General features: G+C 53.0%; 2 protein-coding genes across 2 annotated transcripts; both read left to right on the top strand.

The window, feature by feature from the left end:
• Positions 1-4,166: 4,166 nt before the first annotated feature.
• Positions 4,167-13,774, top strand: MS4A15 (membrane spanning 4-domains A15). The gene is made up of 6 exons (XM_075548040.1): positions 4,167-4,391; positions 7,691-7,813; positions 8,474-8,530; positions 9,861-9,953; positions 10,180-10,293; positions 13,658-13,774. Exons 1-6 carry the CDS (start codon positions 4,167-4,169, stop codon positions 13,772-13,774), a joined length of 729 nt encoding a protein of 242 aa, XP_075404155.1.
• An 18,789-nt stretch (positions 13,775-32,563) lies between these two features.
• Positions 32,564-41,608, top strand: MS4A10 (membrane spanning 4-domains A10). The gene is made up of 8 exons (XM_075547561.1): positions 32,564-32,779; positions 33,505-33,602; positions 35,231-35,282; positions 35,633-35,752; positions 36,894-36,950; positions 38,683-38,814; positions 39,779-39,889; positions 41,486-41,608. Exons 1-8 carry the CDS (start codon positions 32,564-32,566, stop codon positions 41,606-41,608), a joined length of 909 nt encoding a protein of 302 aa, XP_075403676.1.
• Positions 41,609-51,007: the final 9,399 nt, after the last annotated feature.

Here is a 51,007-nt window from a genome sequence, read left to right as displayed (position 1 = left end):
CAGAAACTCACTGGGGGCAGTTTTACCCTGCCTTTTAAGGGTCTCTGTGAGCCGAATTGACTCAATGGCAGTGAGTTTGGTTTCCTCTGTTTTCTTGTGAATGGACTTACTCGGGCAGGCAGCCCATGTTATGTGACCACCATGTGTTCCTATGATGCTGAACACGTTCCAGCAGAGCTTCCAGACTAAGGTAGACTAGGAAGAAAGGGTTGGCTGTCTACTTCTGAACACCAGCCAGTGGGAAGCTCATGGTCCACTGAGGTCCAACCCCATCATGCTTGGAGTCGCCATGAGTCAGAGGCTAACTCAATGCCACTGAGCACTGGTAACATTCGCCAGGTACCCCCCAGAGTCCATGTTGGACTTGGTCACTGTGAATCAGTCTGGAAAGTTCCAGAGTGGTAAGGTTAAGATCGGATCATGGTCAACATTACTAGGAAGCCATAGGTCTAAGAGTGAGCACCCACATGCCCACACTTGGTACCAATTTCCAAGAACCCCCTCAACCATTTTCACAGTTGATCCTCACCCAAAAAGGAAACAGCACCTTCATTTTTTGGGACTTTAGTCTGACTCAGGACATTGTCGCTTCTTGTTCAAAGGCTGATGGCAAAGAGCCATTGTGAACAGAAGCCATAGCCAGAAGGCACTGAGCATTTACCGTGTGCCAGGGAGGGCTCTGGTAGAGTGGTGGGACGGCTAACTGCAAGGTCAGCAGTTCAAAACCACCAGGAGTTCTGTGGGAGAACGATGAGGCTTTCTCCTCCCATAAAGAGTTGGAAATCCACGGGGGCAGTTCTACGCGTGTCCTTTAGAGTCGCGATGGGCCAGCATCAACTACAGGGCAGGGAGACAATGCTTTCACACAGGGACCAGCGGACGACGGCCCGTCATTCAAATCTAGCCTGCTGTTGTACATAAAGTTTCCATGGACACCCCCATGCCTACTTGTGCGTGCCTTGTCTGATGCTGCTTTCATGCAAAGGTGGTCGAGTCTTGCAGCTGAGGCTCTGCAACCCACACAGCCAAGAACGCTTTCCTCCGACCCTTTACAGAAGCAGCGGGAGCCGACTGGACGGCAGTGTGTGTGTGTGTGTGTGTGTGTGTGTGTGTGTGTGTGTGTGTGTGTGTGTCCTCGTGTCATTGGTGCCATTGGAGCCGACTGGACGGCAGTGTGTGTGTGTGTGTGTGTGTGTGTGTGTGTGTCCTCGTGTCATTGGTGCCATTGGACAGAGGGTGCAGGGGACACTTCTGGGGTTGCTCTAGAGACATGGAAGGAGGAGAAGACATTGGACGCCAGGCAGCTGGAAGCATCTGGAAATATCTCTGAGGAAATCAACCAGGAAACACTGTTCTGCGCAGACTTCACGTGCACTGGGAAGTGTTTCCCGGCACATACGGTGATGTCTCACCGTCCCGGCTTCTAAGGAGCACTCTGGCTGGTGTCTTCCCAGACAGACCTGGGCGTTCTTCGGCACCAGTCCCTGGCCCAATGCTAGGCCGCGGTCTTTGTCATCACCGCTAAGTCACAAGTGTCAGCTCTCCAGTCTCCCTTAGTCATGGTCCAGCTTCCCATACATGAGAAGCAACCGAAAATCACCCCTTTGGTGTGTGTTCCAGAATGGACGACGTCACGTGGTTCTTAGGGAGAGAACTAAGGAGACTGCTGCTTGGCCTCCCGGGCCGTTTACTCCCTGCAGGCTGCAGCGAGCACGACTAGCAAGCCCTTCCAAACATCGCATCGCTTCCACCCATGCCTAGACCCGTGATCACGAGGTCGTTTCCCTATGTTTCCTCCATTGTTTTCTCAGAGATGTTTCCAGATGCCTGGCGTCGATGTCTTCTTCTCCTTCCATGTCTCTAGAGCAGCCCCAGAACTGTCCCTTGCACCCCTGTCCAATGGTACCAAGGACACAAGATCAACACACACACACACACACACACAGCCATCCAGTCAGCTCCAGCGCACAGCGACCCGGTGTGTGACAGAGTAGAATGGCTCTCAGAGGGTTTTCTTGGCAGTGATGCATCTGGACGTGGATCGCCAGGCTTATCTTCCGCAGCACCGCTGTGGTGTGGCAGGGAACCTCCTCCTCTGAGCACCCTTGGGGAGTAGAGAGAATGGGTAACGCATCCAGCCAGCCAGGCTCTCTGCTGCGGCTCTTCGCTTCTGTGCAAGGCACCCATGAGGACACGCATTCTTCATGGTCGGTTATTTTTAAGAAAAGGCTTCACGCCAACCATGCCGGGTGGTTTCCCTTCAGGTTTGTATGTGTTACTTCAACATAGGGCTCTCCAAGCCTTCTGAGATAGATGGGGGCGGGGTTCTCTTCTGGCTCCCAGCAACCCCAAGTAGAGCAGAGCAAACCACCACCAGCACCCGGCCCTTCGCCATCCTCACGGCCGTGGCTCTGCTGGGGCCCATTGTTGCAGCCCCCAGATCAACTCATTGCATCCATGTGCTGCTTCTTTCTCATTTACCCGCTTGCCAGATAAGGAAACTGAGGCAGGGGGGACGTCACCATCTTGTCCCAAGTCACCCGGCACATGAAGGGGCCAGGACTGTACCCTAGGCTTCTACTGCCAGCGTCTTGAGCTGGGCCATGTGTTGGTACTTCGCCGTCGAATGCCCGCAAGAAGGGTGACCACTTTCAGTTCACCGTGTGGTCCGCCAAGCCATTCCTCTCCGCTGTTTCCCAGCAAACTCAGCCCTCACAGCTGGGTCATGGAATGGTTAACTTCCTTCAAAGAATCTGCCGAGGCCACACACTGCGTTGCCAGCACCCAGGCCTGGTTCGGCCAGGTTCAAAGCCACTGCTCAGTCAGCCAAAGGGGAGCCCTCCCTCTGCGGGAGATGCCTATGGGGAGTTGTGTGGTCCAGGTCACTTAGCAGTGGACTGAGAGGCAGAAAGTATGTGCCTGGGAGGGGGGAGGTTTTCTGGTCGGTGGGTGAAGGGACATTGTTTGTTGCCCAACTCTGTGTCCTTGGCAAGGTACTTACCCTCTCTGCAGGAAGGACAAAGCTTAAGTAAAAACTCCTCCCAAAGCTCCTTGCCACCCCTGATTTAGCACTGAGCTTAAGAGAATGGCCAATGGCCAGAGACACTGAAGTTCAAGTCTTGGCTCTGCCTCACCAAGAGGGCCTTGACTTTGGGTAACCCTTCACATAGTGGTTACCCATTGAGCTGCTAACCACAAGGTCAGCAGTTCAAAGCCACCAGCCGTTCCTCGGGAGAAAGAAAGGCTTTCTTCTTCCATCAAGAGTTACAGTCTCGGGAACTCACAGACGCACTTCTACCCCATCCTGTAGGATCACTATCAGTCAGCATTGACTCCCTGGCAGTGAATTGAGTTTTCAAACTTCTCCAGGCATCAGAGGTGACACTTGGATCCTCACCAAATGACTGGCAGGTCAAGCTCACCCAGTGGTGCTGCAGAAGAAAGGCCTGGCAAACTGCCTGCATAAAGATTACCACCAAGATAGAAGGCAGACAGGTGTTCACTTGAGCGAATGGAGAAGAGACTACTCTACAAGCAGGAGAAAGGGAAAGGTGGGGGACTGGGCATGAACAGGGCCAACTGTGGGGACGTTAGACAAGTTGTCGAACACAAAAATGATGATCTGAAGTCTGAAACCCCACCTAATTCACAATAAATAAATATTTACTTATACACACGCATATTTATTTATATTCATACATATACCCACACACATACAGATCCAGACAGAGAATTACAGAAAACCGCCTTTGGAAACACCGTGAGTCAGAATGGACTTATCAGCAACAGGTCCGCTACACTGGGAGTCCCTGGGTAGCAAGGATGTTGACATAAAACCAGAGGTCGATGGCTTGGACCCACCCATCCCATCGATAGGCACCTCAGAAGAAAGGGCTGGTGATCCGCTTCCGAAAACCCGCAGGATTGGAAACCCCACAGCCTGCAAGTGCGCTCGGAGAACGTGGACTTGGGGTCAGTCGGCTGGTTCCTTTGTTCCTCACTTGTTGGTTCCCCGGTCCCCGAGCCCGCGCTTCCCCATCGCTGCTCAGAAAGATCAATGCCAAGTGCTCACGGTGCTTCTCATGATGAACAGGTATTCCTAGTCAGAAAATGACCGTGGTTTACTATTATCCCCCGAACCTTTGCTTCCAGGCCTTCTGAGCACCATGTCCGCAACCCCTGCCAGCAACGGTGTCTTTGTCGTCATCCCGCCCAGCAACGCCAGCGGCCTCCGCCCACCTCCAGCCCTCCTGCCCACCTCCATGTGCCAGCCTCCCGGGATCATGCAGTTGGAAGAGCCGCCCCTGGGGACGCACGCGGCCAGGGCCACCCAACCAGCGGACCTGCGGCCCATGGAGACATTCCTGACCGGAGAGCCCAAAGCTTTAGGGGTAAGCACAGCCTCTTCTGGGCTTTAAATATAGATCCTGAAGCCACAACTCTGCCCCGAAGTGGTCCTGAAGTCGGCTGTTGGTGTTGCTCCACCCCATGGAGTTAGTTCCAACCCATAGCGCCCCTGGGCACAACAGAACCAAGCACTGCCCAGCGCTGCCCCAGCCTAGCATCTTTGCCTATGCCTGAGCTCATTGGTGCAGCAACGGTGCAGATCCATCTCAAGGGCCCTCCTTTTATTGCTGCCCCTTGGCTTTAGGAAGCGTGATGCCCTTCTCTAAGGACTGGTCTCTCCTGATAACATCTCCAAAGCACATTTAAATGAAGTCTTGCCATCCTTGCCTCGTGAGTCAGCAGTTGGTCTTCCTAAGTAAAGGAGGTCTGCCTTGCACGTGGGCTCTTTTCAAGAATGACCTGTGTGTGACATTGAGTTAGCCAGAGCAACTGGAAAGGTTCGATGAGATGCTTAGGGGCCGGCGAGTAGTAGAAACGGTTGACCTGGCGCGTGGCTGTGATTTTCACCAAAATCAAAATAAGTAGATAAATACAAAGAATAGCCGTGGTTCTGGCCTGGGGTGCAGGTAATGAGCACCCCAGCACTGGGGCATTCAAGTGGACACAGAGGGGAGCAAACAGCTGGCAAGTACTTGGTGAGGGCCCTGCCCCCCGTGGAGCTCAAGAGTCAACCAGGAGACAAATGACTGATTCATTCCAACTCTAGAGACAAAAAGAGGTTCAACATTAGCAGGGATAGGCTTTAGCAGCGTCTCTTTAGAGGGGTAGTTTTGCTGCTAAAACCTAGATGCTGGGAGATCTAGGGGAAGAGGTGACAAATGAGACGGAACCGGAGGCAGGAGGGAGGCTGGCTTTTTGGAGGGAGACACAGAGCGCTGGCGTGGCTGGAACATCAGAGAGATGAGATAAATTGAAGTGGTAGGCAGGGAGGGCCAGCTGGGGCAGGGCTGGCAGCCTGGGACAAGAGGGCCTGTGTGTTAGGCTGGGTTGTCCAGTGACGTTCGGAGCTGTGTACCAAGTAGTAGTCTTATATCAAGAAGACATCCAGCCCAGTCTGACTTCAGTCCGTGGTTCCGATGCTAGCCAGAGTCCTCCCCAGACTTAGGTAGCCAGTGATGCAGAAAAGTGGAGTGGGATGCAGGGAGATCGCAGGCCAGTGGGTACAGAGCTGTGTGGATCAAGCTCAGTGGAAACCTGGCAGGGTACCCACAGCTCTCCGTGTATGGTAGCAGGAAGGCAAAGGGGCAAAGAGAGGAAAGAGAAGTTCTTGTCTCTTGTAGAAAAGGCCCCTCCCTCGATAGGTTGGACTCCACCTCTCCACTTTCATACAAATTCAGGCTGACCTAAAATCTAACTGCCACAGCCTGTAGGAGGTGTTCTAGCCCCAGATGACCTGTGGGAGAAAAGAGCATTTCATACGTATACATACACACATATGCACACACAAAGGCGGGCAAGCATGTGGGTGGTCACTGAGTTGACTCTGACCCATGGCGATGCCATGTGTGTCAGAGTAGGACTGGGTTCTATAGGGTTTTCTTTTACTGGATTTTGAGAAGTGATCACCAGGCCTTTCTTCCAAGGCGCCTCTGAGTGGACTTGAACCTCTAACTTTTCAATTAGCAGCCAAACTCATTCTTCATTTGCACCACCTGGAGACTCTGTGTGTGTGTAGACCTGTGTGTGTGTGTGCAGTGTGTCTGTGTGTCTGTGTATGTATGTGTGTCTGTGTCTGTACAGTCTGTCTGTCTGTATAGATCTGTGCCTGTATGTGTACAGTGTGCCTATGTGTGTCTGTGTGTGGACAGTATGTCTGAGTGTGTCTGTGTGTGTACAGTATGTCTGCGTGTGTGTTAATATGGTGTGTCTGTGTGTCTCTGTCGGTGTATCCGTGTCTGTGTGCATGTGTGTGGTGTGTGTATCTATGTCAATGTGCCTGTATTTGTGTATATGTGTGTGTCTGTGTCAGTGTATCTGTGTCTGTGTGTATGTCTATGCTTCTGTGTCTGGGTGTTTACGTCTGTATGTCTGTGTGTATGTCTATGTGTGTGTTTCTGTGTATGTGTGTGTTTCTGTGTGTGTCTGAGTGTGTATGGTATGCCTATGTGTATGTGTGTGTGTGGTGTGTCTGTGTGTGTATGTGTCTCTGTAAGTATGGTGTGTGTGTATGTGTTGGTGTTTCTGTGTCTGTGTGTGTACAGTGTGTCTGTGTGTATGGTGTGTCTTGTTTGTGTGTCCTTGTGTGTATGTGTGTGTACAGTGTGCCTGTGTGTGTCTGTGTATGTCTATGTGTCTGTTTATATATGTGTGTGTCTGTGTGTATGGCGTATCTGTGTATCTGTGTGTATATGCTGTGTGTATGTGTACATATGTGTGTGTGTCTGTATGTGTATGTGTGTCTGTCTGTGTGTGTACCATGTATCTGTGTGTATGGTGTATCTGTGTGTGCATGTGTGTACAGTGTGTCTGTGTGTATGGTGTGTCTTGTCTGTGTGTCTCTGTGTGTATGTGTGTGTACAGTGTGTCTGTGTGTATCTGTGTATGTCTATGTGTCTGTGTGTATGGTGTATCTGTATATCTGTGTGTATATGTTGTGTGTATGTATATATATGTGTGTGTATCTGTATTTGTATGTGTGTCTGTGTGTATGTGTATGTCTCTGTGTGTGTGCAATGTGTCTGTGTGTGTGTCTGTGTGTTTCTGTGTGTGTGTGTGTGTACTGTGTGTACTGTGTGTCTGTGTGTGTGTCTGTGTGTGTGGTGTGTGGTAAGAGAGGTGGGATGCAGCAGCACAGAGGGAGGCATTCGGGCAGAGAGGCTTGTAGGGTGGTAGGAGGACGCCTCCCAGTTGTTTTCTGCCGTATAAAAATCTCTGTACCCAAGGATCCGGAATCAGGATGAAGACCTCTCCAAAGACAAGTGCGAGGGCCCCACAGGCGTGGGCCCACAGGGGCACTGGTTTTCCTTCTTAAAGCGGTTTCTGTAGTCACGGTCATGATGTCTCTTCAAAATCCACAGAATTTGCTTTTGTTTCCGGTTGGCAGCACAGGTTAGGGAGCAGGGGAGCTGCCTTGTTCCTCTGCCTGGCCAGGAGTGGGCAGTGTGGAGCAGGCTCCAAGGACCTGCTGAGCCTGCCTGCGCCCTCGCTCACCTCCCACTGGCCAGCAGGAGGGCAATACGGAGCCGGCTCTGTGGCTCCTCTGAGTCCATCCTCCAGCTGGCCGGCCAAGGGCAGTGTGAAGCTGGCTCGATGCCCCCTGCTAAGCGCCCCCCTCTCTCCTCAGACCGTGCAGATTCTCATCGGCCTCATCCACCTGGGCTTCGGCAGCGTGCTGCTCATGGTCCGCCGTGGCCACGTGGGGATGCTCTTCATCGAAGGTGGTGTCCCCTTCTGGGGAGGAGCCTGTGTGAGTTCAGAGCTGTCAGAGGGGGCCATGCCCAGACTCACTTCTTCCCGAGTCTACTCCCCCACCCTCACATTGCTGGGCACACCCATCCCAGGTGGGGCCTGAGCCAAATACACCTGCGTCCCATAATGGCCGTGATCTTTCAAAAACAAGCCACCAGCTCTTTCTCCCAACATACGTTTGAGTAGCCTCCAGCCACCAGCCTTTTGGTTGGCCCACCCACCCACTCACTCGCCCACATCCAACAAGTCGATACCAACTCATAGTAACCCTACAGGGCAGGGTAGAATGGCTCCTGTGGATTTCTGAAACGTAACTGTTTACAGGAGCAGAACACCCTGTCTTTCTCCCATGGAGCGGCTGGTGGTTTTGAACTGCTGACCTGGGGGTTAGCAGCCCAACGTATAAGCACTACTGCCACCAGGGCCCCAGGAAACCTTGCACTTAAACCTAACATTCCCAACCCCAAACCCCATTCGTAAGCCTAAATCTGATCCCATCGTGATCGTGGACTGCCAAAGAGGGTGGGGAGAAGGGGTGAGGGTGGCCACCACCTGGATGCTAAGCCCAAGCCTGGCCTACTGGCCTCGTAGCTGCCCATGGGGCTGCCCCACACCAAGGGGCCTCTGTGCTTCACTGGGCCGCCTCTTCCCCACGCAGTTCATCATCTCGGGGTCGCTGTCGGTGGCTGCCGAGAAGAGCCACACCAGCTGCCTGGTAAGTGTGGGCTGTGGCGCCCCCACCTCATCCTCCCATAAGCACCTCCTGGCTTCCAGGCCAGGGCCAGGCAGTGCCAGGTGACCAGACACAAGACCGTCACATGTGGCGGAAGGAACAGAAATGCAGGTTCCCTAGGTCAGCGCAGGGGATGGAGAGCGGGCCCCCACGCAGTGACCTTGGTAGAAAGGAGGGCACGCTAGTCCACACTTTGGTGGTCACTTTAAACACGACAGAGTGGAAGCAGAGGCGGCAGCATCGGTGTGGGCACGGGTGCTACAGAAACCATCTGCTTCAGCCAGACCAAAGGCCTGAGAAGGGACCCAACCAAAACCCCCGGCTTGCTGCCATTGAGCCCATTCCGTCTCATGGTGACCCGACAGCGCAGAGCAGAACTGCCCCCACAGGGTTTCCCAGGCCGTATGTGTTCATGGAAGCAGGCCGCCTCGGAGCGCCACGCTTAACCCGCTGCACCACACAGGCAGGAGGAGGAAGAAATGTGATGGACAGAGAGCCGGGGCCAGATGTAGAAGGCACCGGAACCTTCTGCAGGCAGCAGGGAGGCGGTGGGAGGCCTTGGGACAGCACAGTGCCAGGCTTTGAGAACATGGCCGTGAAGGCTAAGGCCCCTGCCCAGGTAGGGGTGACAATGTGGTATGTGGTGACACCCAGAAAACAAGTACGAGAGGGACACCATGTGGAACGTGCTAGAAGGGTGTCCGTGCTTCCTTTGCGAGAGTCATCCAGGGGTCCATGTAGCTCGATGGCCCTGGAGGCCTGAAGGGTGTCACTGAGTCCAGACCTGACCTTGGGAGAGGCTGGAGACAACACAGGGTGGGGAGAGGCTGGGGACAGATGGATCTGGACTGGAGGGCTCAACGGACACCTGGGGTGAGATGGGAGGGGCTTGGGAACAGGAGGGACCAGGGTGGGGTCAGAGCAGACAGGAAGCTGAGCAGGGAGGCGGCTAGTGGCTCAGGTGCCAAGAAAGAGTTCACACTCAGGTCAGGTCCAGGAGGCCCTCCGGTTTCAGAGCAGCCTAGGCTCCGTGCATTGCTCCGCACACACCTACCTGAGACCCCTGGGGCTGGTGACCCTCCATAGTGAGCCTACCTGCAGGAGGGGGAGGGTTGAAAGCCAAAGGAAGGATGGGCAAGAGCCCAGGACTCTCTCGAAACAGGGAGACAGCAGGGGCCCCTGTCCTGAGGCTCAGAGGAGAAATCAGGGTGCATGTGGCCACTGAGGTTACTGCCAGGCTTCTATCACCCTCCGGGGCCCTGGGCAGGGTGGCTTGTCCCCTCTGCCCTCCCCCTTGTCTCGCCCCCTGCAGGTGAGGAGCAGCCTGGGTACCAACATGCTCAGCGCCATGGCGGCCTTTGCAGGGACAGCCATTCTGCTCATGGATTTCGGGGTCACTAACTGGGTGAGTGGGGAGACTGGAGACAATGGGGAGGAAGAGGTGGGAGGCAAACGGCAGCATCAGGAGGTCCAGAACTTCCCAGTCCCAATAGACCCACCCCCCAAGCTGGGATGGGGGGTGCGCAGGACCCACCATAAGAAGCCAGGATCCAGAGACAGCTCTGGGCCCCATTCCCTCCTCCTCGGGCCCTCAGCTGGCCTTGACCTTGACCGTGATGTTTGATCCTCAGGACGTGGGCAGGGGCTACCTAGCCGTGCTCACCATCTTCACCATCCTAGAGTTCTTCATCGCTGTCATTGCCACCCACTTTGGGTGCCAAGCCACCCGTGCCCAAGCCAATGCGGTGAGTACCGCCCTAAACTAGGAAATGGAGGTGGGGGGGGGGAATGAGTCTCACTGCTTCTGCCCCCTCCCTCCAGGAAGCAATTTGTAGGGACCAGGCTGCCATGAGCGCCCAACTCATACATCCAACAAACAAACCAACTCACTGCCGTCAGTGGATTCCCGCCGGGAGCAGCCCTGTAGGGCAGCGTAGAAGGAACCCTGTGGGTTTGGGGGAGCAGAAAGCTTCGTCTTTCTTCCCCGGAGCCCTGGTGATTTCGAACTGCTGATTTCCAGTTAGCAGCCCAACATGTAACCCACTGCACCATAGGACTTTTTCAGGTGATCCAAGGACATCTACTGACTCCATCGAGTCAATGCTAACTCTTAGCAACCCTACAGGACAGGGCAGAGCTGCCCCTGAGAGGTCTCGAGATTCTAAGTCTTTACAAACAATAGAGCCCTATCCTTCTCCCACAAAGCCACCACCAGGGCTCTAAGTCCCTTTAAAAAAGCAAAATGCTAAGCCCACCACCTAAAAGCCGATTCTGACTCAGACGGACCCTGTAGGGCCAAGGGGAACTGCTCCCTAGTGTTGCTGAGGCTATAAATCTTTACAGGAACAGAAAGCCTCATCTTTCTCCCATAGAGCATCTGGTGGGTTCAAACTGCTGGCCTTGCAATTCGTAGCCCAATGTGTCACCAACAAAGCCACGAGAAGAGGGAGAGGTCTGCTTGTGTTAACCAGATGAACTGCCTCTGGCAGTTCAAAGCAGGCTGGTGTGCTGCGGAGAATTTCCAACAGGGTTGCGGGAGGGGAAGGACTGCAGGTATTTGAGCCCAAGAGGGGGCTTTGGGGATACCAACCTGGAGGACTTGGTGCAGAGGGAGTGGGCGGATGCTGGAGGCAGGGAGGCCAAAGAGGAGGCCAGAGTCTGGTTCTGGAGGATAGAAAGAGGCCCTACATCTTCCGGGGTTAGAGCCTAGGTGGGTGGTCATTAAGCATTAAGCTAACTGCAATGTGAGACACTTTCAGCTCTCGTAAGGGGTTACCATCTAGGACGCCCAAGGGGGCAGTTCTGTCCTGTCCCAGGCCATAGGGCCACTATGACTTGGAGTCGATGTGATGGCAGTGGAGGTGTTTTTTTTGTTTTCGTTTTTAGTGTAAAGCCTGCAGAAGCAAGCCAGGGAGACAGAGGGAGCATAGTGCTCCTGGAGAGATGGCACGGCTCTGTTCTCTAAGCCAGCAGCGAAGCAAAACAAACAGACTCACTGCTTTTGAGTCAAGGTGACCCTATGAGTCAGGGCAGAACTGCCCCCTGTGAGTTCCCGAGACAATAACGCTTTCCGGGAGTAGAAAGCCCCATCTTTCTCCCACGGAGCAACTGGTGGTTTCAAAGAACCACCCTTGCGGGTCACAGCCCCATGCGTAACCACCGCGCCATCAGGTCACTGCTGGCCCAGCCAAAACCCACTGCGCTGAGCCTGTTCCAGCTGGGCACTGCAGCTAACGCCTTAATCAACCTACTGAGAAAGTTTAGCGGTCTTGGCTAACTCACTATGAAATCAAGATCTCCCCAATTTTCAAGCCATTGGTTCAGTATGTTCCTTTGCAAATAATGTGAGGTTGCAATCTCCCTTATTCCTCATCCCACCCCCAAATAGATGTTGTCGAGTTAAAAAAAAAGAAGAAGAAAGAAGAAGGAAAAAGTGGCGGTTTATGCAGGGGCGTGATGAGGGTAATGAACAGCCGGGCATTCACTAAATTGCAGTGCCCTCCCCACCCCACCTCCACCGCCCCAAATCCAAACTCCTAGGGCCAATCTCCCAACTAAGCCCTGCCCCCAAATTTCAAGATACCTTCCCACCCCAGCCCCACCCCCACTTGCCCAGCTGCCTCTATGGGGCCTTTCATATGTGTGATTCCTAAGAATGGCATTCTGGGCCTCTTCAGCGCCCCCCCCTTGAACTTGCACCCCAGAAAGTGGTCCCCTGTGCTCACCTTGCCTCTCCTCTGTGTCTGCGGAGCTTGCAGAAGGCAGCTGGGCCGCCCAGGATTAGTAGACTTGGCTCCATAGCGTCCCCTTCAGATGGTGCCCAGGCACATGCTGTCCCTTAGGTAGCACCTCTGGGTTTGGCCAACCGTCAGATTCCACTGCGGACAGTGAGTTTGGTTTCGGTGTCAGCCGTGACTTCGGAGAAAGGTCTGGACGTCCACTTCTGGTAAATCATCCTCTGAAAATTCAATGCAGTGCAGCGATAGGCTGACGCACCTGCAGTCACAATGAGGTCCAGATACATGATAAGATCTATAAATAGGTTATAGCCCTTATGGTTGTTAGATGCCATCGATTCGGTTCCAACGCATAGCGACCCTACGCATCACAGAAGGAAACCCTGCCCCATCCTGTGCCATGCCATACTTCTTGTGATGTTGAAGCCCACTGTAGCCACCGTGCCAATCCATCTCATCCAGGGTCTTCCGCGTGTTTGCTGTCCCTCCACGTTACCAACCATGAGGTCCTTTGCCAGGGACTGGTCTCTCCTGACAACGTACCCAAAGTAGATGAGACCAAGTCTCACCATTCGCAATTCTAAGGAACTATCTGGCTGTACTTCTTCCAAGACAGGTTTGTTGGTTCTTTTAGCCGCCCAGGTACTTTCAATATTCATCTCCAGCCCTGTAATTAGAACGCATCGGTTCTCTGTGGTCTGCCTTAGTCAACGTCCAACTTCCACATGCAGAGCCGGTGACTGAAAACCCTGTGTCTTGGATGAGGCACATAGGAACCCTGATGGATGGTGGTTATTTGTCGGCTGCTCACTGCAAGGTCAGCAGTTGGGTACCACCAGCTGCCCCCTGGGAGGAAGGTGGGGCTTTCTACTCCTGGAAAGAGTAACAGCCTCAGAAACTCACAGGACACTTCTATCCTGCCCTATAAGGTTGCTATGAGTCCCTCTCAACTCATGACAGTGAGGAGATCGGGCCCCCCCGATCTGTCTCGTCTTTGGGCATATATACCCAGAAGTGTACTGGGCCATGCGGGAGTTCTATTACTAGGTGGTTGTTTTTTTAGTTCCCACTCTGTTTTCTATGAGCTTGTACTACTAGGATGGCTGAGATTTTAAAAGGTGATTGAAAATACTTTAGTCCTCAACGTGACATCCGTGTGCTTCTATGGGATTGCTATGAGTCGGAATTGCGAGTTTGGGTTGGTTGGCTTTGGTTTGGTGTATACGCGGCCAATTTGCCCAATGCCATACATGGATTTAACCCAACCACTTCCGGCTTGCGGGTGCTGTTCTCAGAACTTCCGCGAGGAGGCACTATTGCAACACCTCCCCGAGCCTTCCTGGCTTCTCACTGGATTTCCTGTTCTTTTCAGCCTGTGATCTTCCTGCCCAACGCCTTCAGCACAGACTTCAGCATTCCCAGCCCAGCAGCCTCTCCGCCCCCCGCCTACGACAATGTGGCCTATATGCCCAAGGAGTCCTCCGAGTAGAAAGCCCAGCCTTTCTCCCGTGGGCGCAGCTGCTCCCCACGCCCACCACACCCTGTACCTCCCTGGGGTGGGGGGCAGCCTTTCTGTTGTCCTGTCTCCCAGGCCCCGACGTATTTGTCCCTGCTGTCCCCCGTGCTCTCCCAGCGTGTCTTTGCTAACAAATGACCACGGCATGGTGTCTACCTGGACTGTCTCTTTTCCTGAGCTGTCGCCCTTCCGTTCCAGGAGCTTCGTGCGCTTGCCCTTTGTCCCATCCACTCATTTTGGGGGTGATTGGGAACAGGGGGAGGGGGGCAAAAGCAGAGAGGGCCAGGCTCGCAGAATTCCGCGCTGCCCCCAGAATTCCCAAAGGGGTCATTATTGTGATTCCTCCTTCCAAACTCACTACGGCCACCGCCTCACAGCGACCCTATAGGACAGGGTAGATATGTCCCTGAGTGTGTATTTGGAAGTAGCACGCCTCCACTTACTCCCATGGAGCAATTGGTGGTTTCGAACTACCAACCGTGAGGTTCCCGCCCCCACTCATAACCACTACACCACCTGGACTCCAATAACCCCTTCCCAACTTGCCCAAAGCCCCCGGAATTTTCACTGGATCTAGTTTTCCGGTAAGAAGATCACTGAGGCTCCACCAGCCAGGATCACTGCAGGGGAGGGCGGGCCGGCCTGGGAAGTACTGAGTGCTGGTCTGTTCTCCCATCCCCCAAGGCAGATAGGCTGACCTCTGGCCTCCAGGCCCCAGGGCTTGCCTTGACCTTTGCACCCTGCCGCCAAGACCCCTGGGCCTCCATGTCCTCCCCTGTAAAGGAGAGTTGAACCAGATGGCCAGTAAGGCCCTTCACGGCCCCACACGCACCTGAACCTGCAGACAGGTATGACTACAGTGAACCAAGCTTTCCTGGGTCTTGGGGCTCCCCTGGGTCCCACCTCAGTACCCTGAAAACCTCCTCCTCCTCCTCTACTGTAAAGTGGAACCAGTACAGACTGTCCCTGCTCCCAGGTTGAAGTTTTACCAAGAGGGATGGCGCCAGCCCCGCCTCCGTCCGCCTCAGCATCTCAGGGTGCACAGTGTTGGTACCCCACCTTCCCGGCCCCCACGCCCTGAACCATAATCCCAGCAGCTGGGCACGATCCCTGGGTGATAAGGAGGTGCCTTCTGTATCCAGGGGCCATGTGGGTGGGGAGTGGTTTGAACTCTGACCTGCTCTCTTTGCAGTGATGATCCTTCTTAAGCTCAGGGACATCTATTGGTCACAGCAAAGGGGCACCCGGGGTGTGGTCCTCGCACTGGCCCATCCAGGGGTGTGACGCAGGCACCAGTGTGTTGGTGTTGGAGGGCCATGGGGACAGAGAGCACAAACTGATGACTTCTAAGAACAAGCAGAGGCCAGGGTTGGAATTCAGGGCCACGCTCTCAGACGTCACCAGACTCTCTTGATAACCCCCCTCCCCACCTCCACCCCAGGCACATCTTGGCATGTAGCTGCTTCTGAACATGTCTGTCTTCCCACCTTTCTTTCTCTTCTCCTCTCTCATAAGGACGCCACGCGGGTTGAATCAGGACACACATACACGCGCACACACACTCACTCCAGTGTGACCTCAAGTCAACCCACGACATCTCCAAAGACCCGATTTCCAAGCAAGGTCACAGTCACAGGTGCCAGGCATTAGACCTGCCAGGTGTCCTTTGTCCAGATAGCAATGTATATCCCCACTCTACAGCCAAGGACACTGGGGCAGAAAAGGTTAAATCACTCACCCAAGGCCACACAGCTTTTTAAGAGGCAGTGTTGGGATTTGAACCCTGCTGCACCCCACACTTCAGTTTGTGTTCTGACCACATGTGCTCCCGCGGTAGTTGCTGGGAGGTGCCGTCGAGTTGATTCTGACGCATCGCGACGCCACGAACAAAAGAAGAAAATGCCACCCGGGCCCTGCGCCTTCCTCACCATTGTCCTTAGATTGGAGGGCATGGTGGCAGCCACGGTGTCGGTCCATCTCGCCAAGGGCATTCCTCTATTTTACTGCCCCTCCACTTTATCAACCATGATGTCCTTCTCCAGGGAGTGGCTTCTCCGGACAACACGTCCAAAGTGCATGAGACCAAGTCTCTCCATCCTCCACTCTCAGGAGCATTCAGGCTGTCCTTCTTCCAAGACAGATTTGTTGGTTCTTTTGGTGGCGCATGGCACTTTCCCGATTCTTCGCCAGCGTCATAATTCAAATGAATCCATTCTCCTTCCGTCGGAATTCCTTACTCAATGCCCAACTTTCACAGGCAGATGAGGTGAGGAAAAATACCACGACTCGGGTCAGACACACTGTAGTCCTCAAAGTGACCTCCTTGCTCTTCAACACGTTAAAGAGGTCTTGTACAGCAGATATGCCAAATGTGGGGGGAATAGTCACGGGTTTGATAAGCACAACTGTACGGTTAAGATACATAAAGATTATAATAAAGTCATAGAGAGCATGAGACATGGAAGCGAGATTGGAGTAATGGGGTCAGACACATTTCATAGTAGCATGCTCACCTCAGCCCTGCTTGGTGGTCCTCGTGGGCAGGCCTCCGAGAGCAAGAGCCGGGCCAACTTTATGGCCAACCAAGGCTTATCATTACCTAGGGGGGGGCGTGATTACAGGTAGCAACACATCACAGGAAGGGGATGTACAATAGACATAAACGTGGCAGGAAGGGGATGAGTTAGGGGTGTGCCCATAGGAAGCAGGGTGGTGGGGGGAGACTAGAGGTGTACATGTGACAAGATGGGCAGACCCTAGATTCATGATGGCGGCCTAACCTTGGTCACCCTTGGGTGGGCTTGACCTCTCAGGGGTCTCCAACAAGGAAACAGTCAACTATTATCCTTTTCAGAAGGTAGTAGATCCTACTTGTTGTGGGATAAACAGTGGTGACTGCTTGCTCTAGATGGCTGATAACCCTTCGGGAGAGCAACCCCTGACCTACCTCTATTGACCTCCAAGTGTATAGTCATTTGCCATGTGTAGTAAGCAGCTAAGTTTGGGATATATTTGGGGGAGACAACTTGGGAGAAATCTTTCTGTTTCCCACACCCAATGCAGCGCATCTTCTGATCTCTTGATGGCTGCTTCCATGAGCACGGAATCCTTGACAACTTCCATCTTTTCTTCATTTAACACAAGCTTGTCTATTGGTCTATTGGTGGCAAAGACTTTGGTCTTCTTCACATTGAGTTGTAATCCTTGATCTTCATCAGCAAGCTCTCCGAGTCCTGCCCACATCCTGAAAGCAAGGGTGTGTCGTCTGTATGTTGCAGGTTGCTAAGCTTTTCTCCAATCCTGATGCTGTGTTTTCCATATAGTCCACGTCAAAGAGCAATGTACCATCTCCACCACCCCCTCCTCCGGACTCTCCATCCCAAATACTGGGGTGGGGCTGCCTTCCTAGCAGACTCCTGCTCTTCCTCAAGACCCACTCTGAGGGTCCAGGTTTCCCCTGGGGACACTTTCACTCTGAGCATGAAGAGACCCTCTTTAGACCTCTTTGAAGAGTACTGTAAAGATAGGGGGTTACTTTGAGGACTAAGATGACTCAAGTCATGATATTTTCTGGTTCCTCATATGTATATGAATGTTGACCATTAAAATAAAGAAAGAAAGTTGAACATGGAGTAAAGAAGACTGAAGAAGAATCAATGCATCTGAATTGAAGTGCTGGAGAAAGATATTGAACGTACCAGGCATGGACTGCCTAAAGAACCAACAGATTTATCTTAGAAGAAGTACAGCCAGAGTGCTCCTTAGAAACAAGGATGGCTAGACTTTGTCTTATATATTGTCATGCTGTCAGGAGAGACCAGTCCCTGGAGAAGGACATCATGCTTGGTAAAGCAGAGGGGTAGATAAAAGAGGAAGGCCTTCTACCAGGTGGGTTGACACAGTGGCTGCAACAGTGGGCTCAAGCACAGGAACAGTTTTGAGGATGGCGCAGGACAGGGCAATGTGTCAGTATGTTGTACACAGGGTCACTATGACCGGACCTGACTCCATGTCACCTACCAATAACACCATGAAGAGGCTTGAGAACTTAGGGTTAAGATATTTGGGTTTGAGGGTTGTTGTTCAATGCGTTGTGCCACCCCAAAATGTATACTGTCAATCCTAATCCCTGGGCGGGCGAATGAGGAGTCCTGGTAGCATGTCATAGGTTACACACAGTGCTGCTAACCTCAAGGCCAGCAGTTTGAGACCACCAGCTGCTCCTCGGGAGAACGATGAGACTTTCTATTCCTGTAAAGAGTTAGAGCCTCAGAAACAAACAGGGGCCGTTCTACTCTGTCCTATGGGCTCACAGAATTGGCTGGATGGCAGTGAGATGGGTGAGTGTAGTCCCATGGAGAGATAGGTGTGTCTGTGTTAAACTGAAGAGGCTGGACCTGTGTTTATGCCAATCACTTGTGAGAGAGAAAAGGAGCAGGTGGGGCAAATTGCAAGGGACTCGGGCTGTGAAACTAGAGGAGTCCCCAACTGAAAATGGGGCACAGTGACAGCAAGGCACATGATGATGATGGCCAAGGAACAAAAGCTGAAGAGACAGGACCTTCCCCAGAGCCCACACAGAGATCCACCCTCCCCTAGCACTGAAGGAAGCCCTGAATTTGGAATAGTACCTCACTTGAGGAAGAACGCAGCATCAGGACTGGAGGAAGGCTCCTTAATAACCTGTGATATGCAGATGACACGGCCTTGCTTGCTGAAAGGGAGGAAGACTTGAAGCACTTGATGATGAAGATCAAGGACTGCAGCCTTCAGTACGGATTGCAACTTCATGTAAAGAAGACACGAATCCTCACAACTGGACCAATGGACAACCTCATGTTACATGGATAAAGATGGCAGCTTGTGTTAGTCTGGGTGGACTAGAGAAACAAATTCACAGACACTCATATGTGCATAAGAAAGAGCTTTATATACCAGAACAGTTGACTCTTGAGAAAATATCCCAGCCTGGTCCATCAGTCTGATCTTAGCCTACATGTCCAATACCAATCTATAAAGTCCTCTTCGGACTCACGAAACACATGCAGTGATGCTGAGTGCAGGAAGATGAATCGAAGACGGGGGGTCTGCCTTAAGCATGGGTTCTTTTCAAGAATGGCCTGTGAATCCAAGTTGACCGTGCCCACCAGCGTCCGCGGGAACACCCTCCCCCGCCCCCTCCTACCCAGCAGCCTCACTCAGGCCACTCTTGTATTTGCAGCTCCTCATAAGGTCATTCCTGAACTCACCGGGTGTCCCCTTGGACTGGTGCCCCAGGGACTCCTGTCCCCTTGGTCCCCTCATCCTCTCCCCACCCCCTAACGCCTCTAAGACTACCCTGCTGGAGGGAGGAAGCGGGGTAGACTTAGCACCTGCTTAGTGGCACTCAGGGAGTTGCAGATTTGAGTAGAAGATGACACTGCAATGTCCAAATAGAATGATATGAAGTCTTTATTGCTCATCAGGCCAGCCCGGCCTGCAGGGGGATGTGCAGAGGACCTGGCCACCACACTGCCCTGCCTGTCTTGCCTGACCACCTCACGGACATTATTCAGGGAGGGCAGAAAACAGAAGGAAAAGCAAGTGAGAATTCATGTCTCACTAAGCAAGCCGTACTGACAGAAGGAAAACAAAAGTACACGCAGGTAAAGTTAGGAGCTTGTTTTATGATCCCACGCCTGGATTTCGTCCCCAGCTTGCCCCCTGGCGAGGGGAAAGGGACCTCCTGCCCCTCGGAGAAACAAGACTGACCACCTCCCTGGATAAGGAGAGAGGGGCGGGGTTAAACAAGAATGGCCCTAAGGCACATACAGACCTGCGTTCCATAGTGAGGTTGAAACAGAGTACCTGGGGCCGAGCAGAGGCTGGTCAGAGGGTCAGGGAGGATGCCTTTTTTGGAAAAGTGTTCTCTTGTGACAGTTCTGCTTAAATGTGGTGACAGGAGCTTGTCTATTTCAATTCCTACGGTTTTGATTCGTGAAAATCAAATCATTGATTCATCATCCATCTCCTCTGGGCTTAAAATAGAATATCAGGCCCTCAGTACCATGGGGTTTTACTGCTTCCGTCCTATTCTGGAGGACTCCTATGAGGATATTGATAATACATGCCCAACTAAGAGTCCCACCAGTATTAGGATCAGGGGCCAGCGAGGCTAATAAAGTAAAACCCCAGGGAGACCAGTTGAACAGGTTTGGTGCCAATTGTTGCAGGCTTCTAGTTTTTCCTTTCTTTCCTCAACGTTATTTCGACTAAAGCAAGTGTTTCTCTCCCAATTCTTGTCTGGTTAGCATATAGGCGAGTTCTCCGAGGGCAAGCACATAACCTGCCCTGTGTGAGGACTAGCAAGTCAAGACCTGGTCTGTTTTGTCTACCTCTGCTAGTGACTCAATCTGCTCCCAGAGACCTCTGAGACCGTGGATTCTAGCTGGCTGCCTTAGCCTGGGTCCTTTAGAGAAGCAAATCCACCAAAACTCATATTTCATAAGAGAGAGTTTTATATAAAGGGTAAGTGCACATGAAAAAAACATCCCAGCCCAGTGCTGCCCAAGCCCACAAGTCCAACATTAACCCATATGTCCGACACCAATCCACAAAGTCCTCCTCCATCTCACAAAACACATGCAATGATGCTGACTGCAGGAGGAAAGCCCAATCAGTGAATGTGTAAGCATCTCAGCGCTGGCAGGGGTCTCCACACGGCTGCTCCAGCACCCAGGGCTGCATCGGAGTAGGTCCATGCGGCTTCTCCTCAGGAATGTCTCGCAGGAAGTGAGCCTTGCCAGCTGAAGCAGGGAATGGCTAACGCAGCTGCACCCTGGCCAGACCACCACAAAGCAAGAGACCTGAGAACTCGAAAGGCGAGGCTCACCAAGCCATTTATCCCTCCGCCTTTCAATTAACCCCACATCTGTTTATCAGCCAGGTTGGCACAATAGACTAACTACCTCTCCGGCTGATGTCCGGCTGGAGGTGAATGACAGACCCTATAGGCCTTGGCTCTGGAGGATGAGGGAAGTCATCCCATTGGCAGCAGCAAGCACAACCCCTAGCCCCACTAAAAAGAGGGTCTCTCTAGGGACTCGCTTTTGTTGGGTGGACTCGGAGGTGGTTATTAATCCCAGGCCTTGGTCTCCTTCATAGACATCCATCCTTGGCAATAGACACACTAGGGTCCTTCAAGTGTTCAATACGCAGGTTGAGAAGCCATCAGTGAGGCCGAAGAAGCAAGAGCACCATGGCCCCTGGAGAGCTTGCAGTCTACTTGAGACCCATTGTAACGCATGTTCATGGCTTGATTACAGGATGTCACCATAGGCAGAGGCGTCTTATACCGGGTGAGGTGAACACACCCCTGGTCTTGTAGGTCGCCTGGGTTAAATGAATTATTGGAGCGTTGCAATCTTGGGTTTCAGGTGCTGGGATTTGGGGGGACTGCAAGGCCTACATTAAAGGGAGGGTCGTGGATTTAGACACAGCCAGCAATCATGAGCTAAAGCAGGATTAGAAACATTTCAAGCTTGGTGAAGACTTGTCAGGAAATCGGTCAGCCACAGAGTGGGGTTTGTTACAGGCACGGGAATGCCTGGGGTGGGGCTGGTCGAGGAACTTTCCGGAACTTTAGAAGTTGGCAACTTTTCTAAAGAGAGGAATTTATGGTCCCCAGCCAAGATGCTAGCTACTGACCCAAGAGGAATGGTGGACCTGGACTTGGTTCAGCATTGGGTAGTAAACACATTTCCTCTCTCTGACCCAGTTTCAAATAGTCGGATTCCTTAGGCTAATCTGATTCTCCAAAACTGAGTCTGGTCATTTATTTGGGTGCAAAATGGTCATATTTAAGGGGTTGCGACGTCCCTTACGACAAGACTTAGGGGGAGGGGGACAATGAACCTGCAGGTATTTGTCATTTTGTTTCAAGGCCTTAGCTACAGTGGAAATTGTCTCACATCCCCATTCAGGGCAATAATATGCCCCAGGGTCATTGCATTGCCGGATTTGTTGACTACGGGACCCTGGACATATATAAATCCCAATTCTTTGAAGGTTTGTTTTGTTTGTTTTTTTTTTCTAAAACCGTGTGCCCACAACCCGGTGCATGGGAGCACACAGCGCAGTTTCGCTACCTGGACCTGGCTGATGAAGGGGCACACCTGGATCACGGTTCTGCCGTCTTGGAGGGCCCACCAACCGTTGGCCTCCTCTCTTGTCAAATGGTGCTGTGCCGTGCAGACTTCCTCTGGACTGTATTGGGGCGTCTTTGGTAAAACCAGGTCTGGCAAAGAGACCCTGGGGAGTTCACGAGTGAGTTTTCCTTCGGGGGCCACTCGCCGGGCTGCTTTTCCGCTTCCTCTGGCCACCATGCCTTCTCCTTTTTGGTGTGCTGAACAGTGGACAATGGCTAGGTTGTTTGTTTGTTTGTTTGTTTGTTTGTTTGTTTGGGCAGCCATACCACTTCCAGCAGGGTCAGGATTTCTGTGTTCGTTTTTTAACTTCCTTGCCTCTGGAGGTAAGAAACCCCCTCTGGGAGGTAGACTGCTCCATCAATGGGTGGCACAGCAACCGCCCAGGGATGTCCTCTCAGCCCATTGTAAGGCTTTTATCAGGGCAATTAGCTCAGCTTGTTGTGCAGATGTTCTGAGCAGCACTGCCGTCCAGCGGTGTGGACCTGTTGGAGTGACCACCTGAAGAAAAAGAGTGGCCAGTGGACGGATGGTCCAAAGGCAAGTTTTATTTCCAGAGTACAGCTTTCTATATAATGAGGCAAGGGTGCATAGCATGCATAGTGTAACAATAACATCCTGATAAAATTGCTCGAAGCACAAACAATTCCTTGGGACTAATCTTGTCTTAGCAAATGCAGCTGTGTTTTCAGTTCCCTCATTGCATCTCGGAATTTGGGGGAATGGCATAAGGGTACAGCATCTCCAAGCGCCCCATGGTCCACCAATGCACTCCAGTTAAAACTCGGTGACTCTAGACAGAGCAGCAGGGCTGAGGACCAGATGGCTGTGGTTAGTATAACTACCGCCGCTTCTGCATACCTGATGCCCGATTTGACTCCCCTCCATGAATAGCTCCCCCTCTGTGTTGGGGAGAGGAACATTGGTCAGGTCTGATCTCTCCATGTGGATTTCTTCCCGGACCTCTTCCCAGCCATGGTTCACTTCTCCCTGTGTTAGAAGCGTGGCAGGATTTAAAATGGAAGTTTCAAGAAAATGGATTCGGGAATGATCTAGCCACAAAACCTGGAATTGGGGGGCCCGGGCATTTGCTATCTGTATGCAGTCAACTCTGCAGCAGGGACTTCCACAGCACGTGGGGCTACACCTGCTAGCTCTTGTCCCCTGGTGAACTTGTCTGCTTCTTTGAAGAGAAGCTGCCACTGCCCTCAGGCATGAAGGAGATATGCCACCAGTCTGTCCCATGGACCCAGCTTCTGGGTCAATACCCCGAGGGCTACTCCTGTCCGCTCATGGGCAAACGGAGAAGGGGCTTGGAGAGGTCGGGCAGGGCCAAAGCTGCAGCTTGGCTCAGGGCCTGCTTTACATCATCAAAGGCTTCTGCTCGGTGTCTGTCTAAATAAGAGCCTCACTCCTCCTGATAAACTGATAGAGAGGTTTGGTCAGTTCAGTGAAGCCTAGAATCCACAACCTGCGGTACCCCCACTGTGCCCAAGAATTCTCGTACTTGACGTTTGGCTGTGGGGACTGGGATTGAGATGATGCCGGATATATGTGAGGCTGATACTGCTCGTTTGCCTGTGCACAATGGGGAGCCCAGGTATGAGACCTGTTGCTTTCTTACCTGTGCTTTCTTGGCCGAGACCCGAAAGCCTAATTCTTGTAAGCAGGCAAGTAGAACCTCAGAGCCTGCTCACATGTCCCTGGGTCATTGGCTGCCAACACTAGGTTGTCCACATAGTGTATGTACACTGTGACCATCGGGTCCTAAAGATAGTTAAGTCCGGATGGAGGGCTTCATTAAACAAGATGGGGTGGTGGGCAAGTTTTCCAACCATGGGGAATTTCACTCCAACAAACCTGTGCAGTCACTTCCAATTCAGGGTCAGTCCACTTGAAGGCAAACATTATTTAGGTCTAAAGCAGTTTACCCCTGGCAGCCGGGGGCTTAGGAGAGTGTAGGCATTCAGAACAGTGGGGTGAACGGTCTCTGTCCATTTGTTGACCTCCCGCAAGTCTTAGACTGGCCGAAAATCGTTGGTCCCCTCCCTTGGACACCAGCATAAGTGGGGCATTCGGTGTAGACTGGCACTTAATCAAGATCCCCATTGCCAGGAGTCATCTAATGTGTGTGTATGTGGGAGGAGCGGGGCTGATACCCTCCCTTGTCTCCTGTATCATTGGGTGTTGCTTTACCTGGACAGGTGTGGCACAGGCACCGGTGGTTGGTAGACAGGCCCAGTGAGCTGTCTTAAGCCCATACTCGTGGGAACGGGTCAGTAATATGGTCAGAGGCCTAAGAACCAGCTTGGTCTCTTCTTCCTTAAAGGAAACAGTTGCCCGGAGTTTTTGGAGCAGGTCTCTTCCCAGCAGAAGGTAAGGGCAGTCTGGCCTTAGTAGGAAAGAGTGGGTGACAGTGTGGTTCCCTGGGTGAACACTCTGTTGGGTAGTCCAGTGGGACCAGTGGCTGCTTGAGCCACAATGGAACCCAAGGAGAGTGGTCCCAGAGGTGCTGTTAAGGTTGAATGGGTTGCCCTGTGTCTACCAGAAAGCTGACAGGCTTGCCTCCCCCTTTTGCAGTGACCCAAGGCTCATGGGGGCTCAAGGGGATTCAGCCAGGCCTCCCTATTCTTGGTTAGTTAGATTAAGTGCATGTGGGGGAGCAGTTGGAGGTGTCTTTTCCTTGGTGGGACATTCATTCTTCCAGGGTCCCTCCTCCCTGCAATATGCATGATGATTTTTTTTCCACTGGCCTTCGGATTCTGGGTGGGCCCGTCCTCCGGGGAGGGCCTGTAGGGTTGGATTCCCTAAAGGCAGCTCCCAACACCCTGGCCATTGCCTTTCTTTCTACTTCCTTGGGTGGGTCTTGATTATTAAAAACCTTCGGTGTTCTTTCAACCAGCTCGGACAAATTTTCCCTTGAAACCCCTCCAATTTATGCAATTTCCGTTTAATGTCTGGAGCTGATTGGGTGACAAAAGCTATGTTAATTGCCCTTAGATTTTCTGGGGCCTAGGGATATATGTGCTACAGGCCCCCATTAGCCTCTCTAGGGAGGCAGATCGGGGATTCACCATCCTGCTGGTTGACCTCAGTAACCTTAGAGAGGTTGCTCAGTCTCTAGCTGATGTCTGAGTTCCCATTAGCAGTAGTTGCTGATACTCATGCAAGGTCTTTAACACCCCCTGTGGTGTCTGGGTCCCCATCTGGTCTCCTTAGGGGGAATACTGCTTCTAGTCTATCTCTGTGACAATCATCCCCAGTGGGGCAGTGAGTCTAGAAGATGGTCTCAAGCAGCCCAGTGATCGCCTGGGGCTTTTCTGAGAATGGACTGTGTTGGTTCTTCCAGTCATACAAGTCACTAGGTACAAGGGAGCATAAACCATAAAGGGTCAGCCATGTGGGTCCCTGTCTACTAGGGGTGCTTCCCTCAGGGGCAAAATAAAGGGACCCCTGAGCAGTGGTCCACTACTAGTGTGTCAGGGAGAGAGCAGAGCCTCTGTCCCTATGTCTGGGACTGGGAGTTACAGGCTGTGGGGGCCAGCCCATTGGGGGGACCCTGAGGGGTAACTCAGGGTCCTCAGGAATGGGGACCAAGGGTACTTGTCCAGGCCTCCCACATCTCTGACCAGAGGCTATCACCGAAGCAGACTGCATGACTGTCGAGCCAGATTGGTACGTACATTTTTTGGGCCACTGAGGCAGGCTCTGGACCAGACTCAGCCAAACATCTATATATGGGAAGTGCTCTGGATGGCTGGGAGTGCCTCTGTGACCTTGTCCCACACTGCTTGGACTATGAGAGAGTCCTAGGTACTGGTGTCCAGCCACCCCACACCCAAAGCTGGCCACTCCCAGTCACACATTTGGAGGCACCCTGGGCGAAGCCTTATTCCATCATCCCCCAAATAAGCAGATCTAAAATTCTCTAATATGCACTGGAGCGGAAGTCTTTCCTTTTGTCCCAGGATTACCCACCTTGCTAGGAGAAGAGGGTTGACAAAGCCAAGGGGGGTGGGGGGAAATAAGAGGATAACCAAATAGTAGTCTAACCCGACCAAGGACCAAAGCCAACATACATACATCAGACTCGGTGCGAGCGTCTCTCTCCCACTCTAGTCATGGGGGCTTTGACTGCTAGTCCATCAGAGTCCAAACACTAAGGGAATGATGGAGACAAGAGAAAGACGACAATAACGCACCACCATTTCGACCATAAAGGAAGACAAGGGAGGAACACAGCCCAAACAATCATTCACACAACAATCCACTCGCTCCAACAGAATTTCATTTTTCAATGGCCGATTGCTTGAACAGAACCCGACAGCCTTCCTCGGGAGGCATCCCTGCTATGAGGGGGCTGGGATGGGCCTTAACCACATCGGATTCCCTCTCCCGGCCCAACCCTGTGCAACCAGTCACTAACCTGGGAAGAGCGAAACGGGCTTACCTCCGAGGCTCAGAGCTGGAGACTTCGTAGGAATTTGGCTGCGTTCCCGAGCAGCACCTAAGGGAGAGCTGAGACTTTGGGGGCCCTGCAACTTCTCAGGATTGCACCCACATAAAATCTATCCACTCCTGAGCGGCCGCCAGGAAAAGGCTCTTAGGACACAGTGGTCTTTTCCAGTCTAAGGTCTAAGGGAACCAAATGTGGGTTCCAGTAAAAGATGACACTGCAATGTCCAGTTCGAATGATGTGAAGTCTTTATTGCTCATCAGGCCAGCCCGGCCTGCAGGGGGATGTGCAGAGGACCTGGCCACAACACTGCCCTGCCTGTCTTGCCTGGCCACCTCACGGACATTATTCAGGGAGGGCAGAAAGCAGAAGGAAAAATGTCTCACTAAGTAAGCCGTGCTGACAGAAGGAAAACAAAAGTACACGCAGGTAAAGTTTAGGCGCTTGTTTTATGATCCCAGGCCTGTGTTTCTCCCCAGCTTGCCCCCTGGCGAGGGGAAAGGGACCTCCTGCCCCTCGGAGAAACAAGACTGACCACCTCCCTGGATAAGGAGAGGGGGGCGGGGTTAAACAAGAATGGCCCTAAGGCACGTACGGACCTGCGTTCCATAGTGAGGTTGAAACAGAGTACCTGGGGCCCAAGCAGAGGCGGGTCAGAGGGTCAGGGAGGATGCTCCTTTTGGGAAAGTGTTCTCTTGTGACAGTTCTGCTTGAATGTGGTGACAGGAGCTTGTCTATTTCATAGGGCATGCGCTACATCTGCCGTTCCTCGGTCGGCCTCTGCCGGTGTGGAGCGAATGGTTTGTGATGGGCTAAACACAAGTAACAAAAGTGACCTATAGGGTCACTCTGAGTCGGCCTCCACTTGATGGTGGTGAGAAACCAAAGGTCAGCAGTTCAAACCCACCCAGTGGCTGCATGAAAGAAAGGCTGGGGGAGCCCCTCTGGAGGGACCCCCAAACCAAAACCCACTGCCATCGGTCCATTCCATCCCATGGCAACTGGAGATGCAGGTCAGAGCTGCTTCCCCAGGTTCCCAACACTGTAGATCCTTCCGGGAGCAGAAAGCCTCAAGCCTCATCTTCGTCGCAAGAACCCCCTGGTGGGTTTGAACTGCTGACATTGTGAGTAGCAGCCCAACTATGAAGATTGCCGCCTAGAAAACTCTGCTCTGTAGCATGTGGGGTCCCTGGGGATCAGGGGTTCATTTACCCCAGAAATTCTCCTTGGGTGCTGGCTGTGTGCCCAGCTCTAGGATGAAATGACAGGCCTGGGCCGCAGTCCCTGCTCTTGAGGCCCTCCCTGCCTCCCTCCTGGCCCTGCCCCAGGCTACAGCCTCCACCTGATCTCTTCTCTTGGAGGCCACATTCACCCACACCGTCAACTCAGCAGTCTTGAAAATAAGCTCATCTCCTCTCTCCAACTGAAGCCACATGAGGCCCCTGCTCTCCAAGTCCACTGGTGTCAGCAGGGTTCACTACAGGCTTGGCTGCTGTCCCTAGTCATCCTTCGTCCCCTGCACTCTCAGTCCCCGGACGGGCTAGCTTCTCAACCCGGCCTGCTTCTCCCTGTCCTCCTTCCAGCACCATGAGGGGCCACTCTCTTATCTGCAACATGCAGACAGTTGCAGTCCCCCCAAGCTTCTAGCTCAGGCCCCAGGCACACCCCAACCACCCTTCCACTAGATAACAGCCGGAGGGACCTTTGGGAAGTGCAGAAGGCATTGCTTAGCTGTCCTGTTTAAAGTCCTCTAGAGACTCCCTTCACCCTCAGGATAAAGTCCCAGGGCCTGCAGACAATGTTCAGCTCAGCTCTCCAGCCTCCTCCCACCCTCATGCTTCCCTCCACTTGACCCAATTGCCACCTGAAATGTTAAGAATTGAACAGTCCTTGCTCATCTCTGCCCCCCAAATACATGTTGGAATTCTCATCTGATACCTGCAGATCCAAACAACCCTATAGGACAGGGTAGAACTGCCCCTGTAGGTTTCTGAGACACTAACTTTGTATGGGAATAGAAAGCCTCATATTTCCCCTGTAGAGCTGCTGGTGGTTCTAAACCACCAACCTTGTGGTTAGTGGTCTAAGCAGTCACCCACTAGGCCACCAGGGCTATGAATCGGAACTGACTCTATGGCAGTGACTACCTGTAGATAGTCTTGTGATGAATCTTACATCACACTGGAGTCTCTGGGTGTCACAAACGGTTAAGCCCTTGCCTACTCACCAGAAGGTTGGCAGTTCGAATCCATCCAGAGGCACCTTGGCGATGGAGTTTAAGGGCACAGCTTTGGAAGTCCCTCTGGAGCAATTCTTTGCACACCTGGGGGGCGCCTGGAGTCAGAGTGCCCTACCTAACAGCAGCCACCATCACCGTCTAAGGCACAAGGCTGGACCTGATCCTTGTAGGTGAGAGGGGGAGTGCACACACACACACACACACGAAGACACCTGCTGGAGAAGACAGGTCCCATGTGGAAACTACCAGTCACCAAGGAACTCTGGGAGCTCCTGACAATGAAGGAAGGGGCCCAGCCAGCCGAGACCTGGATTTGGACTTGGAGACTGGAGTCCAGTGAGCACAGAGCACCGGCCGAGTAAGATGCTCAGCCCCATGGGCCTGAAGCAGTCTGTGGCTGGTGCTTGGGTTTACTTGGGTTTCAAGGTTTGGGGGTTTTGTTTGTTTGTTTAACTTGTGATCACCCTGGCTTATTGGCTAATGTTCAGAAGTAGATCCGCTAGTCTGATCTACTTCCTAGTCCCTCAGTCTGTCAGCTCCACTGAAACCTGTTCAGCAGCCTCACGACATGCAAGCTTCCACCGACGGACATGCAGGTGGCAGCTGCACGTGAGGTGCCTTGGCCAGGATTTGAACCCTGGTCTCCCACACGAAGCCGAGCATGCTAGCACCGAACCACCCCCACCTTTGTGGGAAGACTCCTTTAAAGAGCCCTTGTCTTTCGGAGATGAACACTGCAAATGTTTGCAGAGAAATTGGTGGGGTAGAGGAGACCAGCCTACCACCGGAGGGGATGGAGTGGAACTAGAGGGGGAGACTGGCGGAGAGCTGACGGGCCCGATAGCTTGGAGCATGGGAGTTTGGTGGCTCTCCCTCTCTGGTTCTGACCATTAGAAATCTTACAGAATTAAGCAACTCATTTGAAAGACACCATCTCGGACTGCATGAGGATGTCTGTCCCCTCCCGTTCAGTCCAGCCCAGCCCTGCTCTGTCCAGAGATGAAATCCGCCAGCATGTCAGGTGCTGCTGTTGGCTACCATCCAGCCTGCTCTGACCCGCAGGGACCCGGGACCTGGCATGTATATAATAGAATGAAATGCCGCCGGGTCCCACTCTAGCCTCCCAATTGTTACGGTTGCGGCCACTGTGTTAATCCATCCTGTTGAGGGTCTTTCTCTTTGTCTCTGCCCCTCTACTTGCCCAGGCATGATGTCCTTTGCCAGGGACGTGTCCAAAGGACCTGAGATGAAGTCTCCCCATGCTCCTGTCTAAGGAGCGTTCTGACAGTATTCCTTCCAAGACAGACCTGTTTGTTCCTCTGTCACTCGGTCTGTGTGGTATAATTTACTTTCCAAACCAGAAAAAAACTACAAGCTGCAGACTCTCGCCTGACTGCCTGCGGGGTGGGAGCAGGGCCCTGGCAGCTTGCGGGACAGAGGTGGAAAGAGGATCCAAAGTCTGGTGTTGTAAAGATGCCCTGATACCATGGGCTCCGTAGGACTGGGTGGCTGCAGCGGCAGAGCGAGGCTGGCAGCCCGGAGAGGATGTCCCCAGAGCCTGGTGAGTGGTCCCCAAGACAGACCAGACGTTGGGGAGGGGGGGAAGGGGGTAGGGAGTTAAATCGGGATCCTTAAAAGCAGAGCCGGGAGTGAGGAGGTGGCACCGCTACCCTCAATGGTTGTTAGGAGCCAGAATCGGCTCAATTGTAGCAGGTGGGTGGCAGAACTTGCCAGGGTGCGCAGCTGTGGGTCCCTCCACCATCACCACCAAGGTGGCAGCTGACCCCACGTGTGAAAGGGTCCAACTTCACCGGCCAGGGCTTTCAGTGACTGGTTTTTCAGCAGTCAATTGCTAGGGCTCTCACAGCACCTCCAGGTCCACTGCCAGGAGTCCTGGTGGCTACCAGCACACAGATACATATGCCTGCACACACACACACTCATCCATGTAAGCACACATGGGTGGACAGGAACATGCCTGAAGATGGACATATCTGTATTCATGTACTCACATGCATGTGCATGTGTGCATGTCCAGATACACATGCATGCTCGTGTGTGCATGGGCAGGTGCACTCATGCAGGAGCACAGAGATGTGCGAGCATCTCTGTACATGTGTGTGCACATACACGCACTTGCATACAAACACGTTCACAGACACGGGTGCACACACAGCTGCACAGTCATGCACGTACACACCTCCAGAAGCTCACCCTGTCCACAGGCTTCCACAGGACAGACCGCTTGTTGTCCAGTGCTCTGACTCATGGGCAGCACAGGGAGACACTGCCCCGGCCTGACCACCTTAGTGGTCATTGATGTGTTTGAGTTCATTGTGACCCCTGTGCATTCTGAGTGCAGGCCAACCTGGGGTGCATCTGCCAGCACTATGGCTCCATGGGGCTCTGGTTAGCAAGCTGGAGAAGTCGTTGACCGGGTGTTTCTTCCAGCTCTTTCTTGTCCGGCACTCTGTCACCATGGGTGATGTGGTAGGCTAGTGAGACACTGACAGGCTAGTGAGACACAGAGAGACGCTAGTGTGATACTGACAGGCTAGTGAGACACAGAGAGAGGCTAGTGAGACACAGACAGGCTAGTGAGACAGAGAGAGGTTAGTGTGACACAGAGAGAGGCCCGTGTGACACAGACAGGCTAGTACAACATACCGCAGGGTTGTGTAACAAACGTCATGGTCACATCGCACTGGCTAGCACTCCCCAAAGAGTTGCTACGTTCCAGGCTTTAAACATTTCAGACACCATTTAATCTTTGCAACTCCCAGGGAGAGGCGCCACCACCCTGCATGTGACAGGGTGACTAAGACACTGAGAGGTAAACAACCTGACCAAGGTCAACCTCAAGGGGTTAGAGCCAAACTGTGCCCCAGACTTGTCCATGCCCAGGGCTCACGCCTGACCCTCTCTGCCCTGAGGACAGGAGATGCCGGTCCAGTCTGTCCCTGCCGTCAGGGAGCTGATCACAGGGAAGGTACACAGAAGCCCCTGAACTTCTGGGCCACGTATGAGGGCAGAGGCCCTGGCAGGTTCACCAGAGAGTCTGGGAGTCCTGAGCTGGCAGCGGGGAAGGCAACAGGGAGGGGCCAAGGTTAAAAAGTCCCCTCAACTGCAATGCTCCAACCAGTCTCCAGTTCACCTACTCCCTATCAGCTCATGCCCTGTCCCCAGAGCCGCCACCAAGTCCCCCTGTGGGTCAACAGGGCAAAAGAGAAGGCCTGCCTTAGAGTCCTGAGGAGTTTCATTCATGCCCCATTTCTTGGAAAGTGCAGATATGGCTTCCCAGTCAGCTGACTCTTCCCCTGGGGCCATTGAAGCCCCACCTTCAGCGGGTCCCTCCTGGTGTCCCCTTCCTTGGAACTGCTCTCAATCTGTGGCAGAGCTACATGAAGTTGAAAGTGGCCCTAGAGATCACAGGTCTGCTCCAGCATCGGTCCCATGGAGAAATGATTCCTCCCCGAGTCCACCTCCCTTCCCCGGCCAAGTTCTCAGCTCACACTGTCCAGAGAACGGTGTCAATCTCTCCCCCTGCCACCGCATCACGGAAATCCTCACAACTCAGTCAACAAGCAACAGGACAACAGAGACGAGATCCAAGGTGTCCGGGCCTCCACAGTCAATGCCGCCCCGGGAGGCAGCAGTTAAGAAATCAGATGGCGTCCTGCACTGGACAAAGCGGCCGCAGAAAGTACTCTGTAAAGGGTCCAGGAGCAAAGACGTGACCGGGAGGACTTGGCTGGGTCCAACACCAAACCAAACACACGATGCCGACTCGCAGCTGGTGGACTCGAACTTCTGACCTGGCAGTTAGCAACCCACCTCGTGGGCACGATGCCACCTGGGCTCCTGAGGGTCTAACCTCCACCTTGATGCTCTGGATCGCCTCGGAGGCCCGGGAAAGCTGCACGCTCGGTAAGGAGGAGGAACAGTGGCTGAGAGTGTCGGTGTCGGTGAAGGAGACTGGCTATGCCGTGGGCAGCCCAAAGAACAGACTAACGTCTTGGAAGAAGGACAGCCGGAACGCTTGGCCAAGTGACGGGCAGCAAAAGAAGAAGCAGACCCTCGACGAGGGTGGCGCAGTGGTGGTAACAATGGGCTCAAACAGCTGCAGGGATTGTGAGCATGGTGTGGGACAGGGCAGTGTTGCCTTCTACGGCAGCGGTTCTCAACCTGTGGGTCTCGACCCTTTTGGGGAGTCAAAAGACCCTTTCACAGGGGTCACCTAAGACCTTCAGAAAATACATATGTCCGATGGTCTTAGGAACCGAGACAGCGCTTCTCTATCCGTCTCCAGGCGGGTCCGCCCACATGCAGATATGCCCACCTATGAGTACCCGGCGCGGACTGTCACCCATGCCACACCATGCTTCAAGGCAAAATCTCATTGATTTGTCATTAGACATAAATAGTTCACAATAAGAATGGCATGTTGTTTTGTGATTAATCACCGCGCGTTATGTTCAATTTGTAACAATGAAAATGCATCCAGCCTATCAGATATTTTACCTGACGATTCATCACTGTAGCAAAATGACAGTGATGAAGTTGCAACGAAAATAATGTTATGGTTGGGGGTCACCACCACCTGAGGAGCTGTGTGAAAGGGTCTCGGCATGAGGAAGGTTGAGAAGCGCTGGTCTATGGGATGTGGTTGCTGTGACAACAATTACACATCACCAAGCAGCCCCCAAAGCCCAGATGTGCCTCCTACAGCATCAGAATGCAAGGAGCTGACCAAGCCCCAGCAGGCAAACTATTCCCCTAGTTCTTCTCTCGTGCACCATTAACATCTGGATCTTTCCACGGCAAGCGAGCATCCCCAGTGAAGGACGTCAGTGCACAAGCTCTAGAATTCACCTGCCAGGCTTCCAGCTCCAGCTACGTCATTTGCCGGCTGTGCCGCCTCAGGTGAGTGCCTTGACCTCTCTGAGCCTCGTTCACAAAAGAGAGTCTTGGCAGTAGTTATCTTGTACCATTGGAACAAGGATACAATCAGGGAGGAAAATAGTCCAGGGGTGGTACCAACCGGTCAAGTGCTCAACTGTTCACCCGAAAGTTCGAACCCACCCAAAGGCACTTTGGAAGAAAGGCCTGGCGGTTCACTTTGGAAAACCCAGGCATGGAAGACCCTCTGGAGCCCAGACCCCTCTGACACACATGAGGTCGCCGCGTGTGGGGAACTGACCCAACACCAGCTGCTCCTGCTGGTGGTGATGGCGGCATGTGAAATGCTTCTCCCAGCACCTGGACGGAAAAAGTACTGTACCTGCTGACTGTCAGGTAGTTGTGGCTAGATGCCATGAAGGGGGCTCCCAGTGACCCCAAGAACGAACAAACGGCAGGGCGATTTGGGCCCACCCGTACGCATATCAGAAAGAAACCGTGCAAAGCACTGCCCAGTCCTGTGCGATTCATCTTGCTGAGCGCCTTCCTCTCCATTGCCCTCCCCTTTACCAAGCAGGATGTCCTTCTCCAAGGACTGGTCTCTCCTGACAACATGTCCAAAGTGTGTGAGACCAAGTCTCGCCATCCTGGCCTCCAAGGAGCACTCTGGTCGTGCGTCTCCCAAGAGAGATGGTTTTGTCCTTCCGCAGTCCATGCACTTGACATGTTCTTCTGCAACGCCACACTTCAAATGCGTGGATTCGTCTTCAGTCTTCCTCCGCTGGGAGTAAGCGCAGAAAGCGTCCCCTTCCCTTCTCTTCCCCCTCGAACCGAGCAGGCACGCCTGGCATAGACACTGTCCAAACCCCCCAAAGCATCAAGTCAATGCCTGCTCATAGCGACCCGATAGGACAGGGTAGAACTGCCCCTGTGGGTTTCTGAGACTATTAACGGGAATAGATAGATAGCCCTGTCTTTATTCTGCACTGCCGCTGGTGGTTTTGAACTGCCAACTTTGTGGATCGAAGCCCGAGGCAGAACCACGACTCTACCAAGGCTCCATCAACCGTGTGGACAGGACAGTTACTTGATTCCCACCTGCCTCCAGCCCCCACTTGTCCTGGGCTCATGCAGCTACTCTTTCACACAGCTCCTCATGTAGCGGTGACCCCCCAACCACAAAATTATTTTTGTTGCTACTTCATCACTCTAATGTTGCTACGGTTATGAATTGGGTGACCCTGGTGAAAGGGTTGCAACCCACAGGTTGAGAACCGCTGGGGAAGGGGACAGGGATTGTTGACTGAGTGCCCAAGGCCAGCCAGTGCTGTTTCTTCCTGGCTGGGACATGGGCCAACCTGGCTTCTCTCCTCAAAAGGAGCTGTGGCCCTGGAACCCCGCAGACACTGGGGATAGGTAGCTGCAGGTCAAGTTCAGAGGGGAGAGGTGACAAGCACGGCATCTCCCAGCCACAAGTCCAGACAGGGCCTCTGACCTGTCCTTTCGCCTCCACCAGAGCCAATGGCAGTGGAAACCACAAGAGCACTGCCAGCTGTTCCAAGCTCCAGAGCTGGGGAGCTTCCGCCATGGCAGCCTCAGCTGGGGAAGGTAGGACCCCTCCAGGTGACTCCACTGGGCATCCTGCCCCCCAGCTGGCACATGGAGAAGACCAGGAGCAAGCATGGCCTTCTGACGGAGCTGGGGGTGAGTGCCCTGCATTAAGACCTGGTTGAGGGTGCCCTAGGGTGTGTACCCTACAAAGAGAGAGTGGATGGGCTAGCCCACAACTTCCCTCCTGGACATGTGTCCTGCAGCTGGAAAAACCACTAAAGGCAGGGACAGTCTGCAGTCTCCCCTGGGGAGGCCCAGCAGGCCTTGTCCAGCCTGGTGATCCGTGGCCTCAGCTTCCCACTTGAGGCAGGAGGGATTCTGCTCTCTCTGCAGACCCACCAATGCCCCCACCCCGGAGGCCAGGGAGGGTCCCAAGGGCCTCCTGCAGGACCTCCACGTCCCCACCCTTCTCCCTGAGCCTGTCCTCTGTCTCTCCTGCCCAGGCCTTCCACATCATCCTGGCTGTACTGCACTTGATCTTTGGGCTTTACCTGGTCATTGTTGTCAAGGACCTCCACCTGGTGGTACTGAAGTCTTGGTATCCCTTCTGGGGGGCTGCCTCTGTGAGTATGAGCCCAAACAAAGGAGGGGCATGCATGGGGCTTTGGGGTCGCGTACAGGGTGGGCAGGAGTGAATCAGCAGAAATCCTAAGCCAGCCCCTTCCCCATCCCCTGAACCTGCTTCTGCTGTGCTGGGACTCAGCTCCATCCCAGGCCGAAACGCTGGCCTCTCCCTTCAGGGGCCGGAAGGAGGTGAGCCTGGGCCAGGCATGTGATATCTCCCACAGTTTCTTGGAGGCTGGCTGCCTCTGGGTCCCCAAGGCCCTGTTGGGTCACCTGCGGGAGCACACCCAGCCCTGCCTCCCAGACCCAGACTGAAGAGGAGACCAGTGCCTGCTTCCCAGCCAGCCTGTCCTCCCAGGCCCCCACACATTTGCACAGCCAGCCCCTCATTCCCAGAGTCCACTGGGAGAGGCCCAGTACAGGGTGCACTCTGGGAGAATGGGCCCGACCACCTGGTCTTATGCTATCACCACCCCTAGCACCAAGCCTGACCACACGGTGAGATGCAGCTGGCTGCCCCACCCCGCCCCCGGGACCGGCTCTTAGGAGCTGCTGTGTGAACATCTGAACGGCGGATTGGCAAAAGAGCCAATATCCGGCACACACACAAAAAAAAAGGCAGGGAGGGGAGTGGGTGCGGAGAGGACAAGGCAGCCTATCCCAAAGGGTCTTCCAGTCAGTTCTGCCTGGATGGCATCCTCATGTCCCACTCCCACCCCCAGGGTCCTCAGTGACTCGTTTTTCAGCAGGGGGTTTTCAGGCCTTTCTTCCAGGGCACCTTAGAGCAGCCGTGTTAACCAGGCCCACAGGGACTCCCAAGCGGATGCACGTAGGACTTGTGAAATGGGCAGGGAGAGGGCGGGGGAGGCAGAGCTGGATGAGGGTATTCTGAGTGCAACGCACTGCTAATGCAAAGTAGAGTGGGATGGAGGGGTGGGGAGGATTGTGTGCCAGCTTCTGGAAGAGGAAGCAGGGATGGGCGGGGCACCACAGGAAAGCTCAGCTCTGCCAGCCTCTGTGGATCGAACTGTGTTCTCGGCCCCATCAGCCCCAGGGTGGGTTTCCTTGGGAGAGGGAGCATGTGTGGGTTTTCAAGCACGCTGATCTCTCCCCTGTGCCCGGTTTGGACCTGGCCCGCAGTTCCTGGCTTCAGGAATCCTGGCGTTAGTAATGACGACACATGGCAAAAAGCTCCTGGTAAGTCGGCCCCTAGAGGGCATCCCCCTCCATCTGGGCAGCTAGCTGTGTTGCTGGCAGAGCTGTGGGGGCTGGGCTGGGGCTGGCCAGGACAGGCTTGTGCCTTTCAGACAGCAGGGGGCACCCACACAGAGGTGTCAGGTGTGGACAGGCAGCTAGACTTGGCTGGGGATGGACAAGGAACCCCAGCGGCCTCTGTCTCCTCAGTACCGTGCAAAGCAAGGTCTTCAGCTTGTGGGGAGAGCAGGGGAGGGAGTAGGGAGGACCCCAATCCATCACGTCTAGAACTATACTTGGTTTCTGCCCCAATTGACCAACTTTTGATCTCAATCACTGGGTGGCCCAGAATCCCCCAGCAGAATCCCACGCCAGACATGTCTCCCCTTTCTCTAAGTCCTGGGGCTTTGAGCTCCTCCACATCCCTTGCCCTCCATCCCAATGCCCCCCTCTCCGTGCACTCCGGAGCTGGCCACGGTCACCTCTGACCAAGGGATGCCCCCCAATCCAGCCTGCACCCAGAAGCTGAGCAATTTGTCTCCCTTGCAGTCCAGCTTGGGTCCCCAGTGCCCTGGTCAATTGGTGGTGGGCAAGGCCAAGCAGCAGCTGGGTTTCTGTCCCCTTCTACCTGCTGAGTGCTAGCTGGACAGATCTGTTGTCCACCCTGTACAGTCAGTCCCCTTGCCCAGGCACCGCCCCCTCCACACGGTCAAGTCCCTCCTGTCCTTGACCTAGTCTTGACCTTTCTTCAAGACCTTCAAGATCTGCATGGTCCTGTCTCCTGGAGTTCTCCCCTGACCCACAGTGATGGTTTCTGGGCTCCCCATTTCTAGCACTTTCTCATTTCCTGGTCTGTCTCCCCTGTACACTGAGCTCTGGTCTGTCTCCCCCCGTACACTGAGCTCTGGTCTGTCTCCCCCGTACACTGGGTAACAGGTGTCGCAGCATCTTTGTAGCCAGGAAGCCCAGTAGCCGCAGAGTACACCCAAGATGGATGGACAGTGGAAGTACCATCCCTGAAAATTATGCTTTCAGGGCTAAACCCCAGGCCCGGTCCCCCTGCTCCTCCACCCCCTCTATCCCAGAAGGCCGGGCCTGGTCCTGCCTCTGGGAGGCTGGCTGAGGTAGAGGCAGGTATTGTGTGGTTCGGCAGTGGACGCAGGAGAGGCTCGGCACAGACAACCCCAGTCTCCACTCAGACATGCCCACTGTCCACACCTCCTCCTGGGCTCTCCCCTTTCAGAGCCACCTCCCCAGCAGTCCAACACCTGAGCAGCACAGGGACCTCTTCTTACAAAGAATTCATACCAGTGTCTAACCCAAGAGGAGGGCCGGAGGAGGGCTCTTCAGACACCATGTGGGTGGGGAGGAGGGCAGTCACTGTGTGGGGAAGGGGCCTCTCCAGGACCCTTCCCATCTTCTCTATGGGGAAAGGGCTGGGAGAGGGGACACTGCAGGTCAAGGTTCCATTAGTTGGCATGTCTGATGCTTGGATGGTGGGGGGTGGGGGGGGAACGTTCCTCTTTGTTTTAAAGCCCTGTGACTCCATAGGCCGCCCTTGGGGTCCCCCAGTCCTGTCCTGTAGACAGGGTCCTCGGTGGTCACCTTGGCTTTCTCGGGTTTGAGTAAGAGCCTCTGGCCCAGAGACCAGCTGACTCTTTCCTGGAGCTGCAGAGTGAGTCAGAGGCCTGGAGCCGGGTCTCTGACCAGTTGCTAATGCCATCCCACCCTGCAGAGAAACCTGTGCCTTACCTCGAACCTGGTCAGCTTCTTCTGTGTGCTCTCCGGCCTCGTCGTCATCATCAAGGACCTCTTTCTGGAGAATCCGTTTGAGGCCCCAATCTGGAGACCTTACCCCAACACTACAGTGAGTGCCAGGCCCCGAGGGTCCCAAATCTTGGCGGGGAGTGGGGGGTGCACCTCAAGCTCTCTGGGGGGAGGACTGGAGCCCAGCTGGCTCCCACCTACCCCTCCTGGGCCTGGCATAAGGTGGGGGGGGGCCTGGCTACTCACAGGGACTGAATCCCATGTGTAGATGGGGAAACTGAGGCCCAGAGGAGGGGAGGGGCTCCCTGAGGTGGAGAAGCAAACCCCAAACCCACTGCCACCGAATCGAGGCACCCTCGGGGTGACCTTGGCTGGGATTTCTGAGGCTGTCACTCTCTTCCCATGCCACATCTCCGCTGTCACCACCACCACCGCCACCACCGCTGTGAGCCTCACAGCGGCCTTGCAGAGCACCCGAAGGCATCAGTAAGGAGTGGGGCCGGTGTGCCGTGAGACCCCAAAATCAAATCTAAGGCTCCTAGTCTAGCACCTTTGACCCAGCACAGCTGCCTCCCAGTGGAGGAGAAGAAGCAGAAGAGGGTGCGCCCTCCCACGAGGGGTGGCTGGGAGCCTCTGGATGAGGTTCTGAGGGTTGAACCCTGGGGCGTAGTGACTGCTTCTCACCCCAGCATGAACACCCACATGCACGCACACATGCGCACTCGCGTCTGCACGCAACAAACATTTCCCTGCCGGAAGCTCACGGCCCTGTGAGATGTGCTACCAGGACAGCGGTCCAGCGCTTCCCCTCAACAGCTAGAAGCCGCCCCCCCCCCTTGGGCCTCCCTCTGTGATTCCACTAGATGAGCCTCGAAGCCCCCTTGAAGGTAGACCAGGGCCCCAAGAGAGTCTCTAAGCCTCCTAGGCAAACCTTCACTGAGGGCCCATTAAGTATCAAGTACAAAGCAAGCCCACCTGCTGGCCCACCCCTATGCCACCTGGCTGGTTAGTGGCCCCATGGGGGTGCAACCGGGCAGCCAAACCTCTCTCTGCACCGTCCCCAGGTCCACATCCAGAGGCTGGAGGTGGCCCTGCTCTGCTTCACCTACTTAGAGCTCTTCCTGCCGGTGCCCACAGCCGTGGTGGCCTGGAGGTTCCTCCACCAGTCAGCAGAGGTGAGGCCCCCCTCCCAGGAGCCCCAAGCCACCAAGATATCGGGGTTCTATGCCATAGAGGGCCCAGAGGGGGCTGCAGGCACGTCTGCTGAGCACTGGCTTAGTGGGGTTACAAGCCGTGGCCACTCTCAGGCCAGGGAGTCGGGAGGGAATGCAGGTAGGTCTCCGAGTCCTGGTGTCGCGCTGACAGAAATGGCACCGCTGGAAAGAACAGGCGCCAGGCTGGCACAGCGCAGGGAGCAGGACTCGCCAGGGGCGGAGCGCGCAGGGAGCTGGGAGCACAGCGAGCAGGCGTCGGGGCCGCCCCAGGAGCAGGCAGCCTGCCTTTTCTGCTTCATGATCACAGCGCCCCTCGGTTCTGGCACCTCAAACTCCCTGTCCCGGAGTCAAGGCCGTCTCCTGGGAACCCTATAGGACAGGATAGTAACCATTTTTTGTTTGTTTGTTTTTTAATCATTTTATTGGGGCTCATACAACTCTTACCAACAATCCATACATGCATTGATCATATAAAGCACATTTGTACATTCTTTACCCTCATCATTCTCAAAACATTTGCTCTCCACGTAAACCCCTGGCATCAGCTCCTCATTTTTCCCCTCCCTCCCCGCTCCGCCTCCCCTTTTTTAACCAGGTTTTTGACACTTCATCTACCTGTCATACAATCCAGTAGTTCTACCAAATTAAAACTTGTACAATCTTCACCACAATCAATTTTAGAACATCCTCTTTCCCCTAATACTCGTGTAATGTGCTTTTTACAATGTTGGCAAAAAATATATACACACCACAACATTCTCCAATTCAGCCAAAAACTGCTCCGTGCATAATTCAGTGCCATTGGTTAGACATAGTCTTATGAGAGTGGAAAGCCCTGTCTTTCTGACAAGAAGCCACTGATGGTTTCAAACTGCTGGCTTTGCAGATACAGGCAAACGAGTAAGAGACAATGCCCCCGGTTCCTCGCAGCCATCTACTCACCCCCGTTAGTGTTTCGCCCACTGGCACTGGGTTTGGGATGTTTGCCAAACTGAGGCGGCTTGTTAGAATAGCAACGAAAACCCTATTCCCAAATAGGATGACCTCCACCATCCACTTGGCTCCCAGAGCCCTTGCGGATCTGGGTAGGCCCCCGGCCCCCCAGGGTTTCCTGGGCTGAAACCTTTACAGAAGCAGGGTGCCGCAGAGCGGCCGATGGATTCAAACCGCCGACTTTCCGGTTAGCAGCCAGACTCGTCACCATTGCGCCATCAGGCCCCTTTTTGCACAGGCACGGGGTTAAGATTCTTACACAGACTCCGAAGCCCAAACGCCACGCCGCAGTTCCCCTCTTCAGCACACGGGGGCGCCGCGCGTCTGAGCGGACTCCAGGACAGCCAGCCTGCTGAGCTCGGCCTGCCTGTCCCTGTTCCTTGGCTCTCTTCATTCAAGGACAGAATTCCACAATGATCACCGGACCTAGGGAGTCTCCTGGAAGTGACCTCGTCTCTCTGCATCTGCATTTCCTCTTCTCCATGGGGATTTGGGGGCTGGGGCCAGGGAGCCGATGGCCTGGTGGGAGGTGGGTAGGGGAACGTGCTGACTCCTCCTTTGCAGGTGGATGCTTTGTACCTCGTTCCTGACCCTCCCTTGGAACTCAATGGCCTGTCCGTGATGCCCCCACCCAGCTACGAGGAGCTGGTTAAAGACCCCTCCAAAGCAGAGCAAGAGGAGAGGTGAGCAGGCTGAGCCCCGCCCCTTCTCCCTGCTCGCTCTGAGGGGACAGGGACCAGAAAGTGTGTTGTTCTAGAAAGGCCAGTCCCAGGAGTGTGGCCAAGGTGGGTGGTCCCCAGCTCCTCAGACACGGGAGGAAACTCCAAGCCCTGACCTCCAGTCACCTACTTGGTTGGCCAGAGCTTCCTCGGCTGACCCTGAGCCTGATCAGTGGCTGCTCATGCCCTCTGCCCACTGGTTCAAATCCACAGGAAGTGGGGGCGCTGAGGAAATTGTCCATGTGAGGCTATAAGGGGGCCAGAGAAGAAGTGGACCCCCAAACTCCAGGAGGGGTAACTCTTGGACATCTGGGGTGGGGGCTGCAAGGGGACTGACTCAGATGGAAATCCCAGGGGTGGCAGAGCTGGAGTGACCAGCACATGATTAGTGGGCAGTGGGAGCCAGGTGGGCTCAGCAGGGTCACAGGCCGACTGAGGGAATGTAGTTCTAGTCTGCACTCCAGGGTCGCTCTGAGTTAGAATGCGCTTGATGGCAGTGTGTTTGGAGCTCCAGAGAGGGCCGAGGGAAGGCTGAGGAGTGAGAAATCACCTGTTGTCACCACACGGACTCCAGCTCCATGTGCTCCGTAGGGGGGTCAGAGCTGGCTTTTCAAAAGTGGGAGACACCAGGCCTTTCTTCCAAGGCACCTCTGGGTGGACTTGAACCTCCAGCCTTTCCATTAGCAGCTGAGTGTGTTAACTGCTTGCACCACTCGTAGGCTCCTTAGGATAAGGAAAGCCGTGTAGCGATGCAAGGGTGTGTTAGTCCAGGTAGACTAGAGAAACAAATCCAGGGAGACTCATATGTGTATAAGAAAGAGCCTCATATAAAGAGTAATTGTATATTAAAACATCTCAACCGAAGTCCGTAAGTCTGATATTAGCCCATATATCTGATACCAATCTATAAATTCCTCTTCAGACTCAGGAAACATGGAAGCATCTCAGCGCTGGCAAGGGTCTCCACATGGCTCCTCCAGCTCCAGGGCTCTCTCGATGGGTCTTATCAGCTGCAATGTCTCCCAGGGAGTCAGTGTGTGTCTCACTCCAAGCAAGCTATTTATCTCCTTAGTGCCTCCAAATAAGGTCATCAAGCTGGGATCTGATTAACAGGCAAACTCCACCCCTTCACTCATCGTCTCAAAGTGACAACAAATGACGGAACTACCACAAAGGGTATGATAGGAAGAACCACACCTGGGCTGGCTGGAGCTCTGGGAGCACACTCCAGCTCTGCCAGCCACCTACTGTGTGATCTTGGCTCAGTCACTTACCCTCTCTGGGCCTGTGCTTCCTCCTGTGTGAAATGGGACCGTGGTTTCGAGTGGTGCCTTTCAGCCTCGGCCAAAGTAGAAACGGCCCCTGATTCCATTTAAGGTTATTTAAGTCAACCAACAATAAGAGATGTCCGGAAGACGTGTCCCCTTCAAAGAGTTGGGCTCTGTCACTGCGTCTGCTGGAGGCTGGTGGCTGGTAGCTCGTGGCCCACCAGGCAAGGCTAGTCCACCCCAAGGGAGCCTCCTCATGGCCCCGTCCTTCCAGACTCAGCACCGTCTGCAGTGGTTTTAGCTGCTAGTCAGGGGATCCTCGCAGCACAGAGCACCAGGCGAGATGCAGAAGGCATGTCTTGATGGTTGTCAGGGCTGTAATCCAATCGTAGTCACATCTTGACATGCAGTCAGTCCTAAAGCTAATAATAAATCCATGTTCCCCGTTATGAAACACGCACACACATACACAGAAGTAGAAAGGCTCATACATTGAGTGTTCCCCTATGTCCTCCACCAAGATTGAACACACGTTAACGTTGAGCTTGGGCGCCCCATCCATTTTTCCATATCTTGCTCTCTCTTCACACACATACCTGTATATAATGAGACAGGCAGGTCTAGGAATATCTCTAATGGCACCACACTGTTTGTATGGCATGTGACAGGGAAGAAATTTTCATTATGAGAAGAAAAATTGAGTTTGCGTTCAATATCGTACTAGAGAGTGAGTGTTGAATGCGCGTGAAATATATCTAGCACATCTTTTCGTTTCGCTACAGCAGCCTCAAAGATGTTCCATCACCATGAAGCTGGCACAGCGCCGGGCACAGGACAACAAGGTCCTGCTATGTGTAGTGTCACCATGAGACAAGACCGCCACCGCACAGGACAGCCCCACAATCAGCCACCACCACGCACTTGATGTTGAGCACCCTCCGAGCCCTTCAAGAGCATCTGCTGTGCTTCAGAAAGACTGCTCCCCGTGTCCTCCTGTTTGACAAGAAACTTCTGTACAGGAAAAACAAATTTCCAAAAATTAAAGAAAATGAAAATTAAAGAAAAACTCACTGCCCTCAAGTTGATTCCTACTCACCGCGAGCCTATAGGACAGGGTAGAACTGCCCCTGTGGGTTTCCAAGATGGTAACTCTTTATGGGAGTAGAAAGCCTGCTCTTTCTCCTGCAGAGCAACTGGTAGTTTCGAACTGCCGACCTTGTGGTTAGCAACTCAAAGCCTAGCCACTATGCCACCAGGGCACCTCTCTGTAAAGGAGAAGTAGACACAAAAGATGGCCCTGTGGGAAGACCTGGAAGCAAGTCTCTGGAGCTTCACAGATACAGAGACTGGCACCAGGTACCCTGGTGGGAGGAGCCAGGAAGATCAAGCACCCCTTCTAGAATGTTCTCCCCAACAACATCTGCCCCACAGTGAACCCAGCCTCAGAATCTAGATGCTGCTGCCAGCCAACAGGCAAGAGGGGGGATGAAGGAGCAAGCAGAGAAGCAGCAGATGTTCCACAAGATATCGGATCTTTGCAGAAAAGCCATGCCGTGCAAAAGCGGCAACAGAGCTGTCCGAAATATAAAATGTTTTAAAAGAATGAAGTGACGAGAAATGTAATGCATGATGGATTGCGTCCCTGGCGAGTCCCCGCTGCCCATGGACCAGGGATGCGAATAGTCTTGCCATCATGCAGAGAGCGCTGGAAGGTGGATCGTTGCAGGTGCCATTGGGTTAAACTTTAGCACCTTATCATTGATCTCCCTGTTGACCCATTTTTATGTTGTCCCAGTTGTTCAATATTTTCTTTTTGAATGAGGTTTGCCTCTGTCTTACTTTGTTATTGTTGTTAATTTTTCGCATGTTTTTCTGGAAATGAGATCCAGGACAAGTAAATCTATTGAGACAGGAACTGGGTTCATGGTTTCTTGCGGGGCGGGGGGGGGGGGGAGGTTGGGCGGAAATGGGGAGCTGATCACAATGAGTACAACAAAGAAGAAAATGTTTAAAATTGATTGCAGTGATGATTGTACAACTCTTCTTGATATGGCTGAACTATTGAATTGTATGATCTATAGATTGCGTTTTTATTAATTTTGTTGAATGTATGAAAGTTGATAAACTCACTGCCAGTGAGTCAGTTCTGACTCATAGTGATCCTACAGGGCAGGGCAGAGATGTCCCCACAGCTTTCCAAGACTATAAATCTTTATGGGAATAAAAAGCCTTGTTTTTCTCCAGAGAAGTGGCTGGTGGTTTTGAACTGCTGACCTTGGAGCTAGCAGCCCGATCCATCATCACTACACCCCCGTGATTCCTGAAACTTCATACAATCTAGTTACAAATAAATCAGAATGAAAGACACCCATCCCCTTGGGTGACACCAAACCCTCGTGTGACAGATGGAGAAACTGAAGCCAAGATTGGTCAGGGGCCTTATTGACAGTTAACACCACCCCCCCCCCAAAAAAAAAACTAAGCAAGATGAGGCAAAAGCCCAGGTCTTGGGCCTCACCCCAAGCCAAGAACTTGCAGCCTGGTCTCACCTTCTCAAACAGAACAGGAATGAGGCTGATTCTGTCTGTGTCCAAGCCCCCCACCCGCTACATGCCTGGCTGCCCAACCTATTGTCCCTTCCGTCTATGAAACAATCCTGCAAACTCTAACCCTGTCCCCACCACAGGCACATCGAGGAGACCCCTGGCCTCCCTCCACCCCACCACGCCCCCACCCACCATCCTCCATAGTGTCCAACCATAATGTGGCACTCGCCTGGTCCTTCCTTCCACAGGTGCAGGGGGAATTTTGTATACGGCTACGTCTGAGATGGGTCACCATGAGGAAACACAGCCTGGAGTCTGGGGGATAGGACAGGCACAAGCACACAATTAAAGGATCAACCCTCAATTAAAGGATCAACCTCAACAGAAATTGCGACGTGCTACAAGAGCATCAAATGGGAGCTGGTCCTCAGGTGTTGCAAATGGTTAACACCCTTGGCTGCTAGCTGAAAGGTCAGAGGTTCGAGTCCACCCTGGAGTGCCTCAGCAGAAAGGGCTGGCAGACAACTGCCCCCCAACCAGGCGTCGAAAACCCTCCTAAGCGCAGTTTCTTCTGACCCGCAGGGGATCCCTGAGAGTTGGTATCCATTTGACAGCAACTGGTTTCAGCAGAAATGAGAGGGTGGAATGTTGTCCCGTAAAGAAAGAAGCTGGGAGGCCATTTCCAGTGGGGATCAGTGGGGTGGGGAGAGGCGGGTCTTCTGTGTCCACATAGCCAGTTGCTCCTTGAGTCACTGAATACTGCGCTGAAGGCATTAGACAAAAACAAGACGCCAGGAATTGATGGAATGCCCATTGAAATGTTTTAACAAGCGGAAGAAGCGCTGGGAGCACTCATTCATCTATGTCTGGAAATCTGGAAGAAAGCTGCTTGGCCAAGTGACTTAACTGGTAGAGATCCCTATCTGTGTCCTTTCCAAAGAAAAGAAGTCCCACGGGATGTTCAAACTATAGAACATCATCGCTGACATCACATTCAAGTAAAATGTTGCTGAAGATCATCCAGCAACGGTTGCAGCAGTACGTTGACAGGGAGCTAGCTGCCAGTTCAGACTGGATTCAGAAGAGGATGTGAAATGAGGTGTGGCAGTTACATAATCGTCTGTCAACTTGAGCGAAGGGGTGGAGTCTAGCCTGTCAGTCAGGTAGCAGCCTGATTGAGCCCTCCTGGTGTGCATGGCCTTTTCATGAGGATTCTGGGACCCCCTGTCTTCCTCCCTGGAGGCTGGACACACACTCTCTCTGCTTCACATTCTGTGGACAAGCCACATGGAGCCACGCTGATGGCAGCCAGAGCCGTGGAGCTGGAGGAGCCACGTGGAGAGCTGCGCCACAAGACTTTTCACCCACGGGCCTGTGATCTTCCTGCTTTCAGCATCGCTGCATGTGCTGCGTGAGTCTGTAGAAGAATCTATGGACTAGTTTCAGACATATGGGCTAATATCAGACTTATTACAGACACGATCTGGACTGGGCCAGGGTGTTTTCTTAATACACAATTACTCTTGGATATAAAACTCTCTCTTACACACACACGAGTGTCCCTGGATTTGTTTCTCTAGTCAACCCGCATTAATACCCAAGGAGATAGCATTGCTGACGTTAGCTGAATCTTGGCACCATGCAGAGAATCCCAGAAATGTGTTCACATGTTTTGTTGACTATGCAAAAGTATTCAACTGTGTGGACCATAATAAACTGTGGATAATGGTGAGAAGAGTGGGAATTCCAGAACACTTCATTGTGCTCATGAGGAATTTGTACATGAATCAAGAGGCAGTTGTGCAAACAGAACCAGGGAAGACAGCATGGTTTAAAATCAGGAAAGGTGTGTGTCGGGGTCGTATCCCCTCACCTTATTTGTTCAATCTGTATGCTGAGCAAGTCATCAAGAAACAGGAGTATATTAAGAAAACTGTGACATCAGGAATGGAGGAGGGCTTATTAACAACCTGCCATATGTACATGACACAAGCTGGCTTCCTGAAAGTGAGGAGGACTCACCTCACTGCTCATGAAAATCAAGGACTTCAACCTTCATTGTGGATTACAACTCAATGTAAAGAAGACCAAAATATTTGAGAATGATGATGGCAACAAATGTACAAATGTGCTTGACACAATGGATGCATGCATGGAGTGTGGTAAGAGTTGTACGAGCCCCAATAAAATTATTTTTTTAACAATTTATTGGGGCTCATACAATTCTTTTCACAGTTCATACATATACATACATCATTTGTATAAAGCACATCTGTACAGTCTTTGCCCTAATCATTTTTTTCTCTTTTCTTCTTTTACATTTTATTAGGGACTCATACAACTCTTACCACAATCCATACATATACATACATCAATTGTATAAAGCACATCCATACATTCCCTGCCCCAAAATTATTTTTTAAAAATAAAAAGGAAGACCCAAATCCTCACAATTTATCCTCATCGTGATAAATAGAGGAAAGATTGAATTTGTCAAGGATTTTGTCTTCCTTGGATCCACAATCCCGGCTCATGGAAGCAGCAGTCAAAAGATCAGAAGATGTTTTGCATTAGATAAATCTGCTGCATAAGACCTCTTTAGTGTGTTAAAAAGCAAGCACGTTTCTTTGAAGATTAAGATGTGCCTCACTCAAACCATGGTATTTCCCATGACCTCAAATGCATGTGAAAGTTGGACATTGAATAAGGAAGACCAAAGAAGATTGGATACACTTGAATTGTGGTGCTGGTGAAGAACACTGAACGCACCAAGAACCACTATAAGAACAAACAGGCCTGTCGTGGAAGAAGTAGGACCTGAGTGCTCCTTTGAGGCAAGGAGGGCAAGACTTCGTCTTACATACTCTGGGCAGGTTGTCAGGAGAGACTAGTCCCAGGAGAAGGACATCATGGTTGGTAGAAGGGCAGTGAAAAAGAGGAAGGCCCTCGTCGAGACGGATGGACACAGCAGCGAGCACGTGGTGAACAATTGTGAGGATGGTGGAGGACCAGGCCATGCCTCAGGACCAGGCCATGTCTGTCTGCACACGCTGTGGTGGGTTGGAATGTACTCGGGTGCACTTATCAGCTTCAACAGTTGTGGGAAATGAAAACCGAAGGAAATATGACAAGGACTCTATTTCCTAACTTATAACAGAGGGAATCTGGAAGATGGCATTTCACGGTAGGAGAGCCTCCACTTTGGTTAAAGGTAAAGTCCACGTACATGATCCTGCTTTAAAAATCATTCCCACAGAGTCTCCCTTTAACAGCTATGCTGCCTTAACGTGAGCACATGGTTGATTCGATCTCCCTATAGACGCAGACATGATCCTTTTGCTTTCTTCCTGCTGTGACACCCAGTCCCCCTTATACCTTCCCCCAATGCAGATGTTACGTTTCCTCACCTGTGAGCTCAGGGACCTTAATGTAGACACCACCCACCTTGTGACGTAAGTAACTACTGAATATGCCTGTCTTCAGCTTACCTATAAATGTCCCGAGATAGTAAAGATTCCCTCTCACTTCCCCCAGTTCTCCAACGCGCTCCATTCCGCGTGATCCGTCAAGAGGCGCTGAGGTGAGCATGCTACCATACAATGTGTCTGACTCCTTTATGCTCTCTCCTATCCTTCTTATCCTCTATGACTTTACTGTCATCTTTACATAGCATCACCGTACATTTGCACCTTCTGGCCCTTGGGTTGTTGGAGGCTGGTTTCCTCTGACAGTGAGTGGGTGCTGGTTCATGGCACCCCCGTTGGTCACATCATGAAAGTGCTCTCCACCTGGAAGCAGATGGCCATGTTTTCCTTCAGACCACTTGCTGATGAGCCAGCAGTCATTACTGGGAGTCTGCCCCTGATCCTTGGCTTAATACCAAGGTCTCTGTCCTTGCTATGGTGTGGGGGTGGAACCTCATTCATGGCCATTACTAGGACCACCCATACTTCCTAGGATCTGTGTCTCACCTCCCATTCCTCGCCCGCTTCAGACAACTCCATTCCCATCGCTGATGGCCCAAAAGTTCTGTGTGGAGGCATTTTTAGGACAACCTTGGTGCCTCAGAGGAGCCCTGGTAGCATTGTGAGTGATGTGTTGGGTTGCTAACTCCAAGGTCAGTGGTTCAAAACCACCAGCTGCTCCTCAGGAGAAAGATGAGGCTTTCTACTCCCGTAGAGACTGACAGTCTCAGAAACCCACAGGGGCAGTTCTACCTGCCCTAGAGGGTAGCTCTGAGTCAGAATGGGCTTGATGGCAGGGAGTTTGTTTGTTTGTTTGTTTGTTTGTTTGTTGTGTCTGCATTCTCCTGTGATACTACCACAGATGATGGCTTGAACAAGCAGAAATTTATTCTCTCACAGTTCAGGAAGCTGAAAGTCTGACTTCAGGGCGCTGGCTCTAGGGCAGGCGTGGAGAATGTCCAACCTGCAGGCCATGTAAGTCCCACCAACTCATCCACACCAGTGAACATCACACACCCACCTCGCCTGAGAGAAGCAGTTCCAGCCATCATATTGACGGTGAATTAATGAAATTCTTGGCCAAATATGGCAGACTAATTTTTAAGTTGATACGTTTGTAGACTCACGAAGGGGGCTATAAATATTCAACCTTTGGCAGAATGGTCCCCACCCGCCACCCCTGCTCTCACGCAGTCATTTAGTCAATTCTGGCCCCTGTGAGTCTGGCCCCTGACCAGTGGGTGTGGCAGGACAACACCTTCTGGCCACGCTTCCTGCCCCAGGGTGCTGCTGGATCCTTGATCTGACATAGGCAAAGGAGAACCCCTTCACCTCTCGCCACCTTCCCATGCACCCCCCTCCTGCTGGCCCTGCCCAGCTGCCTTCCCAGACTCCAGGCACTCCTTCAGAGGTCTCCCTCAGGACTGGGGGAGAGGTGGTTTAGGGGTGCTCTTAGTGCTGCTGAGGTGCTAAGACCACCCTGGCTTTAAAGGAGCAGACACTCATTTTCTCACCCCCATAGAGACCTTCAGTCCAAGTCAGGGTCTGTCTAGATCCCGGGCTTGCTACCTGCTCGGCAGCCCTGAGCACTCTTCCTCCATCTGCAATAGCCTCACAGATCTGTCCCCACCAGTGCATTTCCCTGGTACCCACCTTCTGCAGCACCCTTCCCCCTGCCCATCTCTCTCTAGACATTCCCTCTACCCACCCCTACCTCCCCGCACCACCCACCCAGCCCCTGTCTCCCCACTTACCAGCTCTCCCTCACCCATTCCCTCCACCAATCGACTCCATTAGGAAGGGTCCCTTCCCACCTGAGTGGGTCTTTCCTGTCTATGCCTACTGCCAAACACACTCACCACTTCTTAGAAGTCACAGATTGATTAGGGGACTTCCAACACCAACGATCAACTGTTCCCAAGTTCGAGAAAGGAGACTTGTACAGGAAGACTGCATTCCATATCAATCATAAATGTGTTTATTTCTATCACACCCAAGCAACTGCATGCCCAAACAATTGTTCAGGGGTCAGACTTATCATTCCCTAATTGCAACGTTCTTATCATCGACTTAACTGTAAACTGCACCT

This window comes from Tenrec ecaudatus, chromosome 4 (assembly GCF_050624435.1).
Source record: "Tenrec ecaudatus isolate mTenEca1 chromosome 4, mTenEca1.hap1, whole genome shotgun sequence".
NCBI classification, from domain to species: Eukaryota; Metazoa; Chordata; class Mammalia; order Afrosoricida; family Tenrecidae; genus Tenrec; species Tenrec ecaudatus.
This window is presented reverse-complemented; position numbering and strand designations above follow the sequence as displayed.

What these genes read in the sequence shown, in the direction of transcription:
- MS4A10 (XM_075547561.1), top strand. Translation starts at nt 32,564, where the DNA reads ATGCTCTGGATCGCCTCGGAGGCCCGGGAAAGCTGCACGCTCGGTAAG. An exon ending in ACGAGGGTGGCGCAGTGGTG is followed by an intron (nt 32,780 to 33,504) that starts GTAACAATGGGC and finishes TTCCACGGCAAG; the next exon opens with CGAGCATCCCCAGTGAAGGA. An exon ending in TCCTCCACCAGTCAGCAGAG is followed by an intron (nt 39,890 to 41,485) that starts GTGAGGCCCCCC and finishes CCTCCTTTGCAG; the next exon opens with GTGGATGCTTTGTACCTCGT.
- MS4A15 (XM_075548040.1), top strand. Translation starts at nt 4,167, where the DNA reads ATGTCCGCAACCCCTGCCAGCAACGGTGTCTTTGTCGTCATCCCGCCC. An exon ending in GAGAGCCCAAAGCTTTAGGG is followed by an intron (nt 4,392 to 7,690) that starts GTAAGCACAGCC and finishes CTCTCTCCTCAG; the next exon opens with ACCGTGCAGATTCTCATCGG. An exon ending in CCCGTGCCCAAGCCAATGCG is followed by an intron (nt 10,294 to 13,657) that starts GTGAGTACCGCC and finishes TGTTCTTTTCAG; the next exon opens with CCTGTGATCTTCCTGCCCAA.